Source organism: Lissotriton vulgaris, chromosome 1_1 (genome assembly GCF_964263255.1).
Source record: "Lissotriton vulgaris chromosome 1_1, aLisVul1.2, whole genome shotgun sequence".
Lineage (NCBI taxonomy): Eukaryota > Metazoa > Chordata > Amphibia > Caudata > Salamandridae > Lissotriton > Lissotriton vulgaris.
The window spans coordinates 876,278,248-876,350,336 of NC_141685.1; the positions used below are offsets into that span (position 1 = coordinate 876,278,248).

Genomic DNA, 72,089 nt, shown 5'->3' on the forward strand with positions numbered 1-72,089 from the left:
GAGTAACAGACCTTAATGCACAACACGACCCACCCAGAGGTGGTCCGTTTGTGCACCGCCCGTCCCTTCTTCGCGCCCACGTAACCAACAAAGAGCTGGTCGTCCACCTGGAACTGGCGTGTGCGATTAAAGGTAGAAGGAGAGCGCACGTTTTGGGGGTCCAGACGATGGAGCCTCTCTTCCTCCTTGGAAGGATAGGGAAAGAAGGTGGGCAAGGTGATGAACTGCCCAATGTGAAAGGCTGTAACCACCTTGGGCAGGAAGGACTGGAGCTCACTCACTCTCCTGGCAGAGGTGATGGCTACCAGGAATGCAGTCTTAAGAGTAAGAAGACGAATAGGGCAATTGTGAAGTGGCTCGAAGTGAGCGCACATCAGAAATGTAAGAACGAGGTTCAAGTCCCACTGAGGCATCATGAAAGGAACAGGAGGGAACGTGTGTGTGATGCCCTTCAAGAATCTATTAACAATAGGGGACTTGAAAAGAGAAGGCTGATCAGGAAGCCTAAAGAAGGCAGAAATGGCAGAAAGGTAGCCTTTAAGAGTGCCCAGAGCAGAGCCCTGCTGGGCAAGAGAAAGAAGGGAGAGGAGAACCTCTGAAAGGGGGGGCAGAGAGGATCCACAGCCTTTGCTGTGCACCATGCCACAAATGTGTTCCACCTGCAGGCGTATACCGATTTTGTGGAGGGATGTCTGGCTGCCAGAATCACATCACATACTTCAGGAGGCAAGTCAAATGGCCTCAACTGCCGCCGCTCAATCTCCACGCATGGAGGTGGAGGTTGGACAGGTTCGGGTGGAGGACCGTCCACTGCTGCAGCAACAGAAGGTCCTCCTGAAGAGGCAGACGATCGGAGGATCGACTGACATGCTGAGTAGCTTGTGATACCAGTATCTTCGTGCCCAGTCCGGAGCCACAAGGATGACTTGGGCCCAGTCACGCCTGATCTTCAGCACTCTGGGCAGACGTGGTATAGGCGGCAAGACATACAACAGAACGCAGCTCCACTTGCAACGAAAAGCGTCTCCAAGCGAGTGCCGCCTTGGAAATGCCAAAGTGCAGAACTGATGACATTGCGCGTTCTCTTCGGTGGTGAATAGATCTAACCAAGGCTCGCCCCACTGCCGAAAGAGACCTTGCGCCACGACCGAGTTCAGACGCCACTCTTGATCCATCATGCACTGGTGGCAGAGTTTGTCCGCCCTGGCGTTCAGGGAACCTGCCAGGTGTTGAACCACCAGGGCGATGCCCTGGTGTTCCAGCCACTGCCAGAGGTGCAGAGCCTCCTAACATAGGGTCCACGACCCCACCCCGCCCTGTTTGTTGCAGTACCACATGGCGGTGGTGTTGTCCGTGAACACCTGCACTACACTTTCCCGGACAGAGGGAAGGAATGCTTTCAGTGCAAGCCAGATCACCCGCAGCTCCAGTAGCTTGATGTGGAGCCGGGACTCCGCCGGAGATCAGAGGCACTCTGATCTCCCGGTCTCCCATGTGGCCCCCCATCACAGGAGGTACGCATCCGTCACCACTATGTGCTCCGGTTGGGGAAGGGAGAGAGATCTGCCGCTGACCCAATCGCGGTTCATGAGCCACCACTGCAAATGTTTCGCAGTGCCCTCCGAGATACGGACGTGGTCAGACAGGTTGCCCTGATGCTGTGCCCACTGAAACTTCAGGTCCCACTGCAGAGCCCGTATCCACCACGGGGCGTGATGCACCAGAAGGATGCAGGAGGCCATCAGCCCCAGGAGCTGCAGCGTTAACCTGACAGACTCGGGATAAAGGCTGAAAGGCCAGAATCAGAGCCTGAATATCCCGAACCCGTTGTTCAGGAGGATAAACCCGAAACTGTGCAGAGTCCAGAACCGCTCCGATGAAGAGGAGCTTCTGAGAGGGACACAGGTGTGACTTCGGCATGTTGATGGAGAACCCCAGCGAGTGCAGGAGGTCAGCCATAGTCTGGAGGTGGGAGACTACTGTTTGGGCCGAGCCCGCCTTCAACAACCAATCGTCGAGATAGGGGAAGACTGAAACCCCTAATCTGTGCAGATGAGACTGAAACCCCTAATCTGTGCAGATGAGCTGCGACTATCGCCATAACTTTCATTAACACCCGTGGGGCGCTGGTAAGGCTGAAGGGGAGCACGGTAAACTGAAAGTGCTCATGGCCTACCACGAACCGCAGGTATCACCGGTGGGCCAGCAGAACGGGGATGTGGAAATACTCGTACTGCAAGTCCAAAGCTACCATTCAGTCTTCTGGGTCCAGGGCAGCTAGGACCTGAGCCAAAGTCAGCATCTTGGTTCTCCTTCCGGAGGACGCTGTTGATGCTCCTTAGATACAAGATAGGGCGTAGGCCCCCTTTGCCCTTCTTGGGTTCCAGAAAGTAGAGGGAATAGCAACCAGGTCCTACTTCTGGCCCAGAAACGCAGTCGACGGCCCTCTTGGCTAAGAGGGCTGTAAGGATTAGTTACTTACCTGTAATCCTAATTCTCTTCCAGGGGTATCCTCATCAAAGTCATAAGCACATGAAAATTCCCACCCATGTGCAGGACCCCAGAAAACATATCATATGTAGAGAATTCAGGGGTCATTTACAAACCACTCAGCCTTCGGCCTTGTGGTATCTGAACTCACCAGAGCCCCTCAACGTTATAACTTTAGTTAAGAGTCAGTTTGAATTAATAAATGAGGAGTCTTTCTGGCTTGTTATTAACTTTGGCACGGTTTGAAGAATTTGTGCAAAACTTGGCACGGAAATAGGACAACTGACTAGGTCAAGATTTGTGCTGAAAGGGACAGGGAAAATCAGTAGTGGCCGTGGGGGGGTGGGTGGATATATATATATATATATACACACACACACACATATATATATATATATATATATACATACACACATACATATATACATATATATACACACATATACACACACACACACATACATATATACATATATATATATATATATATATATATATGTGTGTATATATATATATACACACATATATATATATATATATATATATATATACATACATATACACACACACATACATATATACATATACACACACATATATAAACATACACAATGCAGTCCTCTCTGGAAGAGCTGAACAATGCTGCAATAGAAAACCTTTGCACATAAACATTCCAATAAAAAGCAGGTAGAAAGAAAACCTTTGTAAACTGCTTTATTATACAGTAGGAAAGGTAATCCTGCAAGGAAAATGAAAGCATTGTCAGCACATAGGCTGCATTGTAGAAAAAACAGAGTAGAAAGCTGACAAGCTAACTCCTAGACAGTAACAGAAAACTGGCACCGTGCCTTTAAGGCAGCCATGACCCCTAGCTCCCATCATGCCTCAGGGGTGACAGTTAGGTCAGTTCTTTGCAGATAACCGCAGACCATTTTTTAACAAACATATATATTTCACATGACTACAAGCCCAGGGAGGCGAGTGGGTTGCTTAGGACTTTGACGAGGATGCCCTTGGAAGAGAACTAGGATTACAGGCAAGTAACTAATCCTTCTCTTCCAGGGGATCCTCGTCAATAGTCATAAGCACATGAATAGAATAGCAAGCCATCCCCTCATCCTGCGGGCAAGTAGACAGAGAAATATTCAGACATCAGAAAACACCGCCATTAAGCGAACACAGACTCCGAAACTCTCAACACTTGAACATATTCCGCAAGGAAGCCTGGCCCACTTGGGTATCTGCTCTGGAGTCTGAATCCAGACAATAATGCCTGGTAAATGTGTGAACCGATTTCCAAGTTGCCTCTTTGCAAATCTCGGCCATCGGTACATTATGCTAAAAAGCTACTGTTGCCGCTTTGCCCCTAGTTGAGTGAGCCTTCGGGGTAGCAAGCAAAGGTTTGTTTGCCAACTGGTAAGATAACTTTATACAAGAGACTATCCATCTTTCAATGGTCCGTTTAAAAGCACCAAAACCTGCTCTGACCGAATCATAGTTTACAAACAAATGGTCAGATTTTCTCACAGATTTCATGGCTTCCAAGTAAAACGAGAGCCCTCTTAAGGTCCAACAATGCAGATTTCTCTCCGCTGGAGACGTAGGGTTTGGAAAGAAAGGGCAAAGAAATGGTCTGATTTACATGGAACTAAGATACAACCTTAGGTAGAAAGGGTGGGTTTGCATAACCACTCTTATGGTGGAAAACTGCATAGGGCTCTTTAGATGACTAAGCCTGAATTTCGCAAGTGATTGCCACCAGGAACACCACTTTCCATGACAGATGTTCCAGAGATGCTTTATGAATGGGCTCAAAGGGAGGGCCCATCAGCTTTGACAATACCAAATTCAACTCCCAAGGTGGAGAGGGAGGTCTCACAGGAGGGTAAACCTTCTGCAGCCCCTGTAGGAAATCCTTAACCACCTGAAGATGAAAAAAGGTTGGTTGGTCAGGGGACTTCCGATAAGCCGTAATGGCTGCCAAATTCACCTTTATAGAAGAGTATTTTAAACCAAACTTGGCCAAATAGAGTTAGTATGGTAGGATGACCTCTGGACCAGTAACCGGACTCCAACCCTTCTGAACACACCACAAATAAAACCTCTTCCACTTCATAGAGTATGAGGTTCTTGTGGAAGGTCTCTACGACTCCCGTAGAATGTCCATGCAGTCTGCAGGAAGGTTTAGGTGTCCATACTGCAGGACTTCAGGAGCCATTCGGTCAGGCTGAGTGAGGGAGGCTGGGATTGAAAATCTCCCCCCCCCCCACACCCCCCCACCCCCATCTCCCCCACCCCTCCGAAGTAATAGCGGTGTCGCTTCTTCGACTTCCTGTGCCTCGACGTACCTGAGGACTTTGAACCAGATGAGTGGTGATGACTGTGGCCCCGCGATCGGTCCCTCGACTTCCTCCTGGACCAGGACCTCGAGCGGCGCGGGGCAGACTGCCGGATCTCAAGTCGCTTACGGGACCGCTCCCGCCTAGCTTTAGACGTCAAGGCCCAGCAGTCGGGGCACTACTTGTCATGGTCTGCCCAGGGGCAATAAAGGCACAGACAGTGGGGGTCGGTAACCGATATCAGTCGGTTACAGTCGTCACAGGGCTTTAACTCGGGCATCCCTATCAGCACCGGAGTTGATAAATGACTCAAGAAGATCCAAAATAGATCGAAAAAAAGTTAGTCAAAAAATGGCTAAAGAGTACTGCTCTTCCCGGATCTGCGCATGCTGGAGCGGAAAAAAGAAGAACTGACGTCAGCACATGAGGGCGGTGTCTAAGTACTCCAACGACGTCATCACGGCGACCTCAACGCCGATGATGGACGTGGAGCCGCAGACTACACCTACAGACGCGCAGGGGTACTGCTACACAAAACTTGCCGGATCCAGTCTGATGCCTGGGGATATTCTGAGGTAAGAAATCTAACACTAACCTGTTTCTTTCAGATACCACACTTAGCAAGCACCGTCCCAAGTCATGCAGCATTCTCCCCTAATCGGTCGTGGAAGCAGTTACTGCTATTTACATTAGCTTGCATTGAGGGTGAAGTGTTACTGAGAGTCACAAGCCATGGCAGTTTCAGTTTTGTATCCGAGCAAAACCAGCACTGGACCCTGGTGGCTCAGTCAGTACAAGTGTGGAGTGCACCCATTGCTCCTCACATGCAGACCAGGGCACAATGAAACTGCAGCAAAGAATGGAACCTCACACGTCCGCAGTACTCACAAGTGAAGCAAAGCGGCAGAATGGTGGTTTGACAGTTCATGACATCTGACCCTTCAAATAGGTTACCAAAAAAAACTGCTATGTAAAGAAACTCATGATCACCTCAATTATGCGACAAAACATGTGAATCTACTGAAGATCCAATGCTAGAGCACCATCAAACCGAAGCAGATATATACTAAGGAAAGTAAGATAACGGCTATGATCTATATTAGAAGTCCGGCATCATATTGAAAGGAAAGAATCAAAGAGGCATACACAAACCTTGCAGCAACTACAACAAAATCAGTTTAAAGTTAAAAGCCCACAGACAAAACGGTAGGATAGATACATATTTTATTTAAAACAAAGATCTAGACAAAAAACAAGTTAACAAAAAGCAAATCTGGCACCACTGTTGCAAAGTCCGACACAGCCCAAACAAAGAAGTCTTCATTACAGAGACAAGCAGACTATGAACTGTATGGTGGCAAAGGTTCCTAGTACAGCTTAGTGTCCATACCTGGGAGAGAAAAGAAAACAATTAGGATATCACAAATTATTCCCATGATCATAGTCTTACAGAATGCTGGTCAACTACTTATGCCTGAATCATACACCGGGACTGAGGGGTACCCTACATCAAAGATTTGCCCGCGGGAACTATAACAGCAGTTTCAATGGCCCGAATGCACCAAACCAGCTTACAGGAGCCAACTGAACATAGAAGGAAATCACTTCATACAATGAAAATTGCTCATGCCACAGATACCAAGACATCTTAGGCAAGCAAGGGTTAAACAGCTGTGCCTTGTCAACTCCAGAAAGAATTCGCCATGCTTTAAAGGATGAATTTTGTTGTGCAAGCACTACGAGGAGGTTGGAAATGCCCGGTGTCCTGGACGTATCCAGTCTATAACTAGGCCCAATGTCTCATATTTTAGTTACACATACCCCAATGCCAAACTGCCCCAACCCGGGGATCACATGCAATATTCAAACTTCACAACTGTTGTGGCCTGTCATCGAAGGCTCCATCTCCTGAGCCACTACAGAACAAAAAGCAGGAAAAAACACTGCAGAAGTGGGCACATCTTCCAGGTGCTGACGTTGGGAGAATTGAAGCAGTGGCGTCACAAACAGCATTGCGGCAAAGGGAATCCTTCAAAGCAAACATTGTGTGGTGCACAAATACCAGCCCACCCATCTCTAGCCCTGTGCGTTCCCCGTCGCCCCACTCTGATAAGCAACCCACACACTGGATCTTACTTTTGGAATTCCCACTCTCTGTTGTCCAGTGGACACACCTGTCGGGTCTTCAACCAGCGCGAGATGCAGTGGAAATGAAAAGCATGCTGGAAAAGAAAAAACATATTACTCAGCTGCTTTTTAACCCGGTACTTCTCCAGGAAAGGAGAGGGGTTAAGAATGACTAAGATAAGTAAACCAGAGGTATTAAAGGAGGTTGAGGAGAGAGAAGGTTTTGGAACGTGGCATAACGATCCAATGCTTAAGCCACGGTGAATGAAAACATGAATGATGGGAACGATCTCATCTTTGTCTTGAGGGCAAAACTGCAGCAGAGGAAAAGGAACTAAAGCGTAAATGGCTTTCAAACTAGTATACCAGGGGTGCCTGCAGTGGTACCAGAACCAGAAGTTCACGAATCACTGCTAGCTCTTTCATGAACTGTTCCTGTTGTGACTACAGACTTAAAGATAGAATCCTAGCGTAATAGAACTGCATTGCATATATGATAGTTATCGCAGTCACAAATGTATGGTATCCATATTGCATTTGTTAATGATAACATGATGTACTGATTCATGGAATCAATGCATGATTCATGTGTTGTTGACAGATGCATCATTGATAATTGCCTTTAGGTTATGAAAATCAATCAAATACGTGGTTTAAAAAACAAGAAAAGCATTGCATTAAGAATGTGACAGAAGCTGAAATGTTGCACCCCAAGAACACATGATCTGAGCAGCAGCAGAATATGATCACAGGGATCTCTACTAAGCAAATGGGAGAATGGGCTGAGCTACCAAAAAGGCACTAACCTTCCTAAGGGGAAACACCACCCATCCTAAGTGAATCGCACACAGGTCCAGACACAAACCATGACAATCTTAACCATGAACGAGCAGAACAACCCCACTCCTAACAAAAGACTAAATGATCCAAAAAAAGAAAGAGTTCCAACCCAACCTCTCTAAGAACGTAGCAAACAAATTTCAAGCACAGGCTGCCTAATTGTTTACCTGAAACACTCATATCGGACTTCCATTGTTCCACAGTATAGGAATCCACCAGTTCCTCATAGATACCTTAAGAGAACTGATGGACAACTCCATGCACGACCCCATCCTGACAAAGACACCCACAGTCAACCACCAAATATATACCCTGAACTCCGAATATACCCAACTTAAGCACCTAGTGGTCAGATAAATATGCACGCAAAAGCTGCATAACAGTAATCAAGACACACAGAAGACAGATTCCTTTACAGCAGAGAAGACCGATCTCTAGCACCAGGAGGTCCATAGATGACACAATGCAGTCCAGCAGTCAGAACACCAGATAGATCTAGCCGATGAGGCTAACCCTTGGTTATTACCATTACCATTTTAGCGAGGAGCTAAAAATCACAACCATGATAGACACTCACACACCCATGCTAGAACACACTACCCTGGCCATCCCTACAGCTAGCCAATGGTAGCCACTGGCCAAGGAGATCACTCAGCCATCTGAGGAAGACATTGGAGCTCTTGTAAAATCCGACCAAGGTACTGCTTCGATCCTCTCTTTACAAACCAACGATATATTGGTTGCAACAAACACCATCACACATAAAACACACTTCATGGCAAAGAATGTACATACATCCTGAGAACCTGATCTTGATACCGCTTATCGCCCTACCAGGAAAACAAGCCCAGGAATTCAGAGAGGACACTGAAGTTTATATCATACAATTGGAGATAGGTGGCTAAACAGGTCACAAACACGTGTACAAATAGGGGTGCCCCTGAATACATTTCCTAAATCAGGGTAAAATTATTGTGTGAATAACTGTTTAGGAAATGAATACAAAGTGGACCTTATACTAATACACAATGTGCGACAAGAAAAGATTAGTTATCAAAAAAATATATATTTTTTTTATACATAAGAGTACTTAAATATTTTCTCTTTAGTTAAAGAAAAAAGGAATAATGAAACATCAGTAACAAATTCTCATACATATATTTTTTTTTCCTTTTGCCTATGCATGTAATACAGGTTAAATGTAGGATTTTTGTTAATGAATATATATACACATATTTATCCTATTCATACATGGCCTAACGATGCATCATATTTTGGTAAGGCATATCAAACAGGTTATATTGTTAAACATACATAAATTAAAAAAAGGAGATCAAAATAAGAAACTCCATACATATATAGAAATAAACAACCAAACAAAGTGGTTATGGCTAACATAATTTGTGATACAAATTATGTTTGTCATGACCACTTTGCTTCATTATTCCTTTCTTTTTTCTTTAACTAAAAAGAGAAAATATTTAAATACTTATGTATAAAAAATAAATATATTTTTGATAACTAATCTTTTCTGGTCACACATTGTGTTTTAGTATAGGTCCACTTTTTATTCATTTCCTAAATGGTTATTCAGACATAATAAACATGTCAAAGACATCAAAAACTATCCTGTTTCATTAGATTGATGTTATTTCCTGACCAAAACGTGGTTAAATCAGTCATCCGCACCTACGGCCAGAGTTAGGATCAATGGCTATGTCTCTGAGGCTTTCAATATAGGAAGAGGGACCAGACAGGGTTGCCCACTATCCCCCCTACTATTTGCCCTCACCCTAGAGCCCCTGGCCTGCATTATTAGGCAGAAGAGTCATCTGGCACTTCAGTTCCCAAGCAGACCCCTGCATATATATCCCTCTATGCGGATGATATGCTACTGTATGTTCGAGACTCCGCAAGCAACCTAGACCCTCTCTTACGTACATGCATTAAATTTGGGGGGTTTTTGGGACTACAGATAAATTGGGAAAAATCCTCGATAATCCCACTCACTGACACTACTCTACCGCATGCAATAGAATACCCATTGGAATGGCAAACAGACCCCATACGCTACTTAGGAATATGGTTTCACAGAGACCCAGAAATAGTCATTAGGACAAATTACGGCAGAGTAATAGACACCCTGGAGGACAAAATTAAGCGGTGGATTCAGCTCCCATTGTCCCTGGCCGACCGAATGGCGATAGTGAAAATGGCAATTCTTCACCAACTCCTTTACCTCTTCAATAATATCTCCATTCAACCGCCGAGAGAAGTTTTCAAGTGCATAACCGCAATGGTTTTGAAGCGGATTTGGGCGGGTAGGCAAGCATGTATCACTCTAGCTACCTTAACACTGCTGCACTCCAAAGGGGGATGGGGAGTACCGGATTTCTTATTATATTACTTATGTGCTCAGGCACAATATGCCACTTTTTGGTACCATAAAATTCCATATCCGACTCATGTAGCTATTGAGGAGGGCGACGCTAACCCTATCCCACTGGACGCTATCACGCACGATAGGCTACCACTTCACAGCAGGGACATTAATACCATTGATGCTACGAACACAGCATGGAAAAGGTTGGGTCGACTAGCACACAAACTGCCACTCTACGCTCCCGCTCTTCCACTCCACCATCATCCCGAACGGTCAGTGACGGCTGAGCCGGTGGGTATAGGCCTACTAAAAAGTGGGACTAGTCTCAATGGGAGACTTACATAAGGATGGGATTTTCCTCACGGAACCTGATTTAGCCTACATACAAAACCCATTGCTGTTGTTTCAATTCACATTTCACAGACTAAAAGTGGCGATCAGACACCTTCACCCTGCCTTTCCCCAAGAACCGCCTACCCTGAATACATTGCAGCTGGTCCTAACATCCCCTAACACAAACAAGTTAGTGTCTCGGCCCTATGCATCAGCTCAGACAGATAGGATATAGTGCCACAAGAGCTCAGGAGCGTTGGAACCTGGTGCTGGAGGACCCCCTCACAGAACAGGACTGGGAGATTGCTTGCACGCTGACTAAACTCCTTACACCTAATGGTAATTTGCGGATAATTAATTTTAAGTACCTACACCAGGCATATTACACCCCGGTTTCCTCACATAGGTATGGTTTACGGGAAGACGCACGATGCCAAAGATGTAACTATCACCACGCTGACTTTATCCATTTGGCATGGCACTGTGCGAGGATACAGACCTACTGGTTGGAAGTCGTAACCATATTGTCTGAAATGGTGGGGGTCACTCTCGAATGTACCGTTCGCTGTGGTCTCCTGGGGTTACTGGGAAAAGTGGAACCCATAACACGCAAGTTCTGTACGGTGGCCATACCGTTAGCTAAGCGCAGAATCTCAATGTGCTGGGGGAGTAAAAATGTACCTACAGTCAAGCAGTGGCTGAGGGATAGATCTTACTACCAGGACACATTACGTACATATGAACTGTTACCACCTAGGTCCAGACCAAAGGATTATTGGATGTATCTGACTGCTTACCTGAATGCACATGATAATTGAACGTCATTTACTATCGGCACTGTGAAGTGCCACATGCAAAGACTACAGTGTCCACGATATAACGGCACCATAAATCAATTTATGCTGTATTGTTGAATGGGTGGGGAGTGCGGTAGTGTAATGATCCAGTTTGGTTTATGTGTGTTCTGCATTGACAAGAGGAAAACCCCAAGACCAAAGGTTACTGTTGACGCGGCTGGCCCGTAGTGGTTGTAGGCGACTTGCTGTGTAATTATGCATTATCTCTACAGTCCCCTTAAGTGCCACTTATGTAACTGATTATAATGCCGACTGCCTACTTAAGGTTGTAGGCACCAAGCTGTGTTGTCTAACAAGCATTTTCAATAAAAGTTTTGGAATAAAAAATTTTTTTTTTTTTTAAAAATCAGTCATCCGCCCCAAAGGATGGATATCCTAGCATCTACGAATTTCATCATCAAATGTCTACGTCGTCTGCAAGACAGGAAGGACGGTGGGAGTGCAGTCATTCATTGCAACTCCTTGCACATCAATCCATTCCCAGTAGAGAAGCTGTCCTCCTGTGACTACGTGGGAATAAAAATCACATCAAGCAGATCCATAAAAAAATATCATATTTACCACTCACGAGGAGAAAACCTTCTCATTTTCGGACATACGGTGGAAACAATATCGGTATATTCCATACAAAACCAGAAGCCCATTTTCTATGGGATGTCAACCTTAACTGGAACGGTGAAGCCATACAAGTCTCCACTATAAAAAACATCTTTACTGGTCATAACCGGGTTCAAGCGTGCACCGGTTTGACTCACGCCAAAGGTGCTATGCTGGATCTAATCAGATGAGACAGTGGCCCTTAGCATTGATTCTATCAACCCAATTGGCAGGTCAGACCATCACCAAATAATATTGCACATCACCAAATGCACACAGAAAGCTAAAGGTCAAGGGATTAAACACTAGGTGAGAGATATCAGAAACATGCAGAGGGATGACTTAACCTCCCTGTTTGATGAGCTTTAAGGTCCTGATGAATTGCCCTAGTGGCATGAAACATGTCGACCAAATCACAATTGAGGGTTGAATGAGGCCATATCATCCCTAATTGTTGCGCCTCAATACCCCTCATTTTCACTCTTTTTAATAAGGCAGTGAGCCATGCTATTAAAGGTTTCCTAAATGGACTCTGCTGACTTTTAATATTTCACTCACGCTCACTATTACACATTAATTTTTCTTTTCTTTTTGGCCCCTCACATGCATGCACTCATTGGCTTACGGAATAAAAGAACTCCGCAAAAGTGTAGCACCCAGTGCTACCCGACAGGCATTGCACCGCCAGCCTGCCGCGGGAACAGGAAGCCAATGATGACACGATACGATCATCGGGTGGGATGGCAACAGTCGTCCAACCTTTGCATTGTGTGAGGCATCCTTAAAATTCCGACAAGGGACCACCATATGCCCTTCTCACTCGCCCACAAAGAGATAGGATTGCTTTAGCTATTTAAGCCCACCTCCCTTGGGGAACTTAGTACACCTTTTGTTGAACCTCATGTTACAGGACATGTACACTGGACCCCGGTAAAAATTGTCCGCTTCCTTGTTCCCTCCTTTTGTTACAATTAACCTCCCTGTTCCAGAGGAACCGTCGGCAACCATGTGAACTGCAGAACATTCAATTACTCACAGAAGACTACACCATCAAAAACCATGTCAAATAATAAGGTGGTAGCCCCACTCGGCCTCAAAAGACTTCAACAAATAACCCCACCCATGGTTAAACCTAAACAAAAAGGAGGAGACTCAGACTTGCAAAGAGATTATGGAGCCAGGAATCATCTACATGGCAACTTAACACCGGGAGCTAAGTAACCCCTACAAGAACACTGCATGGAATGCCAAAGCATCTTTCTTCAAATTCCAACTAAATGGAGCCAAAAATAGGTCATGTAACCTCAGAGAAATTGTTAAGCAACAAACAGAAACCAAGAATCACAGAGTGAGCACGATCACCTTCATAAAAAACTGATATCTCGCCAACTTCGAGGTGAAAATAAAGATTGAAAAAGTAATCTCTTTGTAATCAACAATAGACACACATCACACTGATTGGAAAACTACAATCTTTGACAACGTCCATATCTACATCCAACCCATAGAGACCAAAAATTACGATACAGGGAGTTAGTTTAAAAGCTTCATTTGAGATGAGATCCACAAGATTAATATCTATGAAACCAACACAGCATTTCAGTCATCCTATTCCACAAGCAATAATAAAGGACATCAAACTCAGTTCATAAAATAATTATTCCAGACTGTTTGAAGATGGGACAGCAGACACCTCCCCTGCAAAAAACAGGGGTAGATAAGAGATCTAAATGATTTCTGCCTGGTGTTGGAATTCCCCTTCTTTGCGAAACAGCCTGAAATAAATGTGTACACAACCAACTGTCCCAACAGAATGGACAGTAAAGCCTACAGGACAAGTTCCAATTTGGTTTCATATCAGGTCACAGCAACAAATTGGCCATCTTACACGTCATGGAGGACTCTAAATATCCTGGACCAAAATGACTCTTGCCATCTTTTCCTACTCAACCTGTCTTGATCGTTCAGCACAATCCAACAGCCTCTTGGAGCTACTCAATTGCAGTATCTGGCTTTCAGGAATTTTACACAAACTGTTCACCTCTTTTTGACATTATCTAAAGAGTCGAAGTCAGAATGGGCATCTCTTAAGGATCCATTATCTCCCCATTTTCCAACCTATGTATGGCACGGTTGACAGATTCTCAAACACGAGAACCTGGCAAACTACATGTACGAAGAGGACAAGCAGCTGTACCTGAAAATTTCCTTCATGGTAGATATTATCCAGCTCAATGACAAATGAAGGCCCAACTGACTGTCGCAAAAACATCTCAATCTGAATCCCACAAAAAAACGTATTTCTACTATTCTATCCACTCAACGCTATCAAACACAATCCACTTGCCTTGGAACCAAGAATTCCTTGGGATAATCCTGGATAAAAATCTTAATATGCAAGCACACATCAGCACACCCGCACGCAGTGAGTTTTCAACAACTGTGAGAAAGTGCCATCTTTCTTGCCTTGGTATGCCCCCATTTTTTTCTGAACTGCTGATGTGCTTGGACAGTGTGCCCTGAGTTCCTGCCAACCAGGTACCCAGGGCCTGTGTTCCCTCCTTAAAACTGTGTTGAAACTAAAACCCAATTGGCATCTCTGGCCACCTTTCAGCCCCTAGTAAATGGTACCCTAGGCACCCAGGGCATGGTGACCAGAGAAGACCCCTGAGGGCTGAAGCACTTAGTGCCACCCTCAGGGGCCCTGTACCCTGACATCCACACACTGCCTTTGCAGGCTGAGTGTCTAACAGAACTAAACAGAGAGTCAACATGGTACACACCCGTGTGCCATGCCCATAGAACCCACTGCCCTGGCATACTTCAGTCACCCCTCTAGCTGGGTGCCCTATGCCAGAGGTGTGGGCACATGTTTATGAGCCCTGTGCCCCTACAGTACCCAGGGCCATTCCTGGGCCATGTAAGTGCAGTGATGCCATTAAGAGTATATGGTGCTGGGAGGTTGTCACTACGAACTCCACAGCACCATAATGGCTACACTGAAGACTGACAAGTTTGGTACCAAACCTCTCAGCACATTAAACCCGCACTGATGCCAGTGTGGGATTTAATGTAAAGTGCACCAGAGGGCATCTTAGAGATGCCCCTGGAAAACCTAACCTACAATCCATGTCTGGGCTGAGTGGCTGCAGAGGCTGCCACAAAGCAGACATTTGCTGGACCCCTGGGTGGAGAGCCCCCGCACTCCTGGGCCTGCAACAATGCACATCCTGGGCGAGGTGCTAGGTCTCCTCCCCCAGGATGGGCAGGGGGAAGCTTCAAAGGCATGCCTGCCGCCTCTGTGAGCTTCTCCAGACCATGATCTGCCCCCAGCAACTGTCCCCCACCAGTTCTGACCCCCACTCTGGCGGGAAAACTGGCAGGAAAAACTTTGTCAGGAAGGGGGGTGCGCCAGCCTATGCCAACCCCACCCCTCAGGTGGAGGAGACTAGGTGAAGCACGACCTCGGGCTCCGGCCATTGTGAAGATGGGGTGCCCTGCCCAATCACAGCTAGGCTCCTGACCCCTCCCACAGGAGAGGAGCTGGCTAGGGGGGGTGTACCCACCCCACGATAGGGACCTGACAACTGACTTGGCCCCAGCCCTACCGGCCTGTCGATCCTGGAACCTGCTCCTGCCTAATACCGGAGACTCCTGTGGACAGCAACCTTGGGACACCCAGAGGACCTGCCTGCCTTGACCCTCCTAAAGCCTGGGACTCCCATCAGCAGAGGCTCTGCTGCAACAACACCCCTGGTGCCAGCCAGGAAGTTCCAGACCAACCCACTCTGCACCCGCCAAGCCCGGCCCCAAGTGATCCAGGACCACGAGGATGTCCCCCCCGGCGATTAGGACCCGTTGTTCAGTGCCCAAAGACCCTCCTGGACGAACCCCAACGACGCCTGCAGCATCAGGACAGAAGACCCCTCCGACCGAGACCAGCAGGAGGTAAGATTACCCAACCTCAAAAGAGACCCCTATACCTGGTGCCCCATGGCCCCCTGTGCCCAACTCCTGTGTGCCTACCTACCCTCCAAGATCCCAACTTACCCCTCGGACTGTTGGTCGCTCCAGAAGATCCTTCGTCCCCGAGCCTGCAGACTTTGTTCCCTTGTCAAGTTCCTCATTGAATAACATTGAGCGCCGGACTGCTCAAAAGCACCCTGCACCCAGCCGCCCAAGTGCCCCTGGCAGTGCAACCTGTACCCTATCCTACTTCCCCATTTGCCCTGAGCAAGTTACCAGGAGCCCAGCTCTCACAGCTGCGTGGCCTGCTAGCCAGCAGCCACCAACCGGAGGCCCCCCTTTACCTCATTGGATAACATTGGGCCCAACTACCTCTGCACGCAGCCGCCCCTGTGCTGCTGAGGGTGTACAACTGTACTTACCTGACCCTGGGGGACCCCCTGAGTCTATGACCGGAACCTTAGCTTCACCAGTCGAGTACTCACCTGAAAACCAAGGACTCACTTTCCTGCCTTAGGATAACATTGACTGGTTTGACTCGAAATTTCTTCTCAGTGTTTAGTTTTGAAACTTTAAAATATTCATCTAAAAATCAGCCGAATATCGAAATCCGAAGTACTTGCCTGTAATGAGGAGAGAAGCCAGTGCTGTATCTTTTAGCACAGTACTGAACCGCAAAAGTAATCACAACCCTTGTTACTAGTAATCTAAATTTCGACCATAGGAAACCATTGACTGTTTTTCTGTGAAATTTCTTCCGTCGACTTTTGAAAGTTACAAATATTCCTTAAAAAATCGTACCAACTACTAAAACATAATTACTTACCTGTCTTAGGTAGAGACCCTAGTGCTGAACCTAGGAGTCCAGTACTGGATTACAAAAGTAACGAGAACCTACTTTACCTGTGCTTTGAATTTCCTCCCACTGGATAACATTGCTGATTTTGACTAAAAAGTTTTTAAGTGTCAACTTTTAAAATACCTTTATATTCTTTAGAAATCATTGCAATAACTAGACGTTTTTACTAAACTTTTTTCAGCTTAGACCCCAGGACTGAATCTAGGGTCCAGTTATGAAGTTACAAATGTAACCTATAAAGTAATCAACTGCATTTATGTAGAAAAACCCATTGAGCTCAATGTTAAATTGTGTTTAGAATTGGGTTGCCTACTGCAACCATTGTACCTATTGTGTTTACAAAGTGTATTGCCTCTTTGCAAAGTAATTACATGAGAGTACTCATATTGAGAAAAGTATAATTTGATACCTGTTGGTTCTAAAAATATAACAACTATATTTTTGGATATAAAAACCATTGGCCTAGAGTTCATTTCTTGAGTGTGTGAAACCTTTTGCTGACTGAGTGTGTGCAATAAATGCTTTACACTGTCCTCTGGTCCTGCCTTACTGCTTGACCAAGCTACCACTTTAGAGAGTAAGGTCAGACCTGACTTTAACCTCGGTTATACCTCCTGGGATTGTGGACTATATGCACACTGTACCTTACTATGGTCCAGTACATATAGAGCCACTTTCTCACAACTAAGATTCAGGAAAAAAAGACTGACACCCCTCCCACACACAAACAACCAACCCCCAAATCCCATCTCCAGAACAGCCTGACAATATGGAACTCTTTCCTGGCAGATATTAGTCTAACCTGTCGATAACCATTTTCAAGAAAGCGGTTAAGAGGATTTTAATAAGTGGATTCTTAACATTTATCTGATAGAGCCCATCTATGCTCCCTTACATTAGGGTCATTATCTTCCCGAGATGCAGCACTCAGTCCCCGCAGCACATCAGGAAAACAAGCTTGGACTGTGTGTATTATGGCTTATGTAATGGAATAGTATGTTTTATGTAATGGAATGGTGGGATGGGTCATGTTCACACTTTACAAAAATGTCACATTAAAATATTAACCTATGCTTGGATATAGCCACTGCCAGCCTCTGTGCTATCCCTCCCTCCTCGCGTTCTCGCTGCATCTAATGTACAGTTGAATAATTGGTCCAGAGTCTTACATCAGGTAGGATGCACTGGTGAATTTATGTTGCCTGAGGACAAGTGCTGGAAGTGAAAGAAAGAGGAGGGGCATCAAAGGGGAAGAAACCTTGGATGAAAAGGAGAGGGATTCCTAGTGATGGAGAGTAGCGCTTGAGAAGGAAACAGTCCGATACCAGGGTGAGAAGTAGAAGATTAACAAACATATTGAAAGGAGGCAACTCACATTACAGACCCCCCATGCCACAGTGCACTCCTCTGAAGTTGCGGACGCCTGGTTTGCTTGACATTCTATACCTGGAACGAAAAAAATAAGGTATAAGCTTATTTCCTTAAAGGGTCAGAAACGGGAAAGATGCTTAGTTCACATGCTGGCTCAGCAACCACTATCCTGGAAATTAGGGATACAAGGTGAGTAGTTAAGTGTGGTGTGGCTGCTACAGCCATTTAGATGCATCCTACTGCAGACAGTGTATTTGTTCCCACCGCCACTGCACACTACAGCCCTTCACATTTGTCACGATAGGCTTGAGATAAAGTCACACTTACACAAGTCCATGATGTGGTTCCTGCAGATGGCGCAATTATCGACCACGATATCCCAGGCCCACAGTGCCACAGCATTCCACTGCAAGATAATTGAAAACCAATAAGGAAGGAGGAGCACATCAAGAACACAGCAAAAGGAGCACTCTACACACAAACATCAAGAAAAATCATGTGAATCTTATCCCATGCACACACGCAAGTATAATAGTCAAACTGACATGGAGTACAGGTGGTATCATAAATGACAGATACAAGTTATTGTGTTCTTTTTTGTATTTCTTTAATCCAACTAATGCCCAGCCAACTTGTGTTTCGTCGTTCGGGGAGAACCCTATGACTTCTTCAGGGCTAAGGACAATATGATAAACAATGTGTAAACCTGACAAGCAGTAGTAGTGAAGAACATTACACCGAGTGAAAACCCAACTAAAGTGCCCAATCAAACAACCTCCAGTGACCAGGAGGAGAAAGTAAACTGGGGTAATAGTACCCGCTGGGTGCGAACAACCTGTTCTATTTAGACTTGCTGGGGGGGGCAGCTTCGGCCCCGAGGCGGCTGACTAGAAGACCTACGCAAATAATTATTGCTTAGAGCCGCCCGTATCTATGGTATGTTATGTTCAATGAAATTTGTAGAGCGCACTGACACCGTGGGTTTCCTGGCGCTGTAAGACAGAGGTGAATGTGGGCTCTGAGGAGGCTGAATTGAGCCAGGTGGGGGAAAAAAGGAAGGTTTTGAGCAGTTTTCTGAAATGAAGGAGGGAGCTACTGGATTTGATGGACAGGGGAAGAGGATTCCAAAATTTGGGGTCTAGGTGGGCAAACCGACGGCCACCGAATTTGTTGGTTTTGGGGGCAACAAGCAGGTTGAGGTGAACTGAACGGAGATTGCGTGTTGGACGTGTGGGTTGATGAGTGTTGTCAGGAAAGCGGGGCTGGAGCAGTGGAGGGATTTGTACGTGAGGCAGCCCAGCTTTAAGGCCGCCCTTTGTTCTATAGGTAGCCAGTGCAGTTTGTGTAGCACAGGTTTGGCCGACTGCCATTTGGGAGTTTTGTAGATGAGACGGGCTGCTTGGTTCTGCACGATCTGGAGGCGACGCAGCAGTGAGTGTGGGAGTCCGTAGTACAGGGAGTTGGAAAAGTCCAAGCGGGATAGTACCAGGGAGATGATAACCTGGACCAGAGCGTCTGGTGGCAGTAGGTGACTAACTTTACGGATTTTACAAAGCTGGAACGTACATGAGATCACAGCGCCCACTTGAGATCTGAGGGAGAGTTCAGCATCGATGGTCACACCAAGACTTTTTACTGATTTCACGGGGACCGGCCTAGTTCGTTAGGTCAGAACTGCGGACCCCAGTGGGAGGGGCTGGAGCCGGGGAGGAGGAGCTCAGTTTTTCCAGGATTTAATTTTAATTGGTTGTAGTTCATCCACTGCTGGATGTGAATCATGGCGGAATGGAAGTTGTTCACAGCGTCCGAGGAGTTGAGTGGGAAGATGATTTGCAGCTCGTCAGCATAGTTGTACACTGTGATGTCCCAGCTCTGAAGCGAGTGAATCAGGGGCCGGAGGTAGAGGTTGAATAATAGGGGTGACAGGGAAGAACCCTGAGGGACTCCACAAGTCGTGGGGGTTTTGGACGCTGTGTAGGGGCCCAAGCGGACAGCTTGGGTTCTGCCGGTCAGAAAGGACTGGGTCCATTTGAGGGCAGGACCCTGGATGCCCGCCCGCTCGACACAGCGAAGGAGAATGTTGTGATCAACCGTGTCGAACGCGGCCGACAGATCCAGGAGTACGAGGGCCGGGGAATCCCTGTGTCAGCGTTCCTCCTCAGCGTGTCTAAGACTGCTAGGATGACTGCCTCAGTGGAATGGGCTGGCCTGAAGCCGGCCTGGTTAGGCTCCAGGTGGCAGGAGGTCTTGATGAAGTTGGAGACACCGGGTGACGTGGGCCTCAATTAGCTTGGAAAAGTAGGGCAAGGGCGATATGGGACGGTAGTTAGAGAGTTCCGCCGGGTCCGCACCAGGTTCCTTCAGGAGCGGCACTAAAATGGTCTCCTTGAAGGCGCTGGGGACAATGCTGGTGCTGAGAGCCATTCAGCAGGGGTAAGATGCAGTCGGGTAGTTTGAGACAGACGTCCCATAGGACCGAAGGAGGACAGCAGTCATTCGGAGAGACTGATTTTACCCGGGTCGCAAGTTCGGCTAGTGAGTTGGGGAAGTGGGTGAAGGTCAGTAAGTTGTTCGGAGGGGTGTCTGGGGGGAGTATCTGAGGGAGGGGGGGATTGAGTCCTTGATTTTATTGATTTTCTCGATAAAGAAAAGATAGAGAGCATCGCAGGTCTCTTGGGTGGGGGTCTGAACCGGGAGAGTTCTGTCATCTGAGGTAAGTTCATTCATGATTTTGAAGACATCCTTTGATTTATTCTCCGCAGACGAGATTCTGTTTGAAAAATGTTCCGATTTGGCTAGGGAGATTGCGTTTTTGTATTCTCTGCGAGCTGTAGTGTATTGTAGTCTGACTGAGTAATTGCGTCTCCATGTCCGTCCCAGCTGGCGCACCTTGAGTTTGTGTTTCTTAAGGTCGCCAGAGAACCATCTGTGGAGTTGTGGTATCTGGTGCGGGGGAACTTAGTTAGGGCGGCAAATTGGTCACTGGCCGACTTTAGCCAGGTGCCAATATCACCTTCCATTGTGTCGATTTTGGCTGGTGTGTTAATAGCTGGACGGGTGTCGGCTAAGGTCGCAAGGAAGCCTTGGGAGTCGTGGGAGTTCCATTTACGTGAGAGGCCGCCAGCCATCAAAGGGGCGGAGGTCCTGCCAGTGACAGTGATGGTGGTGTCGACTAGGTGGTGGTCTGACCAAACGCAGGGGAAGACAGATGGCTGGGAGAGTGCTAAATTGTGGGTCCATAACTGGTCCAGGATGTGGCCCTTGATGTGGGTGGGCGAGGAAATTTGTTGGGTCAGGTTAAGGCTATTGAGGGCTTCGAAGAGTTCTGTGGCGTGGGGGCCGGCGTTGACGTCATTGAACCAGTAATTAAGGTCGCCAAAGAGAGCTAGTCTGGTGTGCAGTGTCAGTAGGTCGGACAGCTGTACGATCAAGGTGGTAGCTAAGGATGGCATAAAGTGTGGGGGCCGGTATAAGAGAAGGAGTGTTAAGGCTCCTGTGTCAGTTTTTCAGACTGATGATTAGGTTGTCTACTTCCGGGAGGGTAAGGAAAGATGTGGAGATGAAGTTAAGAGGTTTTGATATAATGGCTGCCACCCCAACCCCGGGACGATTTCCAGTGCGGTCGGCATGGAGGATGTAGTAGTCTGGGGGGAGGGCAGCCAGAATGTCAGGGAGAGAATCTGTGGTCAGCCAGGTTTCTGTGAGCAGAAGTAGGTCTGGTTTCTCATTAGACAGGAGGATATAGATATCAGCTTGGTGTTTTACCAGGGAGCGGGTGTTCAAATACAACACCGGGGTGGAGGTGTCACACCTGGCCGGTTTAGCAGGGGGTATGCTCCGGCAGGGTGGGGGGGGGGGGGGGGTAAGTCTGAGCACGCGAGGCCAGCTGTAGTGATTAGTCTGATGGTGGTAGTGGAGGGTGGTGGGTATGGGAGTCACAGTTCTCTAAGGGAGTTGGCAGAGTATGAGATGGAATAACCGGCATGGCTGGCCCCTGGGCCCGGCCCGGACGGGCGCAGACGGGCTTGCCTTTGGCGCGCCGTTGCGCACGTCCGCTGCGCGTCCGGGGAAGGCACATTGTTTTTTAAGTGAAGGGAGGGGGCGTGGCCTGTGGGCTTGGAGACGAATGGCGGCAATAGATCACAGAACCGCGGCAACGCTTAGATCGGCTGTGCAGGGATTTCTGATGCAAATAAGGACTGGGGAAGTGCACAACAGATAAAAACAATCAGTTCCGATTTTTACAATTTTTAAAAAACGAGCGTACCCCCGGCTTTCCGCCTCATGAGTTGGTTGCTGATTTTCCACTGCTTTTTGTGGGCGTCTTCCTCCGTTCCCTTCATTGCAGGAAGAGCGGCGTCCTCCAGTGATGTGTTATATCTAGGAACCCGATTCAATATTGTGACTTTATGCCCCTATACGGCTATAATCAATAATATCCCTATAATGGCATAATAATCAGATCCATATTTCAGTATATCGCCCCTGCAGCCCAAGGCATGGCAGAAGCTACTTCCTTAGATTCCTAGAGAGCACATCGAGTTCTTTCGACACACCAAACCTCCAGCAAACTGGGAACGCCCCGCTTGCTTTGTTTTGATTTGTAATAGAACTCCTGCGAGCACTGTAAGAACGGCCAGTTCTTAGTGACATCTTATGTCCAAACCTTACGTCAAACTCGGCACCTTTCCAGGTATAAATATACCAACGTTGCCTTAAGCAAACACACGGTGGTGATTCTGCAGCAGAGCAGCTAATCTACTTTCCGAGAGCCCAGCAGAAGCGAGAAGCCCACGGACGCTGCCCCTCCTCTTTGACACGCTGAGAAAGACGCTGTCTTTTCTCCTGCCGAGAAAATCCAGCTCCGGCGTTTCCAGCCTACCCTTGCGGGTGACTGGGATATCGGGTCCTGAGAGGGAGATACCAGACCTCCTACATTCTATTCCCATGGTACAGTGCTGACTAAACCCATAGAGAGAATTCTTGAACAGATCCTTGGCAACAAACCTACTTAACTTAAACTGCTACTTACTTACTCCTTCCCACGTATGAGGCTTAGGTCAGGTACACCGGGGTAGGCGTATTTTAGAAGCACCAGTTGAGCACGTTAGCCTATGTATATATGTTTTATCCATTTGAAAGAAACCATATCAATGCTTTTACAGTATTATTTCATAATACTCCTTTTACTGTACGTACTTTACTTCACAATAAGTATTGCAATTGTGGCAATTCATTTCTCTTGCATGAGAAGGAAGACTGCTCAATAAATAATACCTTTTATTGAAAACGCCCGTCTCTCTATTCTCTGCACCCTGGTGAAATTAAATATGCACAACTGACTGAGTGAAATAGCTGTCTATTGTTTCACACTACTCTAGAGATTGACTCTTATTCTGAGGGAGCAAAGTTGTCATGTTTATGCGGTTGTCGGAAGCCGAATCCCTTCTTGTCTGAGCCAGGGAAGCGGATCACTTCCTATTCAGTCAAGAAAGTTTCCAGTGACCTCTGAGCTAGCTGGCGCAAACCTAAATTAAGTCTAACATAGTCAGTAGAGACCTAGAAGACCTCAGTCTTACGTCTAAACTGCTGTTTATGTTATTCCAATGCGCAGGGCCTATAGGGAAAATAGGAACTACACCAGTTTCTTGGCCGGAAAACACAGACTGCCTGGGCTGAAGCTCGACCCTCTGCAGAGACGTCCTTCCCTTCCTAGTTGAGCCTAGAAGCCATTTCCTGTGGGACCACGGCCCGACCAACAGAAAAGCCACTGATTACGGCTCGTGTTCCTCTAAGTTGATCACTGACACACATGCACATAGCTTGCTTAAGTGACCAGTCTGGAATGAGATGAGGGGAGCCCATTACTCAATCTCTCACACAGCCCAAGCAACTCTTCTTATACCAACAGAACTACACGAAGTCCTGGAACAAAGTTACACAGAATCAAGCAGCCAATTAAATTGTCCCACAAACTGAGGAAACCACCTGCCTTCACTGCTCCGCAGCAAGATTAATACTCCCTTTATTTATCTGCAAGGAATGTGTAGTTCTGTTTTTCCATTACCTTCACAATGTTGAGTCTTTGATTGTGCCTACAAGCTTGTAAGGGGAAACAGGTGTATGGTCAGGTGTTAGACCTGTCTGGCCTTTTGCGTAGCCCCTCCTATTATTTATTTATTTTGTCCCCTTTTTGCCCCTCATTTCCTTACTATCTTTTTGTGTCCACTAGATTTTTATGGTGTTGGCCTGGGGGATAGATGCTCTTTTGCCCTCGTGGTTTTTCACCTTAGGCCTAGGTGCCTTTCCTGACAGGAATTCATTCAGATCTACAAAATGGTGGTTTTCAACTGCCACAACTGCCACCACTGGGACTGGGTCCATAGGACACAATAGGATTCTTCTAGAACCTTCCGGTCCCTTCTGGACCTTTTGAGGTCAGCCTATAAAAAGGCTGGTGTGTGGGCGGCCATGTTGTGATGACCATAGAACCCGAGGAGTGAGTCTGTGACCTCGGGAGGGTGGCGCACAATTAGTAATTAGTTACCTTTAAGGCTGACACTTACCACTTGAGGACGCCCCCCCCCCCCCCCCCGAGTCCCTTTGACTGAGCCCCAGTGTGGTTCATTACCCCTGAGGGAAGTGGCCCTTCAAGCTCCTGCTGGCCCCCCTCTGGTCCTTCCTGAACATTCCTCTAACCCCCTTGATAAGGCTCCAAAAGACTGACTTACCAGCCTTGTGAGTAGCGCAGCGCGAATCCACGAGGGGCCCTGAGGAGCTGTAGTCAAGGAGGAGCCCCTGGGACCCCGCGCGGGTCTGAGGAGGTACATCGCCCCTGGAGAAGTGTTGTGAATAGCGCCAGCTGACTCGGGAGACACCGCTCTCTCGCGCAAGCCCCGATACGCGGAGTTCGTGAATAGGCGGCGCCGGGCGGAGACACTGCTCCTTCGCGCCGGTTCTCTAGCGCGGCTGCCAAAGGAGTGAGGTGGTAAGCGCAGGAGAAAGCACGTGCAGCGGCGCCCAGCGGAGACACTGCTCCGTGGCGCCTGTGTGGAGGCGCGGCTACCAAGAGATGAGGTGGGCAGCGTAGGAGGCAGCGAGGGAGACTGCGCCCGCGGGGACACCGCCCATCGCGCCTGAGAAGAAGCGCGACCACTCGTGTGGAGAGAGTGGACGCGAGTGGCAATTCCAGGCCACTGGTGCCTCGAGGAGGCCTTCCTTAGTTGTGGGGCTGCTGGGCATGTGGCCTGGCCTGGCCTGTGAAGAGGAATCGACTTGAAGAGTGAAGCCCTGGCTGCTGTGGTTACCGCTTCTGGTCCCAAGTAAGGTGGAGAAGGGAGGGGCTGTTAATTCACTGGGCAACCCCCGTGTGACACCAAGGAGGGGTGGTGCTCCAAAGTCAGCCAGTATTTGGTTAACTGAGAAACTGAAGGAGAGGAGATTGAGACTAAGGTCTATTGACCCTGCAAAGTGAGGAAACAGTGTGAATAAAGAGGGCAACTGCCCAGTGACGTTTACTTTAACCCCTGTGTGCCGCCAAGAGTGGGAATTATGCTAAAGATCTGTATTCTCTTTCAGAGGCGGGAGGAGGGAAAGTAGCTCTGGGCTTGCTTGACCAAAAGTATTTAGGCTGTACAAATAAGCTGTGTTGTGCACTGAACCTGTCCATTGGAACCCTAAAAATAGTCACCTGTTCTAAGGGAGGGAGTGTCACCCTTTGGGCGCCAATTTAAGTGTATAAGCCTGAAGATTTTCAACTGAAGTGAATGTTTAATGTAACATCAAAAGTACAGTAATAAGCTAAGTAAGGAGGAGAGGAAGAGTTTACATGATAAAGAAGTGTGACCCTTAATTTGTATTGTAAAAGTGATTTTGAAACAACAAATGAACCTAAGAAAATAAGTAACGGACAAGAGAAAATATAAAGCTTTTTCTACTTTTATACAAATTAAGGTGTAGTGTCATTTTTTTGTGGAAATGCATTGAGTTACCGCTGGGTGGTGTGCAACCTTTACAGATGTGCCTCTATTTAGTGACTGCCTTACCCTAGGCCAGGCTACCCTAAGTGACCTGACAACTCTAGGTCCAACATCAGGGTTCTAAATATATTGTTTGTGTGGTATTGTTTGCATTGTTTTTTTTTTTTTAGAGTGGCTTTCCCTAGGAAGGAAGACGCAGGAGTTCGGCCTTCCCTATTAAGGGGGAGGAAATATTTAAAATGGTATGCCTTCCTCGTCCTATGGTTGCAAATGAGCACTTATCCGTTGTGGAAATGGCAACAAACAGTTCTACATTATAAGCTTTGCAAGATAAGTAAAGTGCCCTGGTAGATGTCGGGGATGCTGTGTGTGGCCAAGTTTCCAGTCTTTATTCATTTTCACCACATCACCAGCAAGGACGTTGAAATGATGCATTTAAGTGCAGCTTCTTCCTCCAATTCCAGCTACAGTGTAAATGCAGGGACCCCACTGGCCAGGCATCTGTCACTTTAAGTCAACATCACAGAGGATTCCACCTCTCCACTGCCTTTGCGCTACTTGACATCCATCGATTCAAAATGTTTGGGTGGGAAAGAAGATGTGGAAATGGTGCGTGCCAGCCTGTGAGCAGACACCCCTGCTGCAACGCATGGTAGAGATATTACTATTTAAAGGGGACAAACTTTTGTAGCATCACAATTTCATGGGGATTCACAGATGCCCACTTATATAACTTTTAGCTGCCTCTACTAACGTGCAAATTACCTACTAGAATTCTGATCTTTTCCTGTGACAGCAGAGGCCTTATTTGGAAAACAATTAGGAGAAGGTGTTTATTCCAGACTGGGTTAGCCTCTGCGGGTCGAACGATTCTTCGTTCAGAGAACGGTCGCATCCCTGGTGAGACAAGTGTGAATGCCAGTTGCACAACTTCACCACCCACTTACAGAGGGAAATAAAATCAGGAAGCCATGAGGCCTTTGAAGCCCTTGGGCTGCAGAAGCCCTCCAGATCAGAGATATTGAAAAGAAGAAATGATCATCTGCTGCTATAGTCCATTAAGGTGCACTATTACACCTTCATCCTAAAAATAATTCCTTCTTTTCTTTTCAAATCGAGTTCTAGAATGCCGTGAGGCTCCCCCTATTTGTATGATTTGCCTCAATTTTATTTGAAACAGTATCTGTTGTGCTCCCCGTTAAACAATATAGTTTAATCTGAGTTTTTCAAACAGCAGATTGCCCTGCACAGTTTAAATACCCACCCTTTTCTTACCCTCCCAAATGCACAAGTTGTTAAAGTATTGTCCTCCAGGGGGCCTGAAGAAAATCCTCCGCTAAGTGTCAGGAAAACATATGGGGGGAGCCGACAGGGAATAAGTCTTTCTGCCCCACCCGAGGACAGATGAAAGTGTGTGATGCCCAACCTACCCCCACAGGAAAAAAGGCCCACTAGACAAACCATCTTTTTTATTTCTTTTTTGGGCGGGGTGGGATGCTGCATCCAGGAATAAGGATGTGCCCCTACCCTAGAATGGACCCAATAGTATTTCTGAGACTCCAGGCCAGATTGGAGGTGTCCACTAGCGACCAGGTAACATAATAAAAAATATGCGGGCAGGCTTCCGGCATTGCCCTAACAGTCCCGGGGTTGGTTGGAGGATCTACATGTGACAAAGAATGAAAACTATGACCGTACAAAGTCAATATGGTTGCCGAATGGTCACGGTTTGATCCCCTGGGAGCCTTATTTTCAGAAATGTCTGTTTAACCCCTTAAGTGCTGCTGACGGCCAATGGTCGTCAGCAGCGCTACCTCCCCAGTGCTGCGCACGACCATTGAACGTCCATTCAGCACTAGTTCTAATGGACAGCGCAGCACTGGGGAGAAATGTTTACACGCAGCTAAGGTGTTAAGTGTCACTGTTGTGGCAGCCAAGCTTGGTCCCGAATGCAACAGCTTGTGACATCACCAAAACAGCTCATATTTGCATGGCGATAAACAAGATGTCGTCGAAATTGCAATTTGGGACCAACGGTGGTGCATGTGCTAGGCCCAGCAACACAAGTTAGTTATCTTTTTCTAATAGCCGGAAGTGTGAGAATACTGGCTAGTAGGAATTTTGTTCCCCCCCAAACACTCTGGAAAAATTGCCTTAACAGAAATTAGGGAAATGTCTGATTTAAGCCAAAGTTTGAGGCATGCAGGGTTCTCTTACTAAGAAAAGGGTAGCGTGACCCATGCAAGTTACACCAACCTAAACTCCTTTTCCAGATAGTTCTTGTCGCCAGACGGAAGCTAAGTCCAGGTCAGAATTTCGCAACTTCCCACATTACCAACAATCATTTACAATGCAATGGTTTCGCCTTTGGAAAAGTTAAAGCTATTGGCATTGCTCATGACATTTCTTTTTTTTTTTAACTTGTAAATAAATGGCATTTTTATTTACATTGCCAACAGCTCTCGCAGCCCACACAGCCCAATAAACAGTAATCCTAGAGAACCAATGGCATACCAAAGAAACCAATCAATCCAATACACACGCCTGGAAAACCAATCAAAGCCACCCAAGGGAAACTGATCAGTCAACCAGACACCAAGCAAACTAATCATCATACACCGATGAATTCGAACAGGTAATCAAGCACATGGGAAATCAATGAATTCACACATGGGAAATGAATAACACTTGTAGGATATCAACGACACATCATGGGGAAACGATTAATGCAATACACATCCCTAAAACAATCAAACCCACACATAGGAAAACTAGTTGCCAGAAATAAGGGTGAGCAGAGGACTTCATTTCACAATGACAACCCTTTCCAGTCCTGGGCTTTTCCGTTTACAGATTATTTTTTCAGGCGTGCTGGTCCAATTAATCGAATTCCACTGAAGGAAGACTACAGCTTCCAGAATGCACTCATTTGTTACCTGAAGGCATAGCTGATGACTCCTGTAGAAAACAAAGTGACCTAGGTCACACGGTAAAAATTCTCTTAGCGGAATAAAGGATGCAACGTCAACATAAATTACATGCCTAAACACAGGAAATAAAGATAATTCACCTGCTTCTTAATGCATATGTGGCGAACACAGCATCCTGAATTTTCTCTAGATGCTTGATAGCTAGTATTATTTCTCTCTCTCAACGGCTCCTCTTCCTAAAACTGCATCCCAGCGTTACACACACAAGTCTTTGCAGTAAGTGCATTAACCTACTGAGCAGCCTTCCCAGATGAGTGTTGGCAAGTCTGCACTTTTAGGAAAGGAGAAATATGGTTCTATTAGCTAAGCAAAGTGCGTGAGTGAAATCGGCAAAGGCTTGTTTTAGTTTGCTCTTGCCCATTGAGGAGGGAGGGGTGTCGTATACACAAGCCCGGGCATGCCACCCTGCGCCCCCGGCTTATCTGAAGCAACGCTGCATGTGGGCATGAGTCAGTGGTCTCATGGGACCGGCTGGCATCCCCAGGCGTCAGCTCGCCTCTAGGCGAGTCTGACAGCATATATCCACCGCCTTGTTCCTCAGAGACCTTGTCTATTCTAATTTTATGTACAGTATTGTCGAGACCAGGATATGACGAGCAATGGGCAGGGAACAGCACTAGACAGCATTGATATATTTCATATCACATTCATTCACCATTCGTAACAGACAGATTACACGATTTATTAATGATGACGCCGGGATTAAAACATAAATCCCCGCAGCACAAAATAAATCCCTAGGACACCCCATCCATATCGGCTACTAGGAGGGGCTTTGGCGCCGACTTCCTAACCAGGCAGCCTGTGATTTTGGGAAAATCACTCTACCTTCCCCATTCCAAAAATGTGACCTTATGTAATGTAACCAGTGCTCATGTGAAACCTGCGGGTATAGTTCGTTTTTCTAAAAACAAATGTGCGCAAAATCAAAGCTTTAAACCCAAGGTCAGGGCTTGTGGATGGCATTTAGAGTCAATGGCCCGCCAGGGAGAGGGGATGGAATAAATGACCTCGCCCCATGGGTATTCGGGAGGGTTGGAGAAGCCCACAGTTAGGCAAGAGGGTGGGGGCATGCAGGGACCGCGTGGCCCTCTTTCCATTCGGACCTTGCCCAAGGTGCGTAGGTTGAGAGTAGGGGAGAGATTGGGGTGGGAAGAAGAAACCAGACATTGTTATGGGTCAAGGAGAAGAAGTCTCCTTAGGGAGACAAGAGGGCGGCAGTAGCAGGTATATGTGTTTAAGTGGGCCGGGTCCGCCCGTGCTCAGCATGGACACTTCCTAAAAGCAGGTGCTGAGCCGGGTCCCTATTAGACTCTGGAATTGTCTCCATTATGAACAATCACTCACCTGGGGAACAACGGAGGCCCAGCTGGCATTTCGGCAACCCCGCCCACGGCCGCGGTAATCATGAAGCACACGGACAGGGGGGGAGGGTCGGGAAACCGAAAAAATACATTAAAAGCACACGGACAGGGGGGGAGGGGGAGGGCGGGAACGGACAGCGGGAGGGGGGGGGGGGTCGGGAAGGCTTCCTCCGTTGGCGGGAGGGGGGCAGGAACGGACAGCGGGAGGGGGGGGTCGGTAGAGAAATTGCCAGATGGAAGGCTCGAACTAGACCGGAAGTCCTTGGAGCGCTTACAAGAGCACCGGTTGCCTGCACATTCTGGCACCGGGGAAAAGGGCAAGTTGTTTATTATACACGCCTTCTGAGCATGTTAAGGAAATATTTAGTCCCCCAACGGCTTCTGCCCCAACCCAGGATAGAACCAGGAACTAATGGGTCAAAAGTCTAACTCCTTCGCAGGGAGCAGTTTTCTGGTCCTATAATTAGCAATTCACAATTATTATAGCGCAAACTCCCCAAGGTACTTGTAGCGCTTGAAAAGCACACCGGTAAGACAGTCCTCTCACAGAATTGCCAGCAGCTATAAGCGAACCACCGTAAAACCGCCTGTAATAGCAAAACACCAGCTCTGGCCTCCACGTGGTCCCTGCTGCCCGGCGGGAACAACGGGGGGGGTGGGCAACACCTCAAGAGAAAACGCCCGCCTTAAAACTCCTCCCCTACACCCAGCCCAGAAAGATGCTGATGCCCGTGACGGTGGGAATGTCGGAACCCCAACAACCATACTTCGGAAGCATCCAGCGAAATAATCACCCGGGCAGGGAAAGGTACTGTCCCCAGATCAGAAAATTGCACTGCTCGACATCCGGATAGAGGGTACCAGACGCCGTGCTCAGTCCAAAAACCAGCAGCGGGCATTTCGGCAACCACGGCCGCGGTAATCATGAAGCACACGGACAGGAGGGATGGGGGAGGGCGGGAACGGACAGCGGAAGGGGGGGGGTCGGGAAGGCTTCCTCCGTTGGCGGGAGGGGGCGGGAACGGACAGCGGGAGGGGGGGGGGGTCGGGAAACCGAAAAAATACATTAAGAGCCGCAACAGTATTTTTATCGGGAAAGACACGGAAGCGGGAGGGGGGGCGGCGGGAAAGACACGGAAGCGGGAGGGGGGGCGGCGGGAAAGACACGGAAGCGGGGCGGGGGGGGGGGCATCCCAGCGAAGACTCCTCTCTGACTCACGGAGAGGACAATCGCGTAGCCCACTCCTGAAAAATACACTTCAAAACTGACCAAAAAAAAAAAAAAAAAATAGGAACCGCCCACCGCCGCAATGACGACGTGAAAGAGGCGGAGAGGGAAAAAATGTCAGGAACGCCCACGAATCTGGTCCGTGATTGACGGACAGATCTCTGTTCCAATGGCTAGCCTCCATTTATGGAGCTAGCCAATGGAACAGAGGGCGTATTCAAGGCACCCCATAATGAAGACTAGAGATTTCTCCTGGGGGCGGAGCCAACGCTCCGTGCCCCAGGCGAAACCTAAAAAGGGTAATTTTCCATTAGGAAAACATTATGTCTTCACATTATGTTTTGGGGTCTTTCCTTCCACCCAAACAAGTTAAACTGGGAAATGTGTGGAGAGACAAATAATGGGTTATCAATTGAAACTTTCTATTTTTGGCCCCCAAATAAAAGTCCGTCTACAAAAAAGACAGTTTTGCAAAATGCCCTCTGAATTAAAGAACAGTATGGGTAACCCAAAATTTAGAGTCTTACAAACAATCAAGGTTCTTAAATTCGGTATCTAGAGTACATTTCAACACAATCAAATGTTTACTTAAAACCCATTTTTCAATCATTAGATTTTACCATATAAATTGCTTTATGGTCATAATATAATTGAAAATCATGGGGGCGTGGCTACGGCTGCAATGGAGGGAGACGTTTTCGGGTAGAGCTCTGAAGGAGGATCCCCTGAACAGGCTGACTACTCCGGACACAGCCGTGTATGAAGGCACTGCTACAGTGGAGCACATGCTGGACATCATTCTGGAGCAGCGACATAGACCTGGACTCGCCCAAGCCTCACTGCGCGTCGTCCGACTGATGTGGCCGCCTGCTGCATGACCCTGGTGTGGACGGCTTACACTAAGCGAGCCCGGGGCCTGGCTCCGCCTCGAGGAATGTCGCAGTGGCCATAAGCGGCTGGCAACTGACAGCCTACGGCTCCTGCACTGATATCTGCCGCTGTAAGGTGTGCTGTGGCGGAGGACCAGGCCACGCCGCCCGCTTGCTTTTGCAGGTGCGGGCTGATGCCATTAGCTGTTCGACTTGCTGCGAAGGTGGAGATGCTGCGAAGGTGGAGATGCGAACAACGGCGAAGGCCAGACTACCAAAATGGTGCCACATGGATTGTAGAGCTGTTTTGAACACTCCCCGGTCCCCGATGTGACACTGCGCGCGCTCGCCCCTCTGCCGCCCAGACTTGCACTGTCGGTGGTGTGCAGAGAGTGGCTGGAGCCCTGGCGGTGCCATCTACAGGACCCCAGGCTCTGCTTTAGCCCGGTGCCCGATGGCTGAGGGTGCGTGAGTTGTGCAGACCCTGTCTGGCCCGATCACGCTGCTGCTGACCGCGTGGGGTGACTGGGGAGAGTGTCCCCCCCTCCTGCTGGCGGGCTAAGTGTGGCCGCTGGCTGGACCGGCTTTGCTGCTGCTATCGCCAGAGCGGGGTTAATAATGATGTGATCCCTGCTGAGGGACCATGAGCTGTGTGACTGGCCGCTACTTCTCGCCATACCTGTGCTTTATTGAAGGTGAGAGGCGGATAGTGATTGAAAGACATTGTTCCTCGCCCACACGGGTGGGCATTGCCGCAATGTGAGTGCGGGTGCTACTGTAGGTTGTGCAGATGCGCTGGTCTCCGGCAGAGGCGGCCACTAGCAGGGGGTCCAGCTTGTGCCCCCTAGGGTCGGCGTAGAGATGTGCACTGCTGCCCTAGTGGTTAACAGACAGTTATTGTACCAGCGACCCATGGTACGGGCCCACACAGGTAAGCTCATATCAGATGCAATCAGGGTCAGACGTGGGACTAGGCAAGGATGCCCTTTGTCCCGATTGCTTTTTTCCCTTGCCATAGAGCCCCTGGCGGCTCTGCTGCGAGACAGTGGAGCAGACAGGGGAATCCCCCGGGAAGATGGTCTCCACACAGTGTCCCTATATGCGGATGACCTGTTGCTGTACATGAAACTAGCACAAAATACCATCAGCCATATCCAACATATTCCGTCGGTTTGAAGCAGTCTCAGGCCTTAAGGTAAATTTGGCCAAATCGGGTGCTTATTCTTTTGGCGAGAATGTGTGTGCAACTGATGACAATTAATGGTGCGGCGCTTGCCTAGTACTGGACAATGTTCAGATATCTGGGCATATACATCTACAGATCCCCTGCAGGTATACTGGAAGGCAACCTAGTACGCTCCATATCATCCATACGGGTGCAGATACAATTTTGGAAGACTGCCTCTAAATGTGATGAGTGGCATTGTAGGAGAGTAGGGTCTGCAATCCTATGGTCACCCCAGATTTTTACTTTTTGCTTCACTGGTTTACGGCTTTCCCTGGCTGTGGGCCTGCTAATCAGACCCACAGCCTAGCTGTTCTCTCTCTAAATTGACATCCATGTACCTTAGGTGCATTTACCAATTGGTATTGGGTCACTCTTGTAAGTCCTTGTACTATGTACCATAGGTACCAAGGGCATAAGTGAACCCATGGCCTACCAGGGGCTGCAACATGTATTATGCCACCCCTGGCTGGCCATCCAAATCTGACACAACTGTCTGATCAATCAGCTGGGGCAAGGTGGTGTAATCACCCTTTGCTTTAGATATAGTATCCCTATATCTAACCCTAAAATGGACACATACTCATATAAGTCACTCCTATGCAGGCCTTAACAATCCTGGAGGCAGAGTGCTTGGATGAATGTGAGATAGTGCTCTGGCATGAGCTGAGCCTGTCTACAGCTTTCGGAACCAAGTCCTTTAGCTGTTTCCATGATAACACTATACCATATACTCTTAAGTGCATTATAACCTTGCGGTTATTGCTAACTTTGGCATAGCATTATCAAAACATGTCGAGTAAGGTGTCATACGAATTGGAATACTAGCCCCTCGCCATTCTGGCGACGGGGGTAGCATTCCACCCTTCTAGAGGGACACGACACATACCCAACTGTGAACCCTGGTTAAAGTTAACTCGAGCCTCAGCATCACAAAATGGATGCTGCCACCGCAGACAAGTCTGATTTCCTGCTGCTGGGAGTCCTTCCAGCGAGGGAAGCTTGGACAAAGGGTTTCCTGCCTTGGGAGGTGCTAGCACCACCCAAGACAGGATTTTGTGTATTAGGTAGGACCGGGCTGAAAGGAATGAGACATGTCTGGGGCACACAAGGTGCCCTGTGCATACACCGGTTCAAACCAGTTGCTGGGGCACTCCAGCCCCAGCTCTGGCCTGACACCGGACAAAGGATAGGGGGGTGTAACCACTCCCCTTCCTGGTCCCACCCATAGGAGGGACCTAGTGATAGTACAGCCCCCCTTTAGCAGGATAAAGGTAGGAGCTGGTCCCATTCCAAATCAGATTAATCCTGAACTGAAATTCTACAAGAAGAAACTCGACTTCCTACACAGAAGACTTAAGAAATCTTCCTTGTGGGCAAGGAGTGTCCACCCTGCACAAGCAGGCACCATCAGCTTCCAGCGGCTTCACTTGGTCGTCTTCCCTCGAGGATCCAGACTTCAGAGCCCGACGAGACCCGATTCCCAGACCTCTCTGACCTCTACCTACATCTGCAGCACAGCTGATATACGTGGGTGCGACGAGACACGTGGGACCAGCCATCTTGGAGAAACTTCACTTCACTCCCACTGGCAAAACCTCCCCGTCTGACAGTTACATATGGAATTGGCCCATAGATGCTACCGCAGAAGCCTCCAACTTACAAAAGATACTATTTCTTATGCCCCGATACTGGCGCTGGTTGGTACGCCCTGAGGTAGAGACTTTGTAACAGACGTAGCGTTGATGCTCTCGACTGAGGTGGGAGTGGAGACACTTTGAGATCTAGATGCGGATGGTGCCTTGTTGTCTTTTGCAACACGGACAATGGATACTGACTTGGCAGTGGGCCAGTTTCTCCTACACACAGCCATCATACGGACATTGACACTACACTGGAGAGATCCGACAACCGAGCCAAAAACACATCAGTTGCTGCAGTATCTACATGTGATGGGATAGGGGACATATGTGATTCATTAGCTAGTGCAGGCCCCACTTACACATGTGTTAAAGCAACCAGAGACACCGGGCGCGATGGGCTGAAGATAGAGGTCATCCCTGGACAGACAGACTGGGAACGTATCCTGGCAAGTGCCACACACATACCACGTAACTCACGTTTCAAACTCATACAAACGTACATATTGCACAGGGCGTATCTCTCACCTGACCAGATTAATATTTCAACATTGCCACCTCTGCTTGCCCGAGATGTCATCTACTAGATGCTGACCTACTGCACATGCTGTGGTCCTGCCCCCTGCTTCACTCTTATTAGCACACGATAACGGAAACTCTCACCAACAGCATTAACACCAAAGTGCCACACACATGGGAAGTTAGCATCTTGGGGTTTTACAAACCACGAAAGCTAACATTCTGTGACTTAGGTTTAATCACTGCAAAACATTTGATAACCAAGAGATGGAAACACAAAGAGCCTCCGGAGGCAATCCACTGGCTAAAATCTCTAGCAAATTGGGCACAGGCGGAGAGCACCATTCTTCATAGAGAAGAAACGGTTGGCCTGCATAAGTTCCCCATCGCACAGGTCTAGGACGATATCCTGAAACTTCTTACACAAACTAGTACAGCACTGTGTGCCCCCCCCGCACAACAAATGGGAGAAGATGGCTGAAATCATTAAAAAAATAATCCACCATTAGGATACATTGTTTCACCCACAATTCCACTTGTTCTTGAAAGCCTTAACACAGCAAGTCTTTGTTGATGCCATTTTTCGAATAAATGCTTCCTTGCACAGCACTCAAATAAGCTATATTTGACTCCCTCCATAATACTAACTGGGTCAGTAAAGCGATGTGTAAAGATGAAGATTATATTGTAATATGAAGTTTTAAACATAATATCATGAAATATATAATACTGCAAATGAGATTTTAATTGCTTGTACTTTTATGAATAGGAAAAAAATTCGAAGTTAAATGATTATGACGATGACACCCCCCCCCCCCGAGAATTCCACAAACCCAGGTAGTTGTACAATTCCCAAAATGTGGAAGGTAGGAAAATGGCGTAATTACGCCAGGATATTGAAATTTTTATTAACTGTATAATCAATTAGAATCTTTACAGTAAAAATGATCAGTATAGAAAAGCTAAAAAACGTGATTTAAAGCCTTAGTACAAGTTAAAATTTGACACCCCTCCCCGAGACCCGTGTAGTCTTTCCCCAGCACATAGGCCTGGATATCTTGTGGGAATCAAGTTTAGACTTAAACGTGAAACGCTCATCGCCTTCTGTATTACTTTGTGAATTTGCCCATTGTGGTCCCTCAGCCTATTTTTAACACTCTGAATACTATGGTCGGAGAGTCAGTTTACAAAAACTCCAGTTAGAACCTCGCTGAGGAGGATTAGTGGTTCCCGACCTCAGAGCCTACTACTACGCCAGCCAACTGCAATGGCTATCGTACTGGACCACTGGCAGAAATTTGCAGGAAATTGGCTACTCACCTAGGGACCTGAACCGGGGTACGCTCAATGCCCTGCTCCTACCCAAAGCCAAGATTCCCAGGGACAGTCCGCCCCTCCTGAGGACTGCGTTAGCATGCTGGAAGAAGGCATCATATACCTCTACAGCGACCCTATACTCTACGAACATTCCTTTACTGGGTATTCCCACACCAGAGGGCACACTCACAAGCAACAGGATCCACGACTGGGTGGAGACTGGCGTGGAAAAGGTTGGGGCTTTTTTCGGAGACGGGACTCTGCTGGATCACGAATCCTTCTTACAGGCCACAGGTGCACCCGCACACCTATACCTATTACATGCTGTGGTCTCCCATTACATTAAAAACAATTGGGCCCCGCTGCGTACTGAACCCCCACAGCATACCCTGATCCACCTCTTACATTATATGGGGAATGGAGGACACTTAGTCAGATGGCTATATACGGGTATAAGAACACATGCCGCTGTTCCACTTGTATCCCTTAGAACAAAATGGTCAGAGGACTCGCTACTGAGATCTCAGATGAAGCGTGGAAGAGTATACTTGACCATCCCAAAAGAGTGTCCTGCAACGCCAAATTGAAATGCATCCAAACAATGGTTCTTCAGAGGTCATATCTCACCCCTCATAGGATACACCATATGTTCCCTGAGGCTTCCCACAGCTGTCCTCGTTGTAAAGGAGACGAGGCAGACTTCCTTCACATGCTGTGGTCATGCCCCCGCCTCCAGGACTACTGGAAGGAAGTCCGTAGATACCTGGGTGAGGTCACACACATTACCATTACAGATAACGTTCTTGACTGCCTCATGAGCCTTCGCAGACACACGAGTACGCTGAAGGTACGATTGAGATTTATAGACTTGGCCCTCATCCTGGCAGTTAGAGCTCTTACCATGAAATGGAAGTCCCCCAGGTGCCCAACGCTGTCCAGCTGGCACAATGACATGATGCAGTGGGGAAAAGCTGAGAGCGTAGCCCTCCGGAGGGAGGAAGAGACAGGACTAAGGAAACAATCCATTTCAATGGAATGGGATGTCATGTTACACGACTTCAGACTACTGGACCCCCTGCCCTTACCGTGTAACCCAACACAATAGTTTAGTGTTCTACTTATCGACCACCTGATTGGAAGTTCTTGAACCACAGGCCCCCTCCACACTTTTAGCAACATATCGGCCCCTCTGGTATATCCAATTCAGTCCTCTCAGATACCAATGGCAATATCGTAACACAGACCAGGAGCATGGAGAGGGAGGGTTAGGGTAGATTTCAGTAAAAGAGGAAATGTATGCTTTATGATATGGATGCACAACGACCAAAGATGCGTTGTATCCGGACACTTATCTGTATTTATAAGTACTTAATGTTCTTCTTCAGATACATCCTCTGTATCACTGTATAATGGTTTTATGCACTGTAATGTCTGCGTTCGCCTCCAAACAGTTGGAAAAAGACCTTTTGTAACAATTTATATGTTGCTACGGTGTAAAGGTTCCTCAAAGTTTGTTTAAAAAAAACGTGAAACGCTTCAAATAATAAGCACGGTGGAAAGTGAGTGAGTGAGTAAGTTTTTATTGCACAATTATTTAAAATCATTGCAAGATGCAAGAATACAAAAAGCACGGTGGAAAGCCTCCCTTTGTTTTAATAACTGGCAGTTAACTGTTTTGAACAATTCTCAACTGTATCGCCGCCATGTTATCTTTCTCTCAAGTTCCGGTGTCTGCAAGACCTTAATCGACTATGTACGTGGGCAGATGTATATAAGAGGATTTAGTCCCATCTTTAAGAATGTTTTAATCAATTGGACTCTGCACATTACGCTGGTTGAAGGCACGAGACTCCGTGGTGCACGGTATAGAAGCCCTCAAACGAATTTAAGTAAAATAACATACATCCCAGCTTTGTGGATTTTTTCGCAGTCCTTACTCGATACCTGCCCCACTCATTCCATCCCTTTCCTTCCGCTTTCTCTTTGAACAGATGCGGTTGAATGCCGATTCCTGTGAAAATCGGACCCTGACGACCCTTCCCGACAATGAGCAAGGTGATTAGCCACCAGCATTCAGCAGACGAGGGTGGGCACAAACCAGCGCCAATTGGCTACAAACACCTAGAGCCCGAGGCAGTTCCCGCAAGATTGGATGACCCCTCCTTGCAGCCTACACCGTTAGTTGCCCCAAACCCGTGCATCAAATTCTGACACAACCCATTCGCACGCGAGTAATCTCAACTTCCTATTAGTCAACGCGCGGCCTCTTAACACCTATAGGGCCATGCCTGGGTATCTTCTCTTGGACAGGGTGCTAACTGATTGGCCCGCCTACCTGTCATTCGCAACGAATGCGCGTGAGCCATTGGCCCCGAGATCCTACCAGACAGTTTGTAATATACTCTTAGGCTGACGCTGACATTGGGAATCATACATGTCGTTCCCGAACGCCACACATAAACTTCATGACCCACAAATCGCGCACCCACCCCCAATTGTCACCTTCTTGACTTCGAAGCGCTTCTTGCTCAAGCCGCTGCCAGAACCGCTTGGGGTATCCACGTCCATCGCTGCCGCCATCTTGGATGAGAAAGTGTTCCGGGCTCTTTAGTACGCATGCGCTTGCACTTCTGCGAGACACCACCCTTTCGGGTTCCGCCCCGCCTCCTTCTTCAGTCTTAAAGGCGCGCGCGAGGGGCGTAGTTTTTATCAAGGGGCGTGGCTTGGCCCGGCCGGTAGCAGGTCCTAAAGACGTCTGAAAAAAAAGAAGAAAAAAAAGGTTTAGTCAGAGGAGAGACACAGAGGGAGGGAGCGAATGGACGACACCCCTGCTTTGTGTGTATGGAGACAATAGGGCAGGAGAGAGAACAATTGGGGTTGCCCCTTACCGACTAAGAGCATAAACAGAATGAGAGCCCATCTGAATCAAAGCACCTACACCCACTTCAATGTATTCCCTGTGGAATGAAAGGCCCTACAGATAAGAATTAAACTGCTGCGAGGGAACAAGAGTCTCCTACAAGCAAGAATTATATCACTAGGAAGAAGTAAATTTCCTCCACACGCCCCATTCGGAATGACAATCGCACAGTGAAAGGGGCTGCTACACATGCAGAGAAGACGTTTTCTTCACGAAAGCAACCAGATAGGAGATGGGGCTCAGAGATTTGCCTACCTCTGAATTGTCATTATTACGACCTTGCGTTGCTGTTGGATTCGGATATCTTCACCCCATGATAATCTTGTTACAGACCGTAGACTATTTTCTTTATAAAAAGGGTCATCAGTAGTGTGGGTGCAGTTAATATTAAGTGCATATGTTTGGTTGCAGGTGTTTTGTAATAGTGCAGTTTGGTGTGTGAAGAATAAGAGTGCCCACAATCTGAGCAGATAGGTTCAAAGAATAGCACCCTCATGCATGTAGCGTCCTGCCAGCTTAGGCACTCACCAATAAATACGCCACACACGGAGAGTAATTTTACACATCTTAATTCCCTTGCGTGTAAATCTGAACCAAAGATTCTATGCCTGACTTCAACTCATCCCCCCAGCACTTACTTTACAGGCCTACAGTGTACAGTGGGAACACAAACAGTTACACCGTTCTTTATTACACAACGCTAACTTCATCTCCTGCTTTTTTAAATAAAAAATCACAACTTTTAAAATAGATAAATAAATACTTAAATGCATATACGAATAAATACACAGATATACACAAGCAATTCTTCAATTAAACGCTGCAGCTCCTGAATAACACATCCTGATCAGACACTTGAAACCGGGAACTGGCAGTCGAAGTGTCAATGATCTGCACAGGTGGGGTGGAATTATCAGCAGATACAGAGTCATCAACCGTCTGTCTAGACCCAGTCTCTAGATTTACATCAATGTTTGATGAGTGATGGACCACATGTCGAAAATGAGAGGAATCTCTAGTAAGAGACTTCCAGGACGCTGAGTGGTCACCATGCGTCCTTTTGTAGTGTAGTTCCTATTTTCCCAATAGGCTCTGCGCATTGGAATAACATAAACAATAGTTTAGACGTAGGACTGAGGTCAACTAGGTCTCTATTGAATATGTTAGACTTAATTTAGGTTTGCCAGCTAGCTCAGAGGTCACTAGAAACTTTCTCGAATGAAAAGGGAGGAGTGAACTTTCCCTGATTAGACAAGAAGGGATTCAGCTTCTGACAACCGCATAAACATGACAACTTTGCTCCCCCAGAATAAGGAGTATATCTCCAGAGTCATGTGAAAACAATAGATAGCTATTTCACTCAGTCAGTTGTGCATACTTAGTTTCACCAGAGTGCAGAGAAATAGAGAGACGGGCGTTTTCAATAAAAGGTGTTATTTATTGAACAGTCTTCTTTCTCATGCAAGAGAAATGAATTGCTATGATTGCAATACTTGTTATAAAGTGCGTACAGTAAAAGGAGTATTATGAAATACTGTAAAAGCATTGATATGGTTTCTGAGCCATATGATACTTAAAAGGTATAAAATATATACAGTTACATACAAAGATAAAAGCTTGACTAAACGTACTCGACTGGTGCTTCTAAATATGCCTACCCCGGTGTACCTAACCTAAACCTAGTACGTGGGAAGTAGTAGATGGGCAGCAGTTTAAGTTAAGTTAGTTTTTTGCCAAGTATCGGACCCAAGAATTCTCTAAGGATCTAATCAGCTCCGTACCTTGGTTTTTAGAATGGAGGAGGTCTCGTATCTCGCTTTCAGGACTTGATCTCCCAGTAACCCGCGAGGGTGACTGGAAACACCGAAGCTGTATTATCTCGGCAGGAGAAAAAGACAGCGTCTTTCTCAGTGCGTCAAATGGGAGGGACGGCTTCCTTCAGCACTCGCATCAGCTGGGCTTCGGATAAGTAGATAGCCGCTCTGCTCCACACCACCGTGTGTTGCTTAAGGCAAACGTTGGTATATTTATACCTGGAAGGTGCCATGTTTGACGTAAGGTTGGACATAAGACGTCAATTAAAGATGTCACTAAGAACTGACCGTTCTTTCAGTGCTTGCAGGAGTTCTAAGACAAATCAAAACAAAAGCACGGGGAATTCCCAGGTTGCTGGAGGTTTGGTATGTTGTAAGAACTCGTTGTGCTTTCTAGGAGTCTAAGGAAGTAGCCTTGCTGCATTTGGTTTGCAGTGGCTTATTATTAAATATGAAATATTTTATTTAGGGTCCTAGATAAAACACAACACCCACTCCACGTATACTGTCCATCATTACTAAATACTAAGCAATATATAAACATATAGGTATGCATGTGTTTTTCCATCCCACCCCAAAATACTTTAAAAGCATTTGAAACGGTATAGATACACGAAAATGAGTATTATACTGTGCACATTCAAGCAGTGGTAACATTCAGATAATTCAAACATAAATATCAGCTGAATGAATCGCAAAAATTACATTTATGAAATGGCTCTTAGTACAGAAGAGAAGGCCGAGACCATTTCATCACATATTCATACAAGAATGTAAGTGTGCTAGAGGCTGATTCAAAATATTGTCTCTAGAGTCTCTAGAAATAGAAGCTCTGTTCTCTAAGAATAGTTCTACTTTAAGCAGAGTACCGTGTGCCAAAAAAAGGTAAATATTTTGGAAGTTCTTGGAGAGGGAAAAAAAATGTTTCTTTCAGGGTTAAAAAAAAATATAGTTCCAAGTTTCTTAAGCAGTTATGTTTTGAAAAGTTGAAGGCCGAATTCAGAGTTCAAGGAATGCTGTGTGCTCGCTATTTCAATTGTTATTCTCGTTGTTAGGAGAGAACATTACCTCAGATAGACCAGCAAAAAATGTGTCTACCATAGTAGGTGAAAGTTGGGCCAACTCCGAAAAAGTTGAAATAGTGCATATATGAGATGCATTGCCATCATCGGTGTTTGGATCAGCAATGTTCACAGAAGGTTGTACCTGTGTGCTGCTGCTTTCATCTCGTACTTCACCGCCACCTACTCGTAATGGTGAAGTCTCAACGAATGCCGTCATCAGAATCGGTAGCCGCTGGGGACAACACGTTGCTTGAGTCGTTACTGGACAAAGCAAAGCGTCGATATCCATTGGTACTATTGATGGTAGTGTAAGACAAACGTCCAACACGCATTCTTCTCCGCATAGCAGACATCGAAGCACAGGTAAGATGCAATTTTGCCAGATCGGTCTGAATGAAAGAAACCAGGTTGTATTCAGATCTCTTAGCCGGGCCAATCCGAGGACCTTAGTGATACAGTCTCGGTGTCGTATTGCTAGGATCGTTTCTTCCATCGAAGCCTGAGTTTTGTTTGTGACTTGGCTTACCATATCGGAGCAGTAGGAGCAAAAATAAAATTCCTGCTACGAGTCCCAAAATTAGTGGCAGGCCACCGAAAAGAGAGTGCACAAAATTCGTGAAGATGCCCAGGACTGTCTCAAAGGGTGTTAATAGTCCCGAAAAAATTGTCTTAAATACATGTCTGATGCCACTGGTATCTGACATGTTTAAAATTTGGCCTGACATTTCTACAAAATGCACGGGGCAGTTTGTTGATAAAAGGGTATGTATCTCTGCTGCTGTCCTTCCAGCTTGCAGGTCGTACGTCTCTTCGGACGAGGTTAAAGGCACAGTTGTCTGTAAAAGAATAGACTTCATTCTGCTTAAAGTATCAATTCGAATAGAAGAGATATTCACAGAAGGCCAAATTTCCGCCTCCATGCCTGGATTGTTTTTTGGATACAATACTTGCATACAACAAATGACCCTGGAAGTGACGCTCACGAGATAGGGTTTCACTGGCACCATGCCACAACAGCTGCGGTCACTTAATATAACGTAGCTACCGTTGGAAAGATGTCTGAAAAATGGCTCTATCTGTGTAGCCGGGGTTTCGTGCAGGTGACATGAAAGGTTATTTGATGTACCCTTGCAAGGTCCATGCAGGTTTATACCTTCGCATAGGAGTGTACCGCTCAGTGAAGTTTTGCAGTTACTACCACTAAGAAATACCTCTTTCTTTCCCCCACTCCAACACCTGTGTGTAAATGGTAAATTCCAGGTTGATTTGATGTACCCTTTACCCAACCTTTCATACAGGCCTGCGGGTATATACTCTTGGAAGTATTGAAACTGAAAAGTCGTTATCTGGATTGTAATGGTGCCATGTATTATCCATTCAACGACAGGTCTTTCTGATATTGTCAATGGTAATCTCTCAAGTTTTTCAATGCCTAGCACCGTGTAGTCTGCTCCTTTCTGTGCCAACGAGATTTGTCTATCAGTAAGGTTAAAGATAGAAAATATTGACGTTATGTTGATTAGATGCCAAGGCACGTGACCTGTACGCAGGTTTTGTAACGTCCAGCCTAGCTGTACAATAGAACGCAAATGGGACTGACCATGTTGTAACATTATCATATCCTGTTCTATTATATCAATAGCAGATGATACAATGCTATCCAGTGAATAGATTCTGGAGGACAAAGTCGTTAACCCATTGTCCACTACAGAAAATGCTTTTTCCAAATTAATACGATCAATTTCTCGTATTTTTCAGCAGTTTCAATTTGATTTAATTTCCAAGCTTCATTGTATGCTGCGTATATACCGGCGTATATGAAACGCTTTTGACGCTGTTTCCGAGGTCCCAGTATGAAATCTCGCAAGTCAGCACCTTTAAGTAAAGTTAAGTGTTGCTTAATTTCTGGAAGTGTGGATTTCTGTAGCCATTCGAGGCATACCTTTCCCACACTGTATGTTGTGATTATCCCTGGATGTTGTCTTTGGGAATATCTTGGGTCTGGCCCGTTTTCTTTGAACCCCTGTATTTTGTTCAGGAATCTATCATGACAGTTATTAGTGTCTGTGTGTCACAGTTCGCTGGTTATGATTGTAACGCTGACCCTGCATGTCTTGATTTTCCTACGTTCCAGGGCATGGAACTACATTTCCCATCATGCCCGGGACGTGAGTGACGTGTTACGCTGTCACGTGACCAGGAAATAAAGATGGAACAGCGGGACCCGGCATTGCCGATTTTTCTTGCCGTTGCTGGTGAATCTGCATTCGTCAGAGTTGGGGTAAGTGCTGTGTGAGCTGTGCACTGCCTCCCCGATACCCCGAGGTCGCCGAGTGCTTTTGAATCTCTATTCGAGCTTTAGTAAAGAGTTGCGTGGATACGCTACTCTTCAGGTGTTGCTGGTTTGTTACCAGTTCTGCTTTCTGTCTCCGGTGATCGGGAGCACCTTCCTTTTGACAGCGTTCAATTCGGAACTGTGTTCCAGGCTTTGTGATCGGAGAGAATTCGTTATTATCTTCGTGTGGATTAACACGAGAACTGAATTCTTATCGTGTGGAGCAACACGAGACTTTGGGTGCATTGTGCAGGGATTAACATTGGCATTGAGTGTTCAAGCAGTACACATTAAACACCCGAAGAAACAATAGAACTGTATCATAATTGATGAAGGACTTCACAGACTAATCAGAATTGATTTATTGAGATATTCACGATGGTACAGAGACGCTAAAGGATTATTACCGTTTCTTGCTGTGCTTACCTGTTTTCTTTTCTCCACAACCTGTTCTTTTTGTTTCACTATAGAAGAGAGATTTATTGGGGATTTACAGGGGATCAGTCCTAAGATCATTGCACCTAATGTGTTGGTAGGTTGTTTCGCACATCATGATACATGTTTCCACTCAGGATGCAATGTCACTTAATGGTTGTTGTCTCTTTCTAGTGGTCTGATATCTCCTGAGGTCTCCTTATCTCTTCTTATGTACAAAGCACTGAATTTTCCTTTTCAGGTAGGAAATATTCCAAATTGTTTCTTGAGGTAAAGGAAGTGAATTTATGTGACACATACTCATCCTGGTAGTTTGTGTATTGAGTGCATTTGTTATTGTTGTTATAGGTCTCCCTCCCCGCGGTCCCCTTCCTTTCCCTCCCTTGCTTGACTATCCTGGTGCTCTGTATATGTAATCTCAGACACCAGGGACGTCAGGAGGTGGAACCCATTTATCTTCAGCACAATTCCGAAGACACAAGAGGACTGAGCCTGACAGAATAATCGGCCCAAGAATTGATATACTTCCTGATTGTGCTGAAGTTACTCTATCATGGCTTCCCTTGATGATGTTATGGCCGCCCTGGCGTTGGTACAATCCGAGTTGGCTGCTTCTCGTCAAGAAGTAGACGACTCCAGAGCAGAAACAGCACAATTACAAGCCCGTGTAGACAGGTTACAGGGAAACCCTTTCAACGCCAGTGGGAGCCAAGTCCCTCAGGCTTCAGTGGTAGTTGAGATGCCAGCTCAGATTCCCTTAGCTCCTCCAGAACGCTATTTTGGGGATAATAAAAAGGTGCAGGTATTCATGACACAAGTTCTACTCCACTTCATGTGTAAACCTAAAATGTTTTCCACCAATCAGGCCAGGGTGGCTTTCGTAATTTCATACTTAGGGGGTGATGCAGCGCAGTGGGCAATACCTATAGTGAAAAGAGAAGATCCCTTGCTGTACGATTGGGATGAGTTCCGCAGAGAGTTTGAAAAAACTTTTGATCGGAGAGCGGAAACCTTCTCTGCGGATAGGGATGTTTTGGAGTTGAAGCAGAGATCATCGGACTTAGTAACATATCTCAACCACTATCGTAGGTTGGTGGCAGAAACCGATTGGCCTGAGTCCAAGCAGTCTGCTGTCTTCTATCAAGGACTCAATGATGAGTTAAAAGATGCTTTGGCTCACATCGATCCACAACCCCGTACCAGTACAGCACTCATTGAACTCACCTTACGGTTGGACCACAGACTGAGGGATAGAAAAGAGAACCATAAGAAAAAAGAACGCTCCTTGCAACCTTATGAAAGAGCGGGACAAGGCGAAAAACCTATAACTGCAGTAGAACTCATGGAGATTGGGGCAGTGAGGGCCTCGCTAACAGTTAGTGAACAAGATCACCGAAGAAAACAAGGATTGTGCCTTTACTGTGGAAAAAAGGGGCACTATCTTCGAGAGTGTCCGGTTAAACCAAAACCTGGAAGATTTCGACCCGGACAAAATGTGGCTGGGATCGCTGAGAAGGAGGCGGAAAACTCCAAAGCTTGAGGGTGGACAAAGGAGAACGTTCGAGCAATGACATTATTCCTTCATTGTCTCCGGGTAACATGCAATTGAACAACCATGTGTTCATTACCATGACTATGGTCATAAACGAAGTAGAGAATGAGATAAGTGCAATAGTGGATTCAGGAGCCACGGGCTGTTTTATGGATTATGATGTGGCACATAAACTAGGGGCTCTTCTCGTGGCCAAGAACGTACCAGAAACCGTGTATGCTGTAGATGGGAAAGAATTGGAAGCTGGACCCATTCGGTATCATACTCCTGAGTATGTACTTACATACAAATCTTATCATCAATAACTTTTGTCCTTTAACATAATTAAAGCCCCCCAGTATGGCGTAACATTGGGTCTTCCGTGGCTACAGAAACACAAACCTGTTATACATTGGTCTTCCAGTACAGTGCGGTTTGACTCCGATTACTGCCTGTCCCATTGCATATTACAGTCAGGAAATCCTTCAAGAGACCTTGCTTGTTCTGCTTATATTGCCACAGCTGCGGAGAAGGAAACGGTGCTGCCTCATGTGTACCGAGCGTATGAAGAGGTTTTTAGCGATGTCCAAGCAGAAGTCCTTCCTCCGCACAGGGAATACGATTGCCGTATCGATCTTCTCCCAGGTTCTGTGGTTCCTAGCAGAAGGATTTATGCACTTACTTTGCCCGAAAATGATATACTCCGTGCCTATTTGGACAAATATCTGGCTGCTGGGTTTATTCGACCCTCGAGATCTCCTGCAGCGTCCCCTCTGTTCTTCATTCTGAAGGCGAATGGAGAGAAACGGTGTTGCATCGATTATAGGGCCCTCAACTCTATAACGGTGAGAAACCAGTATCCGTTACCATTGATCCCGGTGCTATTGGAACAAGTGCGTCAGGCCAAAAAATACACCAAACTTGACTTGAGGGGCACCTACCACCTCGTTCGTATCAAAAAAGGGGACAAAAGGAAAACTGCATTTAAGACGCGGTTCCGGCTCTATGAATATTTGGTGATGCCCTTTGGGCTTTGTAATGCCCCAGCCGCATTTCAATTTTTTCTGAACGAGGTGTTGAGGCAACATCTGGACCAATACGCCGTTGTCTATATAGACAACATTTTGATCTACTCAAACAACACAGATGAACATGTGGAACACGTTAAAAGAACATTACACTCTCTCCAGAAACATCGGTTGTATTGTAAAATCACCTAGTGTGAATTCCATGTGACTACAGTGGAATTTCTGAGAGTTATGTTAACTCCGTCCGGTCAGGTTATGGCCGAAAGGAAAGTCCAGGCAGTGAAGAACTGGCCTCGCCCTGAAAACGTTAAGGATATTGAAAGTCTGCTTGGCTTTGCCAATTCTTATCGCAGATTTATTCGGGGTTTCTCCGAGATGGTTACCCCATTGACTCGTCTTACTAGGAAAAACACTCAGTTTGAATGTAACGAACAAGCACAGGACGCTTTCATTCAATTGAAGAAGGCTTTTTCTTCGGCTCCCGTCCTTGTTCATGCAGACCCAGACTTGCCTTTTTTGGTGGAAGCTGACGCATCCGAAGTAGCGTTGGGAGCAGTACTATCCCAGAGGAATGACACGACCGGTCAACTTCACCCTATTGCTTTTATGTCCAGAAAACTGAAACTGGCTATGATGAACTACACGATCGCTGAAAAAGAGCTTTTGGCCATACGAGATGCATTCCTAGAATGGAGACATTGGCTCATGGGGGCTCGTCATCAGGTGATTGTCTACACGGATCATCGCAATTTACAGTATATGCGATCTGCACGCCATCTCACACCCAGGCAGTTGCGGTGGATGCTGTTCTTTGAAGAATTCAATTTCAAGCTGACCTACAGGCCTGGGGCAAACAACAAGAAGGCGGATGCCTTAACGCGCCAAGAAAACCCGACTATGCACGCTGTGACCCCGGAGAGAGCCATAATCAACCCCTCTAATGTGTTGTGCGCAACACGGACGGAAGATTTCCTAGAACGAGTAAAATCCGGAGTCCAAACCTGTACTTGGAGAACTTGGTTGAGACATCACAAGGATTGAAAGTTGAAACATGGAGTACCCATGAAAGGGCCACAGGTGTTGGTCCCCACCATGGCTTTACGGAAGGTCGTGTTTTCATGGTGTCATGATGCTCCTTGTGCAGGACATACAGGGTATGCAAAAACATTGGAAAAGGCCTTAAGACAGTTTTGGTGGCCCTCCATACGTCCTGATGTGCAGGAATGGGGGAGGAAATGTGTGAAATGCGCTCAAATGAAATCGGATAGGCAACAGCCTCAAGGGTTGTTGCGACCTATGCCCACTCCTGATTTGCCGTGGGAAAGATTCTCTGTGGACTTCATTGTGGGCCTCCCCAAGGACCAGGGAAAAACGGCCATTATAGTGGTTATAGATTACCTCACTAAAATGGGACATTTTATTGCCTGTCAACAAGTTCCCACCGCAGGGCAATTGGCGCATCTCCTTCTTGTGCATGTCGTGCAACTACATTGTCTCCCCAGGGTCATAGTCTCTAATAGGGGGGCTCAATTCACGGCTCGTTTCTGGAAAACATGGTGTGCAGAATTTCAGATTTCCTCTTCACTTTCTACCAGTTTTCACCCCCAAACCGATGGGCGAACAGAACGGCTGAACCAAACACTTAAACAATATCTGCGTTGTTATGTGCAGGATAACACAGATGCCTGGGTGGATTGGTTGTGGGTGGCAGAGATGGCATACAACAGCACGCAACATTCCTCCACACTACATACCCCTTTTTTCTGTTCGTATGGTCACCATCCTAGGTTCAACCCACTGTTGATTCCCAGTACCAACACTCAATTGCCAGACGTCAGGGACAGATTGTTGCGTGTCCGCAAGATCCTTCTTGCCACATGCACAAATCTCTTGCGAGCCAAGTCTAGGTACAAGACCCAAGCAGACAAGCGTAGACGTCCTTGCCAGTTGTACAAGAAGGGGGAGAGGGTGTGGCTCTCCACCAGATACATTAGGTTTAAGAAACATAGTGTATTCAATCCCAGGTTCATTGGCCCATATCGGGTGATAAAGCATGTCAACCTGTGGCGGTGAAACTACAGTTGCTGACGCATCTCAGGATTCACCCTGTTTTCCATGTGTCCCTCCTGAAGCCCTCACTTTGTCCTGTTCAGAGGTCACCTTCGCCTGTGTAGGTACACCAAGAACAAGAGTATGAGGTACAGCGGGTGCTGGATTCCAAGAGGGTTAGGGGTCGTGTGTATTATTTGATCTCTTGGAAGGGTTGTGGACCTGAGGAGAACTCATGGGAACCTGCAGGGGCGGTTCATGCCCCACGTTTGGTGGCAAATTTCCACAGGATGAATCCGGGTAAACCGGGTACTGGTCAGTGTTCCTCGTGAAGGGGTATGTACAGTCACAGTTCGCTGGTTATGATTGTAACGCTGACCCTGCGTGTCTTGGTTTTCCTACGTTCCAGGGCATGGAACTACATTACCCATCATGCCCGGGACGTGAGTGACGTGTTACGCTGTCACGTGACCAGGAAATAAAGATGGAACAGCGGGACCCGGAATTGCAGATTATTCTTGCCGTTGCTGGTGAATCTGCAGATGTCAGAGTCGGGGTAAGTGCTGTGTGAGCTGTGCACTGCCTCCCCGATACCCAGAGGTCGCCGAGTGCTTTTGAATCTCTATTCGAGCTTTAGTAAAGAGTTGCGTGGATACGCTACTCTTCAGGTGTTACTGGTTTGTTACCAGTTCTACTTTCTGTCTCCTGTGATTGGGTGTGCCTTCCTTTTGAAAGCGTTCAATTCGGAACTGTGTTCCAGGCTATGTGATCGGAGACAATTCATTATTATCTTCGTGTGGATTAACACGAGAACTGAATTCTTATCGTGTGGAGCAACACAAGACTTTGGGTGCATTGTGCAGGGATTAACATTGGCATTGTGTGTTCATGCTGTACACATTAAACACCCGAAGAAACAATAGAACTGTATCATAATTGATGAAGGACTTCACAGACTAATCAGAGTTGATTTATTGAGATATTCACGATGGTACAGAGACGCTAAAGGATTATTACCGTTTCTTGCTGTGCTTACCTGTTTTCTTTTCTCCGCAACCTGTTCTTTTTGTTTCACTATAGAAGAGAGATTTATTGGGGATTTACAGGGGATCAGTCCTAAGATCATCGCACCTAATGTGTTGGTAGGTTGTTTCGCACATCATGATACATGTTTCCACTCAGGATGCAATGTCACTTAATGGTTGTTGTCTCTTTCTAGTGGTCTGATATCTCCTGAGGTCTCCTTATCTCTTCTTATGTACAAAGCACTGAATTTTCCATTTCAGGTAGGAAATATTCCAAGTTGTTTCTTGAGGTAAAGGAAATTAATTTACGTGACACATACTCATCCTGGTAGTTTGTGTATTGAGTGCATTTGTTATTGTTGTTATAGATCTCCCTCCCCGCGGTCCCCTTCCTTTCCCTCCCTCGCTTGACTATCCTGGTGCTCTGTATATGTAATCTCAGACACCGGGGACGTCAGGAGGTGGAACCCATTTATCTTCAGCACAATTCCGAAGACACAAGAGGACTGAGCCTGACAGAATAATCGACCCAAGAATTGATATACTTCCTGATTGTGCTGAAGTTACTCTATCATGGCTTCCCTTGATGATGTTATGGCCGCCCTGGCGTTGGTACAATCCGAGTTGGCTGCTTCTCGTCAAGAAGTAGACGACTCCAGAATAGAAACAGCACAATTACAAGCCCGTGTAGACAGGTTACAGGGAAACCCTTTCAACGCCAGTGGGAGCCAAGTCCCTCAGGCTTCAGTGGTAGTTGAGATGCCTGCTCAGATTCCCTTAGCTCCTCCAGAACGCTATTTTGGGGATAATAAAAAGGTGCAGGTATTCATGACACAAGTTCTACTCCACTTCATGTGTAAACCGAAAATGTTTTCCACCAATCAGGCCAGGGTGGCTTTCGTAATTTTATACTTAGGGGTGATGCAGCGCAGTGGGCAGTACCTATAGTGAAAAGAGAAGATCCCTTGCTGTACGATTGGGATGAGTTCCGCAGAGAGTTTGAAAAAACTTTTGATCGGAGAGCGGAAACATTCTCTGCGGATAGGGATCTTTTGGAGTTGAAGCGGGGATCATCGGACTTGGTAACATATCTCAACCACTATCGTAGGTTGGTGGCAGAAACCGATTGGCCTGAGTCCAAGCAGTCTGCTGTCTTCTATCAAGGACTCAATGATGAGTTAAAAGATGCTTTGGCTCACATCGATCCACAACCCCGTACCAGTACAGCACACATTGAACTCACCTTACGGTTGGACCATAGACTGAGGGATAGAAAAGGAGACCATAAGAAAAAAGAACGCTCCTTGCAACCTTATGAAAGAGCGGGACAAGGCGAAAAACCTACAACTGCAGTAGAACCCATGGAGATTGGGGCCGTGAGGGCCTCGCTAACAGTTAGTGAACGAGATCACCGAAGAAAACAAGGATTGTGCCTGTACTGTGGAAAAAAGGGGCACTATCTTCGAGAGTGTCCGGTTAAACCAAAACCTGGAAGATTTCGACCCAGACAAAATGTGGCTGGGATCGCTGAGAAGGAGGCGGAAAACTCCAAAGATTGAGGGTGGACAAAGGAGAACCTTCGAGCATTAACATTATTCCTTCATTGTCTCCGGGTAACATGCAATTCAACAACCATGTGTTCATTACCATGACTATGGTCATAAACGAAGTAGAGAATGAGATAAGTGCAATGGTGGATTCAGGAGCCACCGGCTGTTTTATGGATTATGATGTGGCACATAAACTAGGGGCTCTTCTCGTGGCCAAGAACGTACCAGAAACCGTGTATGCTGTAGATGGGAAAGAATTGGAAGCTGGACCCATTAGGTATCATACTCCTGAGTATGTACTTACATACAAATCTTATCATCAATAACTTTTGTCCTTTAACATAATTCAAGCCCCCCAGTATGGCGTAATATTGGGTCTTCCGTGGCTACAGAAACACGAACCTGTTATACATTGGTCTTCCAGTACAGTGCGGTTTGACTCCGATTACTGCCTGTCCCATTGCATATTACAGTCAGGAAATCCTTCAAGAGAACTTGCTTGTTCCGCTTATATTGCCCCAGCTGCGGAGAAGGAAACGGTGCTGCCTCATGTGTACCGAGCATATGAAGAGGTTTTTAGCGATGTCCAAGCAGAAGTCCTTCCTCCGCACAGGGAATACGATTGCCGTATCGATCTTCTCCCAGGTTCTGTGGTTCCTAGCGGAAGGATTTATGCACTTACTCTGTCCGAAAATGATATACTCCGTGCCTATTTGGACAAATATCTGGCTGCTGGGTTTATTCGACGCTCGAGATCTCCTGCAGCGTCCCCTCTGTTCTTCATTCTGAAGGCGAACGGAGAGAAACGGTGTTGCATCGATTATAGGGCCCTCAACTCTATAACGGTGAGAAACCAGTGTCCGTTACCATTGATCCCGGTGCTATTGGAACAAGTGCGTCAGGCCAAAATATACACCAAACTTGACTTGAGGGGCACCTACCACCTCGTTCGTATCAAAAAATGGGACGAATGGAAAACTGCATTTAAGACGCAGTTTGGGCTCTATGAATATTTGGTGATGCCCTTTGGGCTTTGTAATGCCCCAGCCGCATTTCAATTTTTCCTGAACGAGGTGTTGAGGGAACATCTGGACCAATACCCTGTTGTCTATATAGACAACATTTTGATCTACTCAAACAACACGGATGAACATGTGGAACACGTTAAAAGAACATTACACTCTCTCCAGAAACATTGGTTGTATTGTAAAATCACATAGTGTGAATACCATGTGACTACAGTGGAATTTCTGGGAGTTATGTTAACTCCGTCCGGTCAGGTTATGGCCGAAAGGAAAGTCCAGGCAGTGAAGAACTGGCCTCGCCCTGAAAATGTTAAGGATATTCAAAGTCTGCTTGGCTTTGCCAATTTTTATCACAGATTTATTCGGGGTTTCTCTGAGATGGTTACCCCATTGACTCGTCTTACTAGGAAAAACACTCCGTTTGAATGGAACGAACAAGCACAGGACGCTTTCTTTCAATTGAAGAAGGCTTTTTCTTCGGCTCCCGTCCTTGTTCATGCAGACCCAGACTTGCCTTTTTTGGTGGAAGCTGACGCATCCGAAGTAGCGTTGGGAGCAGTACTATCCCAGAGGAATGACGCGACTGGTCAACTTCACCCTATTGCTTTTATGTCCAGAAAACGGAAACCGGCTGAGATGAACTACACGATCGCTGAAAAAGAGCTTTTGGCCATACGAGATGCATTCCTAGAATGGAGACATTGGCTCATGGGGGCTCGTCATCAGGTGATTGTCTACACGGATCATCGCAATTTACAGTATATGCGATCTGCACGCCATCTCACACCCAGGCAGTTGCGGTGGATGCTGTTCTTTGAAGAATTCCATTTCCAGCTGACCTACAGGCCTGGGGCAAACAACAAGAAGGCGGATGCCTTAACGCACCAAGAAAACCCGACTATGCATGCTGTGACCCCGGAGAGAGCCATAATCAACCCCTCTAATGTGTTGTGCGCAACACGGACGGAAGATTTCCTAGAACGAGTAAAATCCGGAGTCCAAACCTGTACTTGGAGAACTTGGTTGAGACATCACAAGGATTGAAAGTTGAAACATGGAGTACCCATGAAAGGGCCACAGGTGTTGGTCCCCACCATGGCTTTACGGAAGGTCGTGTTTTCATGGTGTCATGATGCTCCTTGTGCAGGACATACAGGGTATGCAAAAACATTGGAAAAGGCCTTAAGACAGTTTTGGTGGCCCTCCATACGTCCTGATGTGCAGGAATGGGGGAGGAAATGTGTGAAATGCGCTCAAATGAAATCGGATAGGCAACAGCCTCAAGGGTTGTTGCGACCTATGCCCACTCCTGATTTGCCGTGGGAAAGATTCTCTGTGGACTTCATTGTGGGCCTCCCCAAGGACCAGGGAAAAACGGCCATTATAGTGGTTATAGATTACCTCACTAAAATGGGACATTTTATTGCCTGTCAACAAGTTCCCACCGCAGGGCAATTGGCGCATCTCCTTCTTGTGCATGTCGTGCAACTACATTGTCTCCCCAGGGTCATAGTCTCTAATAGGGGGGCTCAATTCACGGCTCGTTTCTGGAAAACATGGTGTGCAGAATTTCAGATTTCCTCTTCACTTTCTACCAGTTTTCACCCCCAAACCGATGGGCGAACAGAACGGCTGAACCAAACACTTAAACAATATCTGCGTTGTTATGTGCAGGATAACACAGATGCCTGGGTGGATTGGTTGTGGGTGGCAGAGATGGCATACAACAGCACGCAACATTCCTCCACACTACATACCCCTTTTTTCTGTTCGTATGGTCACCATCCTAGGTTCAACCCACTGTTGATTCCCAGTACCAACACTCAATTGCCAGACGTCAGGGACAGATTGTTGCGTGTCCGCAAGATCCTTCTTGCCACATGCACAAATCTCTTGCGAGCCAAGTCTAGGTACAAGACCCAAGCAGACAAGCGTAGACGTCCTTGCCAGTTGTACAAGAAGGGGGAGAGGGTGTGGCTCTCCACCAGATACATTAGGTTTAAGAAACATAGTGTATTCAATCCCAGGTTCATTGGCCCATGTCGGGTGATAAAGCATGTCAACCTGTGGCGGTGAAACTACAGTTGCTGACGCATCTCAGGATTCACCCTGTTTTCCATGTGTCCCTCCTGAAGCCCTCACTTTGTCCTGTTCAGAGGTCACCTTCGCCTGTGTAGGTACACCAAGAACAAGAGTATGAGGTACAGCGGGTGCTGGATTCCAAGAGGGTTAGGGGTCGTGTGTATTATTTGATCTCTTGGAAGGGTTGTGGACCTGAGGAGAACTCATGGGAACCTGCAGGGGCGGTTCATGCCCCACGTTTGGTGGCAAATTTCCACAGGATGAATCCGGGTAAACCGGGTACTGGTCAGTGTTCCTCGTGAAGGGGTATGTACAGTCACAGTTCGCTGGTTATGATTGTAACGCTGACCCTGCGTGTCTTGGTTTTCCTACGTTCCAGGGCATGGAACTACATTACCCATCATGCCCGGGACGTGAGTGACGTGTTACGCTGTCACGTGACCAGGAAATAAAGATGGAACAGCGGGACCCGGAATTGCAGATTATTCTTGCCGTTGCTGGTGAATCTGCAGATGTCAGAGTCGGGGTAAGTGCTGTGTGAGCTGTGCACTGCCTCCCCGATACCCAGAGGTCGCCGAGTGCTTTTGAATCTCTATTCGAGCTTTAGTAAAGAGTTGCGTGGATACGCTACTCTTCAGGTGTTACTGGTTTGTTACCAGTTCTACTTTCTGTCTCCTGTGATTGGGTGTGCCTTCCTTTTGAAAGCGTTCAATTCGGAACTGTGTTCCAGGCTATGTGATCGGAGACAATTCATTATTATCTTCGTGTGGATTAACACGAGAACTGAATTCTTATCGTGTGGAGCAACACAAGACTTTGGGTGCATTGTGCAGGGATTAACATTGGCATTGTGTGTTCATGCTGTACACATTAAACACCCGAAGAAACAATAGAACTGTATCATAATTGATGAAGGACTTCACAGACTAATCAGAGTTGATTTATTGAGATATTCACGATGGTACAGAGACGCTAAAGGATTATTACCGTTTCTTGCTGTGCTTACCTGTTTTCTTTTCTCCGCAACCTGTTCTTTTTGTTTCACTATAGAAGAGAGATTTATTGGGGATTTACAGGGGATCAGTCCTAAGATCATCGCACCTAATGTGTTGGTAGGTTGTTTCGCACATCATGATACATGTTTCCACTCAGGATGCAATGTCACTTAATGGTTGTTGTCTCTTTCTAGTGGTCTGATATCTCCTGAGGTCTCCTTATCTCTTCTTATGTACAAAGCACTGAATTTTCCATTTCAGGTAGGAAATATTCCAAGTTGTTTCTTGAGGTAAAGGAAATGAATTTACGTGACACATACTCATCCTGGTAGTTTGTGTATTGAGTGCATTTGTTATTGTTGTTATAGATCTCCCTCCCCGCGGTCCCCTTCCTTTCCCTCCCTCGCTTGACTATCCTGGTGCTCTGTATATGTAATCTCAGACACCGGGGACGTCAGGAGGTGGAACCCATTTATCTTCAGCACAATTCCGAAGACACAAGAGGACTGAGCCTGACAGAATAATCGACCCAAGAATTGATATACTTCCTGATTGTGCTGAAGTTACTCTATCATGGCTTCCCTTGATGATGTTATGGCCGCCCTGGCGTTGGTACAATCCGAGTTGGCTGCTTCTCGTCAAGAAGTAGACGACTCCAGAATAGAAACAGCACAATTACAAGCCCGTGTAGACAGGTTACAGGGAAACCCTTTCAACGCCAGTGGGAGCCAAGTCCCTCAGGCTTCAGTGGTAGTTGAGATGCCTGCTCAGATTCCCTTAGCTCCTCCAGAACGCTATTTTGGGGATAATAAAAAGGTGCAGGTATTCATGACACAAGTTCTACTCCACTTCATGTGTAAACCGAAAATGTTTTCCACCAATCAGGCCAGGGTGGCTTTCGTAATTTTATACTTAGGGGTGATGCAGCGCAGTGGGCAGTACCTATAGTGAAAAGAGAAGATCCCTTGCTGTACGATTGGGATGAGTTCCGCAGAGAGTTTGAAAAAACTTTTGATCGGAGAGCGGAAACATTCTCTGCGGATAGGGATCTTTTGGAGTTGAAGCGGGGATCATCGGACTTGGTAACATATCTCAACCACTATCGTAGGTTGGTGGCAGAAACCGATTGGCCTGAGTCCAAGCAGTCTGCTGTCTTCTATCAAGGACTCAATGATGAGTTAAAAGATGCTTTGGCTCACATCGATCCACAACCCCGTACCAGTACAGCACACATTGAACTCACCTTACGGTTGGACCATAGACTGAGGGATAGAAAAGGAGACCATAAGAAAAAAGAACGCTCCTTGCAACCTTATGAAAGAGCGGGACAAGGCGAAAAACCTACAACTGCAGTAGAACCCATGGAGATTGGGGCCGTGAGGGCCTCGCTAACAGTTAGTGAACGAGATCACCGAAGAAAACAAGGATTGTGCCTGTACTGTGGAAAAAAGGGGCACTATCTTCGAGAGTGTCCGGTTAAACCAAAACCTGGAAGATTTCGACCCAGACAAAATGTGGCTGGGATCGCTGAGAAGGAGGCGGAAAACTCCAAAGATTGAGGGTGGACAAAGGAGAACCTTCGAGCATTAACATTATTCCTTCATTGTCTCCGGGTAACATGCAATTCAACAACCATGTGTTCATTACCATGACTATGGTCATAAACGAAGTAGAGAATGAGATAAGTGCAATGGTGGATTCAGGAGCCACCGGCTGTTTTATGGATTATGATGTGGCACATAAACTAGGGGCTCTTCTCGTGGCCAAGAACGTACCAGAAACCGTGTATGCTGTAGATGGGAAAGAATTGGAAGCTGGACCCATTAGGTATCATACTCCTGAGTATGTACTTACATACAAATCTTATCATCAATAACTTTTGTCCTTTAACATAATTCAAGCCCCCCAGTATGGCGTAATATTGGGTCTTCCGTGGCTACAGAAACACGAACCTGTTATACATTGGTCTTCCAGTACAGTGCGGTTTGACTCCGATTACTGCCTGTCCCATTGCATATTACAGTCAGGAAATCCTTCAAGAGAACTTGCTTGTTCCGCTTATATTGCCCCAGCTGCGGAGAAGGAAACGGTGCTGCCTCATGTGTACCGAGCATATGAAGAGGTTTTTAGCGATGTCCAAGCAGAAGTCCTTCCTCCGCACAGGGAATACGATTGCCGTATCGATCTTCTCCCAGGTTCTGTGGTTCCTAGCGGAAGGATTTATGCACTTACTCTGTCCGAAAATGATATACTCCGTGCCTATTTGGACAAATATCTGGCTGCTGGGTTTATTCGACGCTCGAGATCTCCTGCAGCGTCCCCTCTGTTCTTCATTCTGAAGGCGAACGGAGAGAAACGGTGTTGCATCGATTATAGGGCCCTCAACTCTATAACGGTGAGAAACCAGTGTCCGTTACCATTGATCCCGGTGCTATTGGAACAAGTGCGTCAGGCCAAAATATACACCAAACTTGACTTGAGGGGCACCTACCACCTCGTTCGTATCAAAAAATGGGACGAATGGAAAACTGCATTTAAGACGCAGTTTGGGCTCTATGAATATTTGGTGATGCCCTTTGGGCTTTGTAATGCCCCAGCCGCATTTCAATTTTTCCTGAACGAGGTGTTGAGGGAACATCTGGACCAATACCCCGTTGTCTATATAGACAACATTTTGATCTACTCAAACAACACGGATGAACATGTGGAACACGTTAAAAGAACATTACACTCTCTCCAGAAACATTGGTTGTATTGTAAAATCACATAGTGTGAATACCATGTGACTACAGTGGAATTTCTGGGAGTTATGTTAACTCCGTCCGGTCAGGTTATGGCCGAAAGGAAAGTCCAGGCAGTGAAGAACTGGCCTCGCCCTGAAAATGTTAAGGATATTCAAAGTCTGCTTGGCTTTGCCAATTTTTATCACAGATTTATTCGGGGTTTCTCTGAGATGGTTACCCCATTGACTCGTCTTACTAGGAAAAACACTCCGTTTGAATGGAACGAACAAGCACAGGACGCTTTCTTTCAATTGAAGAAGGCTTTTTCTTCGGCTCCCGTCCTTGTTCATGCAGACCCAGACTTGCCTTTTTTGGTGGAAGCTGACGCATCCGAAGTAGCGTTGGGAGCAGTACTATCCCAGAGGAATGACGCGACTGGTCAACTTCACCCTATTGCTTTTATGTCCAGAAAACGGAAACCGGCTGAGATGAACTACACGATCGCTGAAAAAGAGCTTTTGGCCATACGAGATGCATTCCTAGAATGGAGACATTGGCTCATGGGGGCTCGTCATCAGGTGATTGTCTACACGGATCATCGCAATTTACAGTATATGCGATCTGCACGCCATCTCACACCCAGGCAGTTGCGGTGGATGCTGTTCTTTGAAGAATTCCATTTCCAGCTGACCTACAGGCCTGGGGCAAACAACAAGAAGGCGGATGCCTTAACGCACCAAGAAAACCCGACTATGCATGCTGTGACCCCGGAGAGAGCCATAATCAACCCCTCTAATGTGTTGTGCGCAACACGGACGGAAGATTTCCTAGAACGAGTGAAATCCGGAGTCCAAACCTGTACTTGGAGAACTTGGTTGAGACATCACAAGGATTGGAAGTTGAAACATGGAGTACCCATGAAAGGGCCACAGGTGTTGGTCTCCACCATGGCTTTACGGAAGGTCGTGTTTTCATGGTGTCATGATGCTCCTTGTGCGGGACATACAGGGTATGCAAAAACATTGGAAAAGGCCTTAAGACAGTTTTGGTGGCCCTCCATACGTCCTGATGTGCAGGAATGGGTGAGGAAATGTGTGAAATGCGCTCAAATGAAATCGGATAGGCAACAGCCTCAAGGGTTGTTGCGACCTATGCCCACTCCTGATTTGCCGTGGGAAAGATTCTCTGTGGACTTCATTGTGGGCCTCCCCAAGGACCAGGGAAAAACGGCCATTATAGTGGTTATAGATTACCTCACTAAAATGGGACATTTTATTGCCTGTCAACAAGTTCCCACCGCAGGGCAATTGGCGCATCTCCTTCTTGTGCATGTCGTGCAACTACATGGTCTCCCCAGGGTCATAGTCTCTGATAGGGGAGCTCAATTCACGGCTCGTTTCTGGAAAACATGGTGTGCAGAATTGCAGATTTCCTCTTCACTTTCTACAAGTTTTCACCCCCAAACCGATGGGCGAACAGAACGGCTGAACCAAACACTTAAACAATATCTGCGTTGTTATGTGCAGGATAACACAGATGCCTGGGTGGATTGGTCGTGGGTGGCGGAGATAGAATACAGCAGCACGCAACATTCCTCCACACTACATACCCCTTTTTTCTGTTCGTAAGGTCACCATCCTAGGTTCAACCCACTGTTGATTCCCAGTACCAACACTCAATTGCCAGTCGTCAGGGACAGATTGTTGCGTGTCCGCAAGATCCTTCTTGCCACACGCACGAATCTCTTGCGAGCCAAGTCTAGGTACAAGACCCAAGCAGACAAGCATAGACGTCCTTGCCCTTTGTACAAGAAGGGGGAGAGGGTGTGGTTATCCACCAGATACATTAGGTTTAAGAAACATAGTGTATTCAATCCCAGGTTCATTGGCCCATATCGGGTGATAAAGCATGTCAACCCTGTGGCGGTGAAACTACAGTTGCTGTCGCATCTCAGGATTCACCCTGTTTTCCATGTGTCCCTCCTGAAGCCCTCACTTTGTCCTGTTCGGAGGTCCCCTTCGCCTGTGTGGGTACACCAATAACAAGAGTACGAGGTACAGTGGGTGCTGGATTCCAAGAGGGTTAGGGGTTGTGTGCATTATTTGATCTCTTGGAAGGGTTGTGGACCTGAGGAGAACTCATGGGAACCTGCAGGGGCGGTTCATGCCCCACGTTTGGTGGCGAATTTCCACAGGATGAATGCGGGTAAACCGGGTACTGGTCAGCGTTCCTCGTGAAGGGGTATGTACTGTCACAGTTCGCTGGTTATGATTGTAACGCTGACCCTGCGTGTCTTGGTTTTCCTACGTTCCAGGGCATGGAACTACATTTCCCATCATGCCCGGGACGTGAGTGACGTGTTACGCTGTCACGTGACCAGGAAATAAAGATGGAACAGCGGGACCCGGCATTGCCGATTATTCCTGCCGTTGCTGGTGAATCTGCGGATGTCAGAGTCGGAGTAAGTGCTGTGTGAGCTGTGCACTGCCTCCCCGATACCCTAAGTCGCCGAGTGCTTTTGAATCTCTATTCGAGCTTTAGTAAAGAGTACGCTACTCTTCAGGTGTTGCTGGTTTGTTACCAGTTCTGCTTTCTGGCTCCTGTGATCGGGAGCGCCTTCCTTTTGACAGCGTTCAATTCGGAACTGTGTTCCAGGCTATGTGATCGGAGACAATTCGTTATTATCGTGTGGAGCAACACGAGACTTTGGGTGCATTGTGCAGGGATTAACATTGGCATTGAGTGTTCAAGCTGTACACATTAAACACCCGAAGAAACAATAGAACTGTATCATAATTGATGAAGGACTTCACAGTCTAATCAGAGTTGATTTATTGAGATATTCACGATGTTACAGAGACGCTAAAGGATTATTACAGTTTCTTGCTGTGCTTACCTATTTTCTATTCTCCGTAACCTTTTCTTTTTGTCTCACTATAGAAGAGAGATTTATTGGGGATTTACAGGGGATCGGTCCTAAGATCATCGCACCTAATGTGTTGGTAGGTTGTTTCGCACATCATTTTTTTTTTTAAGACCAACGGTCCCAAACTTTATTTAGTTTCACAGATAAGCCAGTAGTTATTCATACAATGTCATAACAACGAATTATTGCCACAAACAGTACCCAGCAGATAGTACATGTTGACATGTCAGTTATACATGAGTGAAAATAAACAGTTGCTGGTGGAAGTGCATTAGTCCATAAGTGACAGTGCCAGGAAGTGACTCATGGTGCAGCGCCCGCAGTTCGTAGCACTGCAGAAAGGGACCAGCGTGTTCAAAAAAGCCAACAGTCATTGTTTGAAGTGGAGTTCCCTGATCAAAATAGCAGAGGATAGAGGCAGCATCATACCCTCCGTTGTCGCATGGATCGCTGGGTGCCCGCTTCCTAGTCCTGGGTGCATCCAAGCAGTCTTATGTGAGATGCAAACGAGGAAGGTTGATCGAGCATTATCAAGGGCACAGTATGGACAGCCTCTGTGTCAACCAAAAGGAATAACTGGGTAGTCTAATACGGGGGGGGGGGGAAGAAACATTTCAATAACTGTTGGACTAGCATTCGTGTGTGCTGCAATGTGTCTAGAACCCTAGCTGTGTGTGGTGCACCCTGTGGGGGTCGTGTAGGGGCGGGGACAATTGAGGAGGCGGTGTCGCTGCAGCTGTAAGGCGAAGGGGGGGGCGAGCGGCGGGGGGGCGAGAGCGGCGGGGGACATCTCCGTCGTGTCAGGCCCCAGTTATCAGGGGGGGGAGGGGGGGAGGGGGGCGGGGCGGAGTCCGCGCCAGGTGTGGACAGCAATCAAGTGGGCTCCCTCTATTCTGCGTCGGGACGGTACTCTATGCCGGCTTGGGTGCACGCGCGGTGATATGCAGTCAGGGCAGCATCCCAGTCCTGGGCGATCGGGTATTTCCGTAGGCCAGCGGTTTCCTCCCTGTGTAGTGACACACTCTCCGCACAAGCCCAGTTGGCAAAAGAACGACGCCAGTCCGCAGAGCGCGGCGGGGCAGCGCTTTTCCAGCGTCGTGTGATAAGACGCTTGGCCGTAATGAGGCCTAAGTCCCAGAAGCGTGCCCGTAGTTTGGTCTGCTTGGTTCTCTTGTAGAGTCCCAATAGGCATACTTCCCACGTCATGGAGAGGGTTTCGCCTGTGGCCGCCGTCAGCACATCCGTGACCGCAGACCAATACGAGGTAAGATGAGCGCAGCTCCAGAATGCATGTAGGAAGTCCGAGTCCAGGAGGCCGCATCTGGGACACGCCGACGAGGTGAGTCCGAAGTAGCGATTCAGTTTGTCCGGGGACAGATATGCGCGGTGGATGATGTAGTATTGGATAATCTTGAATCGCGCGTTGCGGGGAACAACTCTGGCGCCAGCTAAAATAGCGTCCCACTGTTTGTCCGTCCAGTCTGTGCCACGGTCGGTCGTCCATTTTTCCCTCAGTCTCTGAGGGGAAAATTGCGTATGACTGTGTAGGGCTTGCGCAAGCCAATGCACAATGTGGGACCCGTCTCCCATCACATGTAGGTACTGGATGAGTAGATGGGTGGATGGCTCGTGGCTGAGGTCACCCCACGCCTTCGTCAGCTCACGGAGGAGTCTGGCGTGTGTCAGAAATTGACCCACCGGTAGCTCTGTGTCCGCGGCCAAGGCCTCGAAGGGCAACAGCTCTCCGTCGCTGTACAGGCCGCCCAGGTCGTCCAGGTCTGCCGCAGTCCAGCTGCGTAGCTTGGTCGAGGACAGTGTGCCAGTGTGCCAGCGCCCAGGGGAGTCCCCAGCAGAGGTAGGTTCGGAGCATAGGGCACCGTATGCTTGGTGAGCCGGAGGCTCCGCACGAAGCACCGCTTTGCCACCGCCACATGGACCTGCGCGACCCTGCGTCAGTGGGTGGAAGAGTGTTAGCGCCTGTACGGGAGATAGGATGGTATCGGCTGTGGCCGTGTCCACTAGGTTCTTACCGCTCAGCCAGTGGGCGACCCACTGCAGCTGCGCTGCTAAGTAATAGAGCTCCTGATTGGGAACCGCTAGGCCTCCAGCATCTGTGGCTGCATACAGGGTCTTCAGTGCTACCCGGGGTCTCCCCTTATTCCAGATGAGGCGTCTGGTGAGGGTGTCCAGTCCCTTAAATATGCGTGCCGGCACATACACTGGCAGATTGGTATAATAGTAGAGAAGCCGGGGAAGCATTATCATCTTGGTTAGTGCCACTCTGGCCGGTACATTCAGCGGGAGGGAGTTCCAGAACGTGACCTGGGCCGTGAGCGAGGATATGGCTCTCACTAGGTTTCCCTCCAGGAGATCCACAGGGTCTCGATATATTAAGATCCCTAGGTACCTAAATACCGTCGGGTGCCATCGGAGCGTCTCCCCCATCATGCGCACATCACACTGTGGCATCTCGCTGTCGAATGCATAGGCCCCTGACTTGGCCCAGTTAACGTGGAGCCCCGACATGTCCCCAAATGTCCGAAAGATGTCTGTGATCGCCGCTGGTATGTGCGTGAGGTCTCTGACATATAACAACAAATCGTCGGCATACAGAGACACCGAGTGAATGCCATCCGCTAGTGGGATGCCCCAGGTGCCTCCGGAGGTGCGGAGCATCTCCGCCAACGGCTCCATCGCCAAGGCGAATAAGATAGGGGAGAGGGGGCAGCCCTGTCTGGTACCTCTCCCGATGCGGATCCTGTCAGAGAACAACCGTCCAGTCCGGACCCGGACCTCGGGTGCTTGATAGAGGAGTCCCACCATCTGGACGTAGGCATCACCCAGCTCGTACTTCTCGAGGACTCGGAGGAGAGACGGCCATTCCACCGAGTCGAACGCTTTTTCCAAATCAAGCACAGCGCATCCCGAGCGTGGCCAGGTCGGGGTCGCATAGCGCTGGACCCTGAAAAAGCGGCGTAGATTGTGGGACGTGCTCCGGGTGGGTACGAAGCCATTCTGATCAGAGTGTACCAGGGTGGGGACCAGTGGTGCAAGCCTCCGGGCTAGGGCCGCAGCAAGTATTTTGTAATCGGTGTTGAGGAGCGCTAACGGCCTGTATGAGCCGAGTTCGTTCGCTTCTCTACCTGGTTTCAGCAGGGAGACCACGTTAGCTTCGTTCAGGGACGCCGGGAGTTCGGCGTCTTCCAGCGCCGCCTTGTACACTTTCAGCAGTTCCGGTATTAACACCAGAGAGTAGGCCTTGTAGAACTCCGCCGGGAGCCCGTCGGGGCCCGGCCCCTTGCAGTTGGAGAGGGAGAAAATCACCTCTCGCAGTTCCTCACCAGTGAGTGTAGCTCCCAGCTCTGCTTGTTGGGCAGCGGTAGCGGTCGGGAGCCGCAGTGTCGCCAGATAGTCCGTGATCTCCACCACCGTGGCTCGTAGTCGTGAGCTGTACAGGGATTTGTAATGCGATGTGAACGCGTCATGGATCTGTTTCTGGGTATAGACCTCAATGCCCTGGGCTGTGCGGATTGACAGGACCGATGCAGATTGCGTGTCTTGTCGCACCAACCATGACAGTAGCCTGCCAGGCTTGTCGCCTGCGTTGTGGGTGCGCGCGGAGTGTGCTGCGAAGTTGATGTTCTTTAGGCGCTCCATCAAAGCAGCGTGGTCTGCCCTGGCCGAGATGAGTTGGGAATCATCGCCCCCTGTTGCCCCCCGTTCCTTATCCAGTAGTGCCTCCTCCGCCTGTATCAGATCTCTCTCCACTTGTCTACGTAAGCCCGCTTGTACACCGAGGCAGCTTCCCCGGGTCACCGCCTTAAAGGCGTCCCACTCGGTTCTCGGGGAGGAGGTCGAGTCAATATTGTCCTCGAAGTACTGTAAGATCTTCCCGGAGATTTCCTCTCGGAATGGGGTGTCAAGTAGGAGATCCGGTTGCAGGCGCCACGTTGGTACGGGCGGATGTGGGCGCTTCCATCCATATACCAGCGTGTGCGGGTTATGGTCCGAGTGCGTCCGACCTAGGTAGTCAGTGTCGGACACGGAGGGGAGCAAGTCACGGGACATCATGAATCTGTCCAACCTGACATGCAGTGAGTGGGCTCCCGAGTAGTAGGAATACACCCGGGCGGTGGGGTTTCTGACGCGCCAGGCGTCTTGCAAGTTCCACTGTGTTGCCCAGTCAAGGAGGGCCCTGGAGGTCGCCTGCACTGGGGCGAGTGCTGCTGGGAGGGACGAGCGATCAAGGGAGGCATCTAACACGCAGTTGTAATCCCCGCCCATCATCAAGGGTACGTCAGGCCATGGCGCTATTGCTGCCGACAGTCGCATGAAGAATTTCCCCTGTTCTACATTAGGTGCGTATATGGAGGCTATAACAATCTGCTGCCCGTCCAGTCTGCCCTGTATGAAGACATAGCGTCCCTCAGTGTCAACATTGCTGTGTGTTAGTGCAAACGGGACCCCGGGCCGAACCCAGATCAAGGTCCCTCTCGCAAATGCTGAGAAGGTTGTGACAAATATCTGTCCCCTCCACTTACGGCGAAGCGTGGCTACCTCAGTGGCAACTAGGTGTGTCTCCTGTAGTAGTGCAATCTGGATCTGATGCCTTTTAAGATAGGAATATACCTGGTATCTACGTGAGGGTGTGTGCATGCCCCTGACATTCCAGGTACAGAATTTAAACGTAGCCATCACAGTGTGCATTGCGGTCAAGCACCCACCCCCCCCCCCCAGCCCCCCACCCGCCCCGCCCACACCCGCACAGCAGCAGCGAACAATGAGCATTCTTTCCCAACGCCCTCTCCCACAGACCCAAGGATGCACGCTGTAGCAGTTCAGTACCAACACTAGTCTCAAAAGGAAGAACTTGATCATAAACATAATACCAAAAGGGCAACAACAAAACAAGTCGCCGCCCAAACGCTCTATCGAGCTCAATCAATCCGTAAGTTCAATGGGGGGATGACTAAGTACAGCACTTGAATTAAACAAGGTAGTTCGTTACGCCAAAAGAGCCGTGGTGGCTCCCCTCCACGGGCAATGGGCCAAAAGGGCGCCAGGAGTCAGTGATAGCCTCCGTAGACAGGTCGGGGTTCCCAGTGTCACTTGACCCGGACAGTTGGTCCCATGGTGAGATCTCACCCTTTATTCCCCCGGGGGGCACTCACTTCTAGGGGTCCGTCCACCCCTCCAAAGTAATGGTCCCGGTGGCGCTCCAGCGGGACAGCCCCGGCCCCCCACCTAGTGCCACGGCGACTCCGTGGTAGTCCGGTAGGCGAGGGGGGGGGTTCGGGAGCAGAGCACTGACCCTGGAAAAGGTGGCATGCATGACTGCCGGGGTCACCAGGAGCGCCAGTGTGGGCCCCTGATCGGGCCATCCTTGGAAATGAGCTGACTATTCCACTAAGTGAGTTGTATTGGTCCAGCCAGGGCTGGGCTGGGGAGGAGTGCTCATGCTATCAGATCTGACGTTTGGGGTGTGACATCTGGCAGGCCCTCTGGGTTCGAGTCATCTGGTAGTCCGTACATGTAGTCGTCGTCCTCGCTCCCGCGTGAACGTGGGCTGGCGTTGGAAAGCAGGATAGGTGATTGTGACCCGCTGATCACAGCAGTTATGCGGACGGCTTCCAGTTGTTCATTCTGAATTTGCTCCGGGGTGGGGCCGATGTCCGTCTCCACGGTCGGTGACCCGGCCCCCGAGGTGCGCCGTTGTCTCCGTCTGCGTGTGCCTCGATTCCGGCGCTGCTCCATCGGTGCGGGCCCGGGGTTCGTGTCCACTCCCAAATCCAGCCAGGCCACTGCCGCCTCTGGGGTGTCAAAGAAGTGGGTCTTGTCCAGTGCCACCACTCTAAGGCGTGCCGGAAACAACAGCGAGTATTTGAGAGCCAGGCGCCTGAGTCGTTGCTTCACCGCGAGGAAGGATTGACGTCTTCGTTGAACTTGTATGGTGTAATCGGGGAAGAACATCACCTTGGCGTTGTCCACCTGTATATTCGACAGTTTCCGCGTTTCGCGGAGGATGGCATCCCGGTCGCGGTAGTTCAATACCCGCATGAGCATTGGCCTCGGGTTGGAGCCTTCTGGGGGTGGACGGGATGGTACTCTATGTGCCCGTTCCACTACAAAGTGTGGCGACAGCGTGCCCTCTGGTAGTAACTCTCTGAGCCAGGTCTCCATGTGTTCCGCCGTCTCTCTCCGTTCCCATCGGTCCGGCAGGCCCACTATGCGCACGTTGTTCCTTCTGGCCCGTCCTTCCGCGTCCTCCGCTCTATCCTCAAGGAACTCCACCCGGTTGAGTAGGTCCTGGACGTGTTTGTCCGTTTGCGCCAGTTTGGGAGTGGTCTCGGCCATCGTATGCTCCAGAGTCGTGGTGCGGTCGGACAGTTTCTTGTGGTCCGCCCGGAGGAGTGTCAGATCCAAGGCTACCTTGTCGATCCTGTTCTCCAGTGACGTACGGGTCAGCTGCATAGATTCTTCCAGGCGCTCCATGGCGGCCAGCATAGTGTCCAGTTTGGAGGTAGTTTGGTCCGCCTCTGCGTTTTTCACCATTTTCCCTTTGCCTAGTGTTCCTCCGGTGCCAGTCTTTGCCCTGGTCCCCCCTGACATGTGGGAGGTCTTTGCGGCTGGTCAGTCGGGTGGGTATGTTCTCGTAATGCGTAGTGGAGGGACCGGTGCGTGCGAGTCTCCCGGTCAGGTTCTCCGTGCCACCCGTGGTGGATGGCGTGTGGCCGTAGGCGGGGGGGAGGACCGTCCCACTGCAGGGCTCCGGGGCTCCGCGCTATGCAACCGACTGGGGAGGACGGGGTGGTTGCGCAGTAGCTGTTATGAGATCTCCCAGGCGTGCCAGTCAGTGCAGTGCAAGTCCTGATTGCTGATCGCCTCCTGTCTGTGCCATGTGGCGGCCCGGCGGGTCGGATCGCTAGGCCTCTCCTGGTGAATCCGTCCACTGGGCTCGGGATGACGCACCTTGCCAGTTGACGCCAGGTGCCACCAAGCGTCGCGTGGGGATCTGCGTAGTCTAGCACAAGTCCGGTAGGGGTGGGGTGTGCGAGCTGTGCAAGCTTCGTGCCTGCGCCGGTCCGGGAGAGTCTCTCGGTGTTGGGCCGGCTATCAGTGGGGGCCGATGTGACGCGGCCTCAGTTCGCGCGTGGCGCGGCCTAGGCCCCTCGGCGCCAGGCGAGTCCGGCGTTGATCCGTGACGTCTTCTGTGAGGTGGACGGGTGCAGAGGCCCGGGAGACAGGGCCGTGCGGTCTCCGGTGGTGGTCTGCTGGACTCAGGGGTGACGGTGCCTACGTGGACCTCGCGGTGGCCAATCTCGGTGACCCACCGGGGTCCGTCCAGGCGGGGTGGGCGACTCCAGTGTCAGTAGGTGAGACGGGGCGGTGTTACAGGCCGCCACGGGCCGGCTTGATGTGGGTGCTCGCAGCGCTCAGGGCCCTCGAGTGGTTGGGTCGCCGGGGGCGATGGGGATCGTGTCGCGGTTTCCTTTCCTGGGCCGGGCCTGTGTCAGGGTGGCAGGTGGGCCAGGGGGGCCCAGTGGACCGTGCTGGTCAGCGTCCACTTCAGGCCGGCAGGGTCTTGGGGCAATGGCGCCAATGTGGGTCCCCAATCAGTCTCGCGCACTCACCCCCTGATATTCACGGAGCTCGGCGGGATGTCCCCAGCGGCGGTAAGCAGGGCGGGCCGGTCTCGTGGCTCTCCGTGAGTCCAGGCGGTCGCTGTCGGTCGGAGGGTCAGGTGCTCCGATTCGCCTGGAAATCGTCCTGGTGGTGGGCCGGGTACCCGGGGACACTCGGTCCGAGTTTGGGCCCGGTTCCGCCAGAAATGCAGGATGAATTGCCCGTGGTAGGGGAGCTTCACTCGGAGCTCAGCCCGGGCACGTCTTTTCACATCGCGTGCTTGGCCACGCCCCGTTGTTTCGCACATCATGATACATGTTTCCACTCAGGATGCAATGTCACTTAATGGTTGTTGTCTCTTTCTAGTGGTCTGATATCTCCTGAGGTCTCCTTATCTCTTCTTATGTACAAAGCACTGAATTTTCGTTTTCAGGTAGGAAATATTCCAAGTTGTTTCTTGAGGTAAAGGAAGTGAATTTACGTGACACATACTCATCCTGGTAGTTTGTGTATTGATTGCATTTGTTATTGTTGTTATAGATCTCCCTCCCCGCTGTCCCCTTCCTTTCCCTCCCTCGCTTGACTATCCTGGTGCTCTGTATATGTAATCTCAGACACCGGGGACGTCAGGAGGTGGAACCCATTTATCTTCAGCACAATTCCGAAGACACAAGAGGACTGAGCCTGACACTGTGGGCCAGATTAACCATTTCTTCCAATCAGGAAGTGTTCTGTTTTGTTTTAAAATATAGGCCACGTCTAATCCCTCATCTGCAGTGGTGTTTCCATCAGGTATTGGCTTTGGTATAGACAGGTTTTTTAAATCCTTTATCTTGGCTAAAGCAAGACAGGTTGTTTGCTGAACCGTGTCATTTAGGAACATTATTTGTTCTGGGATCATGCAGGCTCTGAACAATGCTTCTACACCTTGTACCTGCCATTCTTTTGTTTCCCAAATGGTTTTTGTCTCAATGTTATTTTTCCAATATTCAAAACCAAATTTATACATTTTTTCATAAAATTTTTCTGAATAAATCAGTTTAGTGTTTGTCAACATATTTTTCACCCCTGTCTTATTTAACATTTTAAAATAGAATGTTTCTGGATCAGTGACATTAAACCCCGAGAAGTATGGGAATTTTTCAAAAAATGTCTTTGAGCTGTCTTTTGGCGGGGTTGGACAATGTTCCCATTGATTGTAAACGAAAGTATTTCTAGGATTTGCGGATTTATGCCGATAATTATGCCCGTAGTAGGAAAAACAGTACATTTCCTCATAATTCGACAAACCCTGTAAATAATCATGTGCAGTACATTTTGCTGACATTTCTAAATCTGACACCATATTATTAATATTTTCAAAGTACCAAACATCAGAGAATCTACTAGGTGAAACAAAGTCACTCAACGAAATCTTAAATTGGTGTGGCAATTTCAAGACCTCAACCCGGCCATAAATGTCATAGTCAGTTTTGTCCCATGCTATACCACCAGGTATGGGGATGGCTGTGATGTTCACGGATGACAGTTCTCTTTTTTCAATGTGTGATGATCTGTGTGGTTTCAGGACCAAGTTGATGTTCTGACTTGCTGTGTCCATTGTACTGTAATTCATTTACCCAAAATTAAAACTAAGATGAGCCAGAGTAGTAGGAAGAGTACACCTAACAC

At 48.0% G+C, this 72,089-nt stretch overlaps 1 protein-coding gene across 1 annotated transcript; it reads right to left on the bottom strand.

Annotated features, from left to right (window-relative positions):
• Positions 1–6,036: 6,036 nt before the first annotated feature.
• Positions 6,037–39,947, bottom strand: RBX1 (ring-box 1). The gene is made up of 5 exons (XM_086958351.1): positions 39,796–39,947; positions 18,490–18,568; positions 18,167–18,237; positions 6,966–7,051; positions 6,037–6,219 (listed from the first exon to the last, which is right to left on the bottom strand). Exons 1-5 carry the CDS (start codon positions 39,871–39,873, stop codon positions 6,207–6,209), a joined length of 327 nt encoding a protein of 108 aa, XP_086814477.1. The 5' UTR covers positions 39,874–39,947; the 3' UTR covers positions 6,037–6,206.
• Positions 39,948–72,089: the final 32,142 nt, after the last annotated feature.

What these genes read in the sequence shown, in the direction of transcription:
- RBX1 (XM_086958351.1), bottom strand. Translation starts at nt 39,873, where the DNA reads ATGGCGGCAGCGATGGACGTGGATACCCCAAGCGGTTCTGGCAGCGGC. An exon ending in AGCGCTTCGAAGTCAAGAAG is followed by an intron (nt 18,569 to 39,795) that starts GTGACAATTGGG and finishes ATTATCTTGCAG; the next exon opens with TGGAATGCTGTGGCACTGTG. An exon ending in TGGCATGGGGGGTCTGTAAT is followed by an intron (nt 7,052 to 18,166) that starts GTGAGTTGCCTC and finishes TTTCTTTTCCAG; the next exon opens with CATGCTTTTCATTTCCACTG.